General features: G+C 38.3%; 1 protein-coding gene across 1 annotated transcript; it reads right to left on the bottom strand.

Moving 5' to 3' along the window:
- Positions 1–21,536: 21,536 nt before the first annotated feature.
- On the bottom strand, positions 21,537–63,754 carry KNG1 (kininogen 1). Its single transcript, XM_016425319.2, has 10 exons — positions 63,293–63,754; positions 46,691–46,801; positions 45,117–45,201; positions 39,336–39,508; positions 32,007–32,114; positions 30,408–30,486; positions 29,175–29,323; positions 27,632–27,736; positions 26,742–26,828; positions 21,537–24,209 (listed from the first exon to the last, which is right to left on the bottom strand). Exons 1-10 carry the CDS (start codon positions 63,473–63,475, stop codon positions 23,433–23,435), a joined length of 1,857 nt encoding a protein of 618 aa, XP_016280805.2. The 5' UTR covers positions 63,476–63,754; the 3' UTR covers positions 21,537–23,432.
- Between the last annotated feature and the right edge of the window lie 2,003 nt (positions 63,755–65,757).

Raw genomic sequence — 65,757 nt, 5'->3', positions numbered from 1 at the left:
TACACCCAAAGAGATAATGGACAAAAAGACTTGTACAAAAATATTCATAGCTGCGCTCTTTGTGGTGGCCAAAAATTGGAAAACGAGGGGATGCCCATCAATTGGGGAATGGCTGAACAAACTGTGGTATATGTTGGTGATGGAGTACTATTGTGCAAAAAGGAATAATGAAGTGGAGGAGTTCCATGGAGACTGGAACAACCTCCAGGAAGTGATGCAGAGTGAGAGGAGCAGAACCAGGAGAACATTGTGCACAGAGACTGATACACTGTGGTATAGTCGAACGTAATGGACTTCTCCATTAGTGGCGGTGTAAATGTCCCTGAACAATCTGCAGGGATCTAGGAGAAAAACACTATTCATAAGCAAAGGATAAACTATGGGAGTGGAAACACCGAGGAAAAGCAACTGCCTGACTACAGCGGTTGAGGGGACATGACAGAGGAGAGACTCTAAACGAACACCCTAATGCAAATATTATCAACATAGCAATGGGTTCAAATCAAGAAAACATGTAATGCCCAGTGGACTTACGCGTCGGCTATCGGGGGTTGGGGGGAGGAAAAGAAAATGATCTATGTCTTTAAATGAATAATGATTGGAAATGATCAAATAAAATATATTTTAAAAAAAAGAAAGAAAATACATGTACAACCCAGACTGAATTGCTTGTCAGCTCTGGGAGAGGGGAGGGAAGAAAGGAGGGAGACAAAATGGATCTTTTATCTTTGGAAAACTTATGTGGAAATGTGTTCTTAAAATTAAAAAGAAATTAAAACTAAGTGTAAATGAAGACAGAAAGTCAATTTATCTTACCTGGAGGATTCCTTATCAGTGAAATTTCAGGTCCAGGTCTTATCCAGGTCCTGATTTGTTCCAGGCACTGTGCCAGGTATTAAAAATAGAAAAAACAAAAGTCTCTGCCCTCAAGAATATTATGGTCTGGTAGGAGAGGCAACATAGGCAAGATTGCATAATTGTAATTTTTTAACCCTTTACATTCCATCTTAGAATCAATACTGTGTACTGGTTCCAAGGCAGAAGAGTGGTAAGAATGAGGCAGTGGGGGTGAACTGACTTGCTCAAGGTCACACAACTAGGAAGTATCTCAGTCCAAATTTGAACCCAGGACCTCTTGTTTTCAAGCCTGAATATCAAACAACTGCGCCACCCAGCTGCTCCCTATACAAAGCAGATTTGAGGGAACCTTGGAGTATCAAACACTAGAAGCTGGCAGGAACCAGAAAAAAATCAATAGGAATGTCTCATGAACACCATTATGCTGCAGCATTTTGCCAAGGAACACTTGAATGTCAAAAGTGATATCCCAGATAGCAGCGAAGAAAAGGGTATCTGGGGCAGGAGGTGCAGTGGTCATGGCCAAGGGAGAGCCAGAGCTCCCTGACTTACATCTCCAAGTATAACCCAGTTCTGAGGGAATGGTCAAAAGAGCTCAAGGAACATTGGTGGTGGTTATGTGATTGCTCCATGGAAGGATGCCAACAAGACACTCCTTGGAGAAGAGAGAGAACTGTTTCATCTGTGCCATTGGTGGGATATGATAGCAGAACCCCCACATCTATAGAAGCACGTGCAGATATCTATAGGACACACAGGTATAGGTACACACACATAATAACAATAACTAGCATTTAAGGTTTGCAAAGCACGTGACATATGTTATTTCTTTTGGTCCTCACAGCACCCCTGAGATGTAAGTGCTATCATTACCCCCACTTGGGACACATGGGCAAAGGGGGGCTGAAAGAGTCTAAGTGACTTGCCCAGGGTCACACAGCTGCCAAGAACTGATGGCAAAATTTGAATGCTAGTCTTTCTGACTCCAAGTCTAGTCTTCTAGACACTGTGGCACCCAGCTGCCTCTTAAAGATCTTTGAGAATGTCTCCATGTCACAGAGCACGTCCTTTTCAGATCTTAAAAGAAAAACCATTTCATGGGTGTTGGTGATCAGCTACATATCCTACGGTATCCCTGGTGCCTAGCTCAGTGCTTGGATCCTGGTAGGCATCTCATAAAATGTGTCTTAGGGAGACAGCTAGGAGGCTCAGTGGATCAAGATCCAGACCTAGAGACAGGAGGTCCTGGATTCAAATATGACCTCAGATACGTCTTAGCTTTGTGACTCTAAAGAAGCCACTTAACTCTCATTGCCCAGCCCTTACCAGTCTTCTGCCTTGGAGCCAATATAGTGTGTTGATTCTGAGATGGAAGGTAAGGGTTTAAAAAATAAAAATAAAACGTCTGTAATGGTTGCTTCAGTACAGGAGATAAAGGTCACACCTGACATTCATGGAGCCAAGTGGTTTTTTGAGACTCCTGGCTGGGTGTGGGTGTGGCGATGCCTTCTCTGGACACGTTTCAGGAAAGAGTTGAGGGAGACGCAATCATCTGAGAAGGTTCGAGTAAATGTCCTGCATAGAAACTGTATGAACTTGTAAAGGGTCTAGGTGGAACGCAATGGTCTCTATTGGTGGCCATTTTGGCTTTGGGATTCCAGGGCTCTGGGAAAGGATCTCTGGTCCTGTGAATCGATGACACACTGTTGGCTGAGGCAAAGACCTAACAGTCAGTTGTGAAAGTTTCCTTCTAAAAGGCTGGCTTACACTGGCCTGATTGCCCAATAGTTCAGAGAGGCTTCTTCAGAGATCTCTATCAATGCGGTCTTTATGCTACAGAATCAAAGAAGATAAGAGCTGGAAGGGACCTTGGCGACCACCAAGTCCATCCCATCTCCAAAAAGGATCCCCGTTATGTATCCTACAAGTGATCTTTGAGTCTCTGTTTCTGTTGATTCATTGGCTAATTCATTAATTCATCTCTTTTTAACTGGATCCAGCCTCACTTTAAAAGAAATCTTCCTATTTCCATAATGCCTCTGGGTTAGGGAAGGTACCTCGCCCATAGGAGGAGCTTATAAATACATGTTGACTGACTGACTTTCCTAAAGATGACCTAAAGCAGGTGGCAAAAGAGCTATTATCCTTATAATCCCTTTGGGTATGCTGGATCCCTTGGGCGGTCAAGAGGCTGAAGTCTCTGGATCCCTTCCCGGAGGAATGTTTGTAAAGGCAGAAAGTCAAGTGTGTGTGTGTGTGTGTGTGTGTGTGTGTGTGTGTGTGTGTGTGTGTGTGTGTGTGTGTGTGGTTATCAAAGTAACCAATTACATGGAAAAAATGGAAAAATGCTTTTATAAACACATTTACAAAATCTAGGATTAGATTAGCAACCCCTACCACAATGTAAGGAAGGAAATAGATGCCCAGAGGCCAAGTAACTGACCATGGTAACCCAGGCCATGCAGCCTCTTAGGGAGATAGCTAGGAGGCTCAGTGGATTGAGAGCCAAGTCTAGAGATGGATTCAAATCTGGCCTCAGATACTTCTTAGCTTTATGACTCTGAACCAGACACCCTCATTGCCCAGCCATTGTTCTTCTGTTCTAGAGTTGTCAATAAATTATTGATCCACAAATTGGGTCCTTCTTGTTGAATTACAGTATGTGTACCACCCTCATACAATCCTAGCTTTTTAACTGCAAGGGGTTTAGGGCTCAGCCAATGATGAGTCATCTAAGGGAATATAACTACCACTTATAATATTGTCTGAGCCCTACACCCTTTGCAGCTCAAAATTCTATTCTCTGGTCAAGCCACCCTTTAAGTCCTTTTTTAAAAATAGAGGTTTCTTCAGCCACTTCCCAGCTGTGTGACCCTGGGCAAGTCACTTGACCCCCATTGCCTAGCCCTTACCACTCTTCTGCCTTGGAGCCAATACACAGTATTGACTCCAAGACGGAAGGTAAGGGTTTAAAAAAAAATAAAAATAAAAATAGAGGTTTACAGTGGATTTGTGCATTGGCTATGGGAGGAGGGTGGGAGGAGGGAGAGAGAACACGAATCATGGAACCATGGAAACATTTTCTTAATTAATCAATTAAATAAATTTTTAAAAATAATAACAAAATAAAATAAAATAGAGGTTTAGTTCTCTTAGGTTGCTATATCCATTGAGGATTAAATAGGATGTTGTGGACTAATCTCTCAGAACTAAATCATGATATATTCTATTGGACCATCAACTTCAAGCTTCAAGAGACTTGAGAGAGTCAATGAGCCTTGATTGAATGTTAGATGTTGTATCATATTCTAGGGATAAAAAAAGACATGTACTCAAGAAGCATGTACTGTAATGGGGGAGAAAACACACATACAAGGAAGTACAGTCAAGCCATACATGGAGGAGATAGAGGGTAATATGAAAGGGGAAGGCACCAGGAGCTAGAGGAGCAAAGGACTTGTATGCAAGAAAGATATAAGATAATCTCAAGGGGGAGAAATCATTGGCAGCTGGAGTGAAGAGGACCTTTTCAGATGAAACAATGTCAATTGAAGGAGGAGAGGGAACTTTGAAAGTGACTTAAAAGAAGTTGAATTATCGAAGAGGTAGAAATAAGAAAAATGTATGCCAGAGAAGGGAATCATCTATGCCAAGACTTGGAGGTAGGAAATGGGATACTGTAACAATGATCAAACCTTTTCCTATCTTTGAGCCTTAGTATCTCCATATCAATCTGGGGGTTGGACAAGATGTTCTCTCTAGTTCCTGCCAGAACTAATAAGCTATGAATTCCAACTGAGCACCACATTATGGGTCTTTTCTGGCTCCTAGATGACCCAGAAATCAAGATTAATGTCAATGCAATCTTTACTTTATCTTACTCTTCAGGCCCTTGATATGGATGTATCATCATATTGAGAAAACACCTATATGACCATCCGGTCAAAATATGTAGCTGTTTGGAGTAGATATTTCACCTAACATGGGGCATTAGAGGAGGCCATGCTCACCAACCAACATATGCCTGTGAAATCTAGCAATTTCTTCAAGTTTATTAACTGGAGAATCCTGCTGCCTGAGAGATTGAAAAAACAGGCATTAGTATACGAACCTAATTCATGGACATTGATCTCACCAAAAAGTACTTGGGATTTCTAGATGTCAGAGTACCAATGCCCACTCCCCCATTAGCTGAAGATCCAAGTTACAGGGTTTACCCTTGATCCATATCCTCACCTATCACTTTGAAGTCTTAAGAGACAATGGGCTTGTGTGCCTTTCTCACCTTAGGGCTGTAGGGGTCCAGGTAGTCCATAAACATGTGGAAAATGGGTTCCATATGATCCTACCACATGGCAGCTCAGTAATGAATCTCAAAGCAGGTCATAGGGTAATAAACAAATATCTGAAGTGGTTAAAGGAGAATCTCTAGTGATGATTCAGATGATCCATTCAACCAAGAGCCAGTCTCTCTTCTGTGCAAATCACAGTCCTGGATGCTGGCAGGGGTAGGGTGAATTGTGAGGGGAGGTGTAAGCAGAACTGAGACATGGTTCTGACTGTCCTGGAAATAAGATTTGTGCACAAATATAAAATATAAAATGAAATAAAGAAGAGACATGGCATATCACTAAGTCAATTGTCCTGAATGCTTAGAAGAAGGTCAAATTAGTTGACATAAGGGTCCAGAAGATGATTAATTGAACTCCTTTCTCTTCACTGAGCACCCACCCTATACCCCTAATTGTTTATTGCATGTGCCAACCTGGATGTCTAAAGAAGGCAATGTAAAAGGACCTTCCCAACCCTAAGACACTGTATAAAATTCAATAGTGGTTGTTGTGGTTGGTGGTTTTAATTATTACTAGCCTCTTAAGCCCAATAGGTTCCATGCTGAAATCATTGTCTCCACCTCTGGAAGCCTCCCCAAACTTCCATCATCCATATTTCTGTAGATGCCCATCAGGATCCAAACTGTCAAGTCATATTTGACTCTACTTTTGCTATATTCTCCTATTTCTCACCACCAATGAAGCCATTGGTCAGATCTATTGATTCTCCCTCCTCATCTCTCCCACCTAGATTCTCCTCCTTTGATTCCTTCATTGACTTCAATTTGGACTATTATTCTATCTTCCTTTCTACTTTCTCTGCTCCAATCTTTCCTCTCCCCAATCCAACCTTTGTGTAGCTACTGTTAAAGTTATTTAAAGTATGTGAATATTTATAGCATTCTCTTTTTCTAAGAGAGTTAACATTTTCTGTTAAAGGTAGCAAATAATTTTTGCCACCATATTGTAACTTACTAAGAATTTCTAAAAGTGTGCATCAGCCAAGACTCTGGAATATAGACTGATGAATTGTCCTGATCAAATTGCAAATATTGTCTTTTGGTTATAATTGGACTTTGGTTCACCTAACTTTTTGACCACTTCTCAGTTTGCATTGCAAATTCTGCTGCCTTCCAATCATGGTTGTGCTGGCAAATATTTGATAACTAGCTTTCTAAAAAAAAAAAAAGCTCATATTCATTTATATTTAATCTCTATTATTAGTATCCATTTGGACTTTTTAGAATTAGATGATTAACAAAACAATAAATCCATCCTGATTTGTAGTGTTTGCCAATTTCTGAGGTGCCTACTGAATGTTCATACTGAAAATTTAATAGTTATTTCAATTTTATTAATCTCTCCCTTGATTTTCAGGATTTCTAATTTGATGTTGGATAGAGGACTTAAAATATAGGGGTTTTTTAGTTGTTTTTTATTTAATGCCCAATTTATTGATCTTCCTTTTCTCTAATTTATTGATGTAAACATTAAGAGATATGAATTTTCTTCTAAATAGTGCTTTGGATGCATCCCACGAACTTGAACATGTTATCTCCTCATTCTCATTGTTTTAATAAAATTGTTGATTGTTTCTGTGCTTTGTTTTTGACCCATTTGTTCTTTTAGATAAAATAATTTAGTTTTTTATTAATTTTTTGTCTTTCTACTGCCCTTCATATAGAGTAATTTTTATCACATTGTAGTCTGAAAAGTATGCATTTAACATTTCTGCTTTTCTATATTTTAATATGATGGATTATTATGTCCAATTTGAAAGTGCTATGTGCTACTGAGAAAAAGTGTATTCCTTTCTATTTCCATTAAGTTTTCTCCAGAGGTCTGTCATATCCAGTTTTATTTATTCCCTTCACTTCTTTCTTGTTTATTTTTTGGTTGAATTTACCTACTTCTGAGAGGGGAAGGTTGAAGTCCCCCACTAGTATCATTTTCTATCTATTTCCTTCTGTAACTCATATAACTTTTCCTTTAGGAATCTTGTTGCATATGTATTTAATATTGATATTATTTCATTGTCTATGGTGCCTTTTATCATGTTGCAATTTTCCTTCCTTATCTCTTTTGATTAGATTAGTTTTTACTTTTGCTTTGTCTAAAATCATGATTGCTAGCCCTACTTTTTTAACTTTAGTTAAGGCATAGTAAATTCTGATCTGCATGTGTTGCCCTGATTTAAATGTGTTTCTTATAGACAGCATATAGTGGGATTCTGGTTTTTAATCCACTCTAATATCCATTTTTGTTTTATGGATGAGTTCATCCCATTCACATTCATAGTTATTATTACTAATTGTGTTTCCCTCTATCTTATTGTCCCTCTGTTTCTTCTTCTTTCTCTCCTTTTCTCCAGTCTGCCTCTGTTCACAGATATTTTGTTTTTGACCACCACCTCCCCTGATTCATCCCTTTTTTTGTCCAACACCCCTGCTCCCTTATTCTTCCTACCTTCCTATTCTTGTATATGGTAAGGTAGGCTCTATGGCTAACTGCGTGTAGGGGTTATTCCCATTTTGAGGTAGTTCTAATGAGAGTAAGGCTCAATCATAGTCACTCCCCCATTTTCTCTTCCATTGTATTTGCCACCTATATGCCTCTTCATGATCTCTTTCCTTTTCTATGCATGTGTTCCCATCCTTTTTTTTATAGCAACCCATCTTATATAGCTTTCTTCCTTCTTTCTATGTCTACTCCTTTTCATTGCTCTAATGGTGATAAACTGCTTAAGTATCTTGGGTACTTTTGGTATCTTACAAAATTTAAGTACCTTGCCTTTCTCAAGTATCATAGATATTTTAATAATTTTAATTATCATCTTACCAGGTATGTGTGTGCTCAGTTCAACCTTATCAAAAATCCTTAATTTTTTACTTTGGCTTTTTATGCTTCTCTTGAGTGGTCAAATTTGCTCATCAAATTTGCTTTTCAACTCTGATTTTTTGGTTGGGAAAGTCTGAAATTCATCTATTTAATTAAATATAAACATTTTCCTTGAAAAATTATGTTCAATTTTGCTGAGTGCGTAATTCTAGGTTGTAATCCTAGATTCTTTGCCTTTCCAAATATCATATTCCATACCTTCTGGTCCTCTGAAGTAGACTCTGCAAGGTCCTGTGTATCCTGACTATGGCTCCTCAATATTTAAATCATTTCCTTTGAGCAGCTTCTAGTATCTTTTCTTTGACCTGTAGTTCTGGAATTTGACTACAATACTCATAGGAGGGGCAGAGCCAAGATGGCACCTTAGTAGCAGCAAAAACCAGAACCATTCCAAGTATCCTCTCAAACCAAGCCTCAAATCGACTGAAGTCGCAGAACCAACAAGAGGATGGTGTTAGGTGACTCTCCTGTGGAAAACAACTTGAAAGTGCATGAAGGAAATTTGTCCTCCCCTCCTTCTGGGGTTGCACAGGTGATATTATCTCCTGTTGACTACCTACATACCTGCCATAAGCCTGAACATGAATGTGAACGCCAAGACAGGAGTGGGAAGAGCCAGGAGGGTATATCAATGGTGATCCTGGAAGCAGGTGGCCTGTTCTCCTCCTTGTTTGGTGCTGACTGGACTTCTCTGTAAGTATGATCAGGGGGCCTAAATGGCAGTCATAGAATAACAAACTAAATGAAGCAGCAAAAAGGTAATCTATTTTTCTCTCTTTCTTTACCCTTTCCCCCAATTTCCTTCAGATTAAATAAAAATCATTTAATCTATAGCCAGTCTCATAATTTTCCCTCTTACAAAAGAAACTTTTACTCAGCCTAATCTACTTAAAATATCCTCTTTGCCTCTCCTTGTGGAATATCCCTCTTCTGTTATGACTAAGTAACTCTCTTCTTAATAACAGTTAAATGACTTACTAGTGTCCCATTTTGTCCTAATATCAAACCAAAACTACTACGGGATTGACTTAAATCAGGCTGGGCCCAGGGTGATGGGCATCACCTTGCATGATTTGAACACAATTGAGCTTGTTGAAGTAGGAGAGAGGGGGTACAGAGAAAGGTGAGGCTGAACTGGTTGGTCTTATGCTTCTGAACATATTTTGGTAGTGATTCCTATGAGACCCACACACACTTCTAGAAGATTGGAGAGGAAACTGCCTGTAGCCATTAAGTAAAGCCTGTGTAGAGTGGAATTTTGAGGGAGTTTGTATCACCAGAAATCACTCTAATGAGTAGGCAGGAGACGTGATAAGATTCTGGCAGAGAAAAAGTGGCTTCATTTGGAGAAAACAGTGGACATCGGGGAAGGGGAGGGGAGAAGAAGGGGAAAGGAAGGAAAAGGAATTCTGCCCACACAAGCTGCTTTCTTGGGGGGGGTGGGGGGGGAATGTCCTCCCTCTATGTGTAAGTCAGACTTTTATATTGATATTGATGCAAGATTCCCCTCCTTCCCTCTGTCCAATCCCAATGGGGTTAGAGTTGTGATGTTTCAAATGCTGAGCGTGTGATTTCCAACATTACATACCTCTAAAGACCCCATGACTATCATGGGATTTACAGCCTGGGACAGTAAAGATACAATTGAAACACCCTATTCTTTCTCTCTTTAGCTTATCATACTCTTCTTCCTAGAGCTGGCATTTTTCTCGGGGTACAGATAATGTCTTCTCAAGGTTTTTGAAAATAGGTCAGCAAAACTAAAAAGCTAATGGGGTGCGGGGCCAGTTTTAGTCTAAGGGATATTGTAATACTCAACGGTCTTGAAAACACTACTCTGAGAATTACACACTGAATCTCATTCCACACAGTGACGCTAAGAATAAGACTGAAAATAATTACAGTTGACTGGGTTTTAGTTCCTCTACCTCTAATGAATCTACTAACCTGGTCATTTAAGCCCTCTCGTTTTTTTGTTTTTTGTATGTTTGTTTGTTTTTATTTTTGTATTTTGTATTTGGTCAATTTCAAACATTATTCCTTAGTTACAAAAATCATGTTCTATCCCTCCCGCCCTTCCCGTAGCTGATGCACAAATCCACTGGGTATTACATGTGTCCTTGATCAGAACCTATTTCCATGTTGTTGGTGTTTGCATTAGGATGTTCATTTAGGGTCTATATCCCCAATTATATCCCCCTCAACCCATGCAATCAAGCAGTTGTTTTTCTTCAGTGTTTCTACTCCCAGAGTTTTCCCTATGAATGTGGATAGTGGTTTTTCTTATATATCCCTCCAGGTTGTTCAGGATCACTGCATTGCCACTAATGGAGAAGTCCATTACATTCAATTGTACCACAGTGTATCAGTCTCTGTGTACAATGTTTTCCTGGTTCTGCTCCTTTCATTCTGCATCACTTCCTGAAGCTCTTTCCAGTTCACATGGAATTCCTCCAGTTTATCATTCCTTTGAGCACAATAATATTCCAACACCAACATATACCACAATTTGTTCAGCCATTCCCTAGTCAAAGGGCACCCTTTCCAATTTTTTGCCACCACAAAGAGCGCAGCTATGAATATTCTTGTACAAGTCTTTTTCCTTATGATCTCTTTGGGGTACAGACCCAGCAGTGCTGTGGCTGGATCAAAGAGCAGACAGTCTTGTATTGCCCTTTGGGCATAGCTCCAAATTGCCCTCCAGAATGGTTGGATCAATTCACAACTCCACCAGCAATGAATTAATGTCCCAACTTTGCCACATGCCCTCCAGCATTCATTACTTTCCTTTGCTGTCATGTTAGCCATTCTGCTAGGTGTGAGGTGATACCTTGGAGTTGTTTTGATTTGCATCTCTCTGATTATAAGAGATTTAGAACACTTTTTCATGTGCTTCTTAATAGTTTTGATTTCTTTGACTGAAAATTGCCTATTCCTGTCCCTTGACCATTTATCAATTGGAGAATGGCTTGATTTTCTATACAGTTGATTTAGCTCTTTGTAAATTTGAATAATTACACCTTTGTCAGAGGTTTTTGTTATGAAGATTGTTTCCCCATTTGCTTCCCTTCTAATTTTGGTTACATTGGTTTTGTTTGAACAAAAACTTAATTTGATGTAATCAAAATTATTTATTTTACATTTTTTGATTTTTTCTAAGTCTTGCTTGGTTTTAAAGTCTTTCCCTTCCCAAAGGTCTGACATGTATATTATTCTGTGTTCACCTAATTTACTTATAATTTCCTTCTTTATGTTCAAGTCATTCACACATTCTGAGTTTATCTTGGTGTAGGGTGTGAAATGTTGATCCAAACCTAATCTCTCCCACACTGTCCTCCAGTTTTCCCAGCAGTTTTTATCAAATACTGGATTTTGGCCCCAAAAGCTGGGATCTTTGGGCTTATCATAGACTGTCTTGCTGAGGTCACTTACACCAAATCTATTCCACTGATCCTCCTTTCTGTCTCTTAGCCAGTGCCATATTGTTTTGATGATCACTGCTTTATAGTATAGTTTGAGATCTGGTACTGCAAGGCCACCTTCCTTTGTATTTTTTTTTCATGATTTCCCTGGATATCCTTGATCTTTTGTTCTTCCAAATGAACTTTGTTATTATGTTTTTTTTCTAATTCAGTAAAAAAGTTTTTTGGTAGTTTGATGGGTATGGCACAAAATAAGTAAATAAATTTGGGTAGGATGGTCATTTTTATGATGTTATCTCATCCTACCCATGAACAGTTAATGTTTTTCCAATTGTTTAGATCTAGTTTTAATTATGTGGAGAGTGTTTTGTAGTTGTGTTCATATAGTTCCTGTGTTTGTCTCGGCAGATAGATTCCTAAGTATTTTATACTATCTAGGGTGATTTTAAATGGAATTTCTCTTTCTAATTCTTGCTGCTGAGCTTTTTTGGAAATATACAGAAATGCTGATGGCTTATGTGGGTTTATTTTGTATCCTGCAACTTCGCTAAAGTTGTTGATTATTTCCACTAGCTTTTTAGTTGATTCTCTAGAATTCTTTAAGTAGACCATCATATCATCTGCAAAGAATGATAGCTTGGTCTCTTCATTGCCAATTTCAATACCTTCAATTTCTTTTTCTTCTCTAATTGCTACTGCTAGTGTTTCTAGTATAATGTTAAATAATAGAGGTGATAATGGGCATCCTTGTTTTACTCCTGATCTTATTGGGAATGCATCTAGTTTATCCCCATTGCAGATGATGTTGGCTGGTGGTTTTAGATATATACTGTTTATTATTTTTAGGAAAGATCCTTCTATTCATATACTTTCTAGTGTTTTCAATAGGAATGAGTATTGTATTTTGTCAAAGTCTTTTTCTGCATCTATTGAGATAATCATTTGATTTTTGTTGGTTTGCTTGTTGATGTGGTCAATTATGTGGATGGTTTTCCTAATATTGAACCATCCTTGCATTCCTGGTATGAATCCTAACTGGTCATAGTGAATAACCCTCATGATCACTTGCTGGAGTCTTTTTGCTAGTATCCTATTTAAGATTTTTGCTTCTATGTTCATTAAGGAGATTAGTCTATAGTTTTCTTTCTCTGTTTTTGACCTGCCTGGCTTTGGAATCAGTGCCATATTTGTGTCATAAAATGAATTTGGTAGAACTCCCTCTTTGCTTATTATGTCAAATAGTTTGTATAGTATTGAGATTAGCTGTTATTTGAATATTTGATATAATTCACTTGTGAATCCATCAGGCCCTGGGGATTTTTTCTTAGGGAGTTCTTTGATGGCTTGTTCAATTTCTTTTTCTGTTATGGAATTATTTAAGAATTCTATTTCTTCTTCTGTTAATATAGGCAATTTATATTTTTGTAAATATTCATCCATATCACCTAGATTGGCATATTTTTTGCCATAAAATTGGGCAAAATAGTCTTTAATGATTGCCTTAATTTCATCTTCATTGGAGGTGAGTTCTCCCTTTTCATCTATGATACTGTTAATTTTGTTTTCTTCTTTCCTTTTTTTTTATTAGATTGATTCAGTACTTTGTCTATTTTGTTTTTTCAAAGTACCAGCTTCTAGTCTTATTTATTAGTTCAATAGTTCTTTCACTTTCAAATTTTTTAATTTCTCCCTTAATTTTTAGGATCTCTAATTTAGTTTTCTTCTGGGGATTTTTAATTTGTTGGCTTTCAAGTTTTTTGATTTGCATGTCCAATTCATTGACCTCTGCCCTCCCTAATTTGTTAATATATGCACTCAAGGATATAAATCTTCCCCTGAGTACTGCTTTGGCTGTATCCCATAGATTTTGAAAGGATGTCTCATCATTGTCATTTTCTTCAATGAAATTATTAATTGTTTCTATGATTTGTTCTCAGATTAAATGATTTTGGAGAATCATATTATTTAATTTCCAATTAATTTTTGATTTGGCTCTCCATGTACCTTACTGATCATTATTTTTATTTTGTTATGATCTGAAAAGGTTGCATTTATTATTTCTGCTTTTTTGCATTTGTTTGCCATGTTCAGTACATGGTCATTCTTTGTGAATGTACCATGTGCTGCTGAAAAGAAAATATATTCCTTTTTGTCCCTATTTTTTCTCCATATATCTTTTAACTCTAATTTTTCTAATATTTCATTCACATCTTTTATCTCTTTCTTATTTGTTTTTTATTTGATTTATCTAAATTTGATAGTGGTACCCCCTCCTGTTTTCACTAGGAGAATCTCTTCAGAACTCATTTTGCCTTCAGAGTGACACAGGAGAATAAAATTTGGGAGAATTTTAAAGAAGATTTTCCTCTTAAGAGAAAAGGAAAAATTCAGTAGAACTAGTGTACTAGAGACTAGATCTTCCCAGAATGAAAGAAAAAAATGTACCTAGAGTAAATAATCTACAGCAAATAAAAAAAGTACAAGCAATTTACAGTTTAAATTTCCCTAATATACCCTTCATCAACCATGAAAACAGAACCTATGTTTATCCTCTGCTACTTCCCCAATTTAGGAGCCCTTTCCCTCTGACTCTGTTAACTCCTCTCATCTCAGATCAGGTTCTCAAATAAAAATATTCTAAAAATTCTTGGAATATGTAAGGAAACTTGAGTTATATTCTTACTCTCAAAAAAATCACTAGCTATGTGATCTAAAGCAAGTTATCTTATTTCTGTTTGCCTTAGTTTTCTAATCTATAAAGAACATAATGGTATTCACCTCCCAGAATAATAATAAAATAATATAATGATAGTCCAGTGCTTAATGAAGTAATTGGCATATAGTAAGCACTACATACATGTTAACTATTGTTATTATTATTAATTTGATGTAATTGTTCAATTCTTGAGAAGAAGTTGTTTTAAATATGATTAGTATAATCTGCTAAAGGTAATAAGATTTATAAATTCTATGTGGGGTAATCTGGAAATGCACTCAGTTGAAATGACATCATCTGACTGGTAATAAGTTTTTGTTTTTGTTTTAAATGCATGATATTGTGTATTTTGTTGTTGTATTTTATTATCAAGTATTGTATTATTTAATTTAACTTAATGTATTATATTAAATTCTCTTATATTGTGATATTTGGAAAGCCACTGTATCAGAAATATTATTTTGAAAAATAACCTTTTTAATCTGGGTGCTGTTAGATTGTGAAGTGAGTTTTTGAAGAGCTGATTAAATTAGATATTTGATGGCTTAAATATTCAATGGAGTATATTTTGTTTTAAAACAGAATATTGTTTAAGAATATGTATATAAACTGCAAGCCTGAAATAAATGTGTAAGTGATAATAAAAAGTAAAACTAAAGTAGACAATAATAATGTTTGCTATATTAAAAAGATTTTTAATTGTAAAATTAGGACTATCATTTATAAAAGTCATAAAATGTATAAAGTGGTCTAAACATATAACTTCAATATATTAATATGTATTAATGTAGCTAGTTTTAATTTATTAGCAAGGAATTGAAGTCTGTCATCTTGATCTCCTCCCACATTCCCCATGGCCAGCCCAACCATGCACTCCCATTCCATCTTTTTTTGGAACAAAGAGGGGGAATGCATTGGGATCGTTGGTCTTCTGAGTCTTTCATAAAATCATGAAGACAATTTCCACCTGTAGGATTCTATAACTATAATCTGGATAGAAGAGGGAGGGCTACCAGGCTGTCTCAGAGCTGTTGAAGCAAGAGCAGATTTGGTTAAAATGAAAGCCAGTACAGTTCTGGAAGAAAAGCTAAAAATCCAGACTCCTTACACTGTGGAGACCTTCCTTATCTCACATCACACACAGCATTTTTTCAACTAACATGCTGACTAGACTTGAGCTATCACTTCTGTCTCAGCCAAATGTGACTGTAACACAATTCAATACTGTGAATTCTGTCCCATTTTTTTCTGGAATCCCTCAAGAATTCAGGTAACTCATAATTTTAGTGCTCTGACCGATGCTATCCTTACCCCTCACCCCCAACCAACTTTAGCTGAGACTCCACTCCATGATGCAGAACTTCCCCTATGTACTGATGGGCTGTGCCTCTTGAATGAGGTATGGGAATTGGTGTCAGGTTATGCCGTCACCACTACCTCCAAGCTTGTAGAAGCAGCAAACGTTACTCCAGGCTACCTAGTTAAGCTAAGTTGGACATAGTTGCCAGAGCCTGTGAATTATCAAAAGAGAAATGAAACTTAAAAATAATCAATTTAACTATTAAGGAAATGTGAGGGGGTTAATAGTATTCAAGTCCTAAGTTATTATTAGGGAAGTTTTGCTATTTGAGGTAAAATAAAACCTATAATTTATGATTATTTTGAGTTTTGATTATGGGAAGTTATCTGAATTGTCATAAAGCTGGTAGTAGAAAGTAGCATATTCTGCAGTATGAAAAATATTGCAGGTGAATGATTGGATATCTGTTCCTGGGAAAAGTTTGGGGGACAACCTTTGTATGGACTAAGGTAGGATCTTCTTGTCTCAGTTTCCCCATTCTAGCTCTTTTCTGAACAGGATATTCCCCCATCTGGTTAATCCTGAGTCTTGCTTTTCATATCCTGTGATTATCAGGTACAAGGTTTAGGTAAAAATATAAAGAGCAAGTGATACATAAAACTGAAATTCTCTGAAGTTTTGGGGTCAGAGAACCACATTTAAGAGATTGTACTAAATTACATTAAATCTTGTTACTGGCAGATGTTCATCTGGGACCCTCCTCAAATTATTTGGAGTCAGAGAAGCAAAGCCTTCTTCAAATCTGTCCTGAGAATGAAGCCAATTCCAGCATGCCCAAGAGAAGATATCCAGCAACCCAGATATGGGACATCTGGGACTCAAACTGTGCGGATTACATGTTGAGAATGAGATTGGATAGAAGTTGGAATTAATGATAATTATTGCTTTGCTTTGGCCTTTTGTTTCACGGTTTAGATTTTTCTTGGTTACCTTTGCGACATGAAAATCTCCCATCTCAAAACCGATCTAGTGTGAGCCTCCTAAGGAACCTAACTTTCTAAGAAGTAAAGCCCCCATGCTGAGTGCCTTTTCACTTCTGTTGGTAGCAGGAGGAGAGAGTCCTTGGATCCCCTTCCCTTAGCCAAAAAGAGAGAATGTGTCCCTTGCTAATGCCTCTTATTTTCCCGAGTTATCATGTTCCCTGAGTCACCCAAACCTAACGACTGGGTGTAGCTCATCTAATCAAGATGTACAGTAAGCTTGGTATAACTACGGTCTTTTGTGTGCAAACACTCAAGGTGAACTTTGTTGCTATCAATCTGTTATTATAAAGACCACAGACTAGAACCAAGGGTCAAGTCAGACCAACCACGTCAGCTCGGAGCAATGGAAAACACCCACATTGTAGCCAATATGGCTCTGTCGTGAATACACTTTCAATCACCAAAAAAAAAAAAAAAGGATTACCTGCCTCTGATGCTGGACAAACTCTCTTCTCACTAAAGAAACTTTACCATTCTTGTCACCACTGAATTCATCAAGGCTGTACCTTGGCATTTTAGGTTAGACTTAAAGAAGACTTTCCCCATCACATCCTGACTTGTCCTTAGCCTTCAACAGAATAAAACTTTAAAGCATCTAATGGGTACTTCAAGGGATTCTTGTCTTCCATTTGAGGGGATGATTGACATCAGCAATGCAGGGACCCAAGACAAGTCCAAGAGATTCATGTTCCTTTCAGGAACCATACAAGGAACAGATGGAATCTCAATGCAGACTACACCATAACATTTTTCTTTTTGTTTTCTTCATGAGTTTTTCCTTGTATGTGTGATATGTGTCTTCTTTTACAACATGAGGAAAGTAGAAATATGTATTGCATGACAGAACTGTTATAACCTGTATCAGATTTTTTTTCCATTTAGGGGAGAGGGTAGGGAAGGAATAAGGGGAGAGAATATGGATCTCAAAATGTGAGAAAACAATTGTTTGGATTATTTCTACAATTTAAAAAAATTAAGAATAAGAACTAAAAGAAAAACAAAACAATAACTGTTTGAGCCTTGAGCTCATTAGGGGTGAATGAAAATCTTACATGTCATCTTACCAAAGTATTCTCAGACATCATTAGCTTGAGGAAGTGGTGAGTATTCAGTGAATAAAATTTTGAAATATTACATAAATGAGAAGTCCCTTTACTACAAAGAATAATTTTCAAGAGGAGAGAAGAAAACTTGTCAAAGAAGAATAATTTGTTCCATTTATTTCAGCTCGTGTTTGAAACCTTGGGCCCCCTTGTCTTCACTCTTCTCCAACAATGCTGACTTCCAGGAGGAATTGGCCAGAGTTTTTGTGTCAGGCCTTTGGGAAGAAGCACGTCCTTGCCAATGTCAACATGCTCATTCCCCAGAGTATTACACCTGTGTTCTATTTAGAAAGCTTGCCCCCATTTCTTTTCTTCATAATTAACATGTAATTTCCTGGCAAGTGAGAATCGGGCCTTTCTGCTGTTGTGTTCCATATACTTCCAGGAGGATAACAGACAATCAATTACTTCAAGAAATAAGGTTGTCATTCCTGTTGGATATGCATCATCCAAGCAGGACCCATTAATTGTTTATTCCTCCACGCTACGGCTCTGCACTTTGATGTTTCTCTAGCTCATGTGGTTGTTCTTTCCCTCTCCAGAAAGTGTGGACTAGGAAATCCTCTTCTTTCTCTTTTTTTAAACTCTTCCCTTCCATCTTAGAATCAATGTTGTATACTGGTTCCAAAGCAGAAGAATGCTAAGGACCAGGCAATGGGGTTAAGTGATTTGCCCAGCGTCACACAGCTAGGAAGTGTCTGAATCTAGATTTGAACCCAGAACCCCTTGTCTCTAGGCCCATCTCTCATTCCACTGAGCCACTTAGCTGCCCCTACTCATCTTCTCTTTAGAAGGCTGGGTCCATGGATTATCAGCCTCTGGCTGCTATCAGTTTCTAAATCTCCTTTTCCAGAACCACCAAGCAGGTGGTTTTCTCATTGCCTTTTCATGGCTGTCATTCCTATGGCAAGATTAATCTCTAGAAGGACCACACTGAAAAACCCACCCTCTTCAAGGACCATACCTATTCTCTGCTGCCCTCTGGTCTGTCTGTGTTCACTATCAGCCCTACTCCTAAGGACTGGCTCAGATCTACAAGTTTCATTAGATCTGATGTCAGGGATGACCTAACTCAACAGGTGAAGAAAGTGAAGCTTAGGAGGGAAATTATTTGTCTGAGGTCACAAAGGTATTAAGTTCTGGAATAAGAAGTTGAAGCCTTGTTTTCTGACTGCAAATGGAGCCCTCTTTCTACCACACCAAGCTGGATCGATCTATCATCCTTAATAGGAGCAAATGGGTCCATCCGGACTAAGGACATGCCTAATCCCCATCAAGTAGTTTTTTGATCAAAGTCCCAAATGGGGTATCAGTGGGGACAGCTACACATTTCACATCTGATGGGAAGAGTATTCCCTGGTTAGGCTTTGGAGAGTCTGGATCATAGGGCTTTGCTTTTGTTGTTGATCCTGGTGATCCTATTTGAGATTTTCCTGGCAAAAACACTGGAGTGATTATGATGTGGTCTAAAATGAGCCACAAAGCTGGTCAAGTAGCTGAACGTAATCCAAAGAACACAGAAGCCCTAGCTAGTTGATTAGAATGGGGCTCTCTTCCATATAAGACATAAGAGATGCTTAGACTCACAATTTTGAGAACATCCGTCTTTGCATATGACCTAAGCCATTGGTTGGACACAACCAAGTCACACTTGGTTCAGTTCTCCAGGCACACAGGACTAGGTTCAAACAATGCTCAATGTCCACACTCCCTTCCACTTCCTTTGGTCTGAGTAGAAAAGTGAAAGTGACCTAAAGTTTCCCCCTGGTATTTAACATGTCATTAGTATCCCATTTGCATGGCAGTTTGTTCTGATCCCCCTCAGTAGACAGAGTGAGCCATGGGCAAAGCCATGCAGATCAAAGTGACTATAGCTAAAGTGGCATCAGTCCCTGGAGACCCAGGACAACCACTGCCCAAAGAAGTTTCCCTGTCCTTAGTAACTAACCAAGATAAAGGCATTCCTGAGAGCCCCTACACACTCTTACCTTTAGTTATCACACCTCCTTACCCCCTTACTTTACCTTAATTACTTGTTTGCTACACTAGCTGCTCTGTTGCTATATTCTCTTACTCTAGAGTTGGTTTCCTTGAAATGGATTCAGTTTGAGTCATCAAGCAATTCTTTGGATGAGACCCAATAACCTTAACCAAAATATTTCTGGCGCCCGACATTGGGCAATTCATCTTAGGTGTCATGGGCTCAACTTACTCCATTCCAAGGTAAGCTCCCTTTCCCCCACTCCACCAGGCCTTTCCTTTCATCCATTTGATCCTTTCTTTGGGGCTTTTTTCCTCTCATCTCTAAGAATTTGAGCTCAGCTAAGACCCTGGATTGGGCCTCCACAGCTGGCAAGTTCCAATAGATGGGAGATGCTCCATTGGAATTCTGAGTTTGGGGCCACAGTGAAACTCTCTCCTCTGCTGTGTCTGAAGCCAGGGCACACTGCTTCTTGTGCTTGTGTGCTTGTTTGAAGGCCAGACAGAACTCATTCTGCTGCTGAGCCTGGTTCTTTTTTTCTTTGAGGCATCAGCAAACAGTCACTGCACCTATCTCTCTGCCTTCACTATAAGATATATATGATATATGACTCCTCACTGGGATGTCTACTTTCCAGTTAGAAAAGGTTGAACCTACAAGATCTAAGAAAAAAACCTTGTATTTTATTGCAATAATGCATGGCCAATATATCTCCTAGAATTGGAGAACTATGGCTAATAAATGGGCCCCTAAATTATAATACAATCCTGCGATTGGATTTCATTTGTAAGAGGGAGGAAAAAAGGACAGGACTCCCTTAAAGTCTAGCCTTCATGGCACTAACACAGGACTTAAAACTCAGAAGTTCTGATCTGTATTGGTGGTAAAAGTACGCATATCTTTAAACTATGTCAATATTGAAGTCTTATGGCAAAGAAGGAGAGGTGTGAGGAGGCTGGTGATTCAATGATACTTCAGTTATGACACAGAAAGGCACTGGTATTTTTTTTTCCTGTTGAAATACTTTGCATTTACAAAGGAATGATAATTAAAGGTGGTTAGTTTTATTTATAAAATTTTTTAAGTGGATATGCTTTGCCAGGATGGATTTATTTCCAGACAAACCCCACTCCTACCCCTGATCACCTAGATGACCCCCTACTGAACCCCCAAACAAAATTCTCCCTGACAGTCACTGCCCCATTCCACCTTGTAGGCAGTTTCCAAACCACTGCCTCCTCCCCTCAATCCATCTTCTCCCCTTTCCTTCTGTGCTCTCTATCCATAGATAGATGCCACCACCCAGCCCTTGCCATATTTGGGGTGGTACACATTATGCACCCACTGCTAAAGACCCCAAAACTCTCTGCCCTCCCAGAGAGGGGGGAGTAGGAGAAGAGATAATGCAGGTTCACATCCCTTCCCCTTGTCAGACCTCTCCCAGATCAAGGAGAAACTTGGAAGATTTTCAGAGAATGCCACCAAGTTTATGGAGGGGTTTAAGCCAATGGAACTGCAGTTTGACCTGTCCTGGGCAGATTTACACCTCATTATTTCATACTGCAGATGAAAAGCGGAGGTTTGGGAACTAGCCCAGAAGGTGGCGGAGCTGACACTAATGCAGAAGACAGATTTTCTGTGGGGGTTGTTGCAGTACCAGTGGCTGACCCCTGTTGGGATTATCAATCAGACCAAGAAAGGGAGAAAAGAGACCACATGATAAATTTCCTGATTGAATGCATGCAACCGGTAGCAGGTTAATTATGAGAAACTGAAGGAAGTTACTCAGGACAAGGAAGAAAATCCAGTCTTGTTTTAGAACAGATTTGCAGAAACCATAAAAAAGTACACCAATATATAACATGAAAGTCCAGAAGGCGTAACTATCTTTGATATGCATTTTATTGAACAATCAGCCCCAGATTATCCACAGAAAACAGCAAGTTAGACATGGGACCTCAAACCCTGCCTCCATCTCATTTATCAAGATATGTCATTTCATTTCTCTAGCTGTCAGTTTATTCTTCTATAACATAAGGGTCTTTTACTGAGTATTCCCTAGGACCATAGTAGCCAAGCTATGGCACATGTGCCAGAGGGGGCACGCAGAGCTCTCTCTGTGGACACATGTACCATTGACCCAGCACAGAGTTCACTAGAGTTCATTGCTAGAAAGCCAGGGGGACATGGGGCTGGGCTGCTCCCCTCCCCCTCTCCATGGGCATCTCAGGATATCTCTCATATCATCCCCCCCACTAAAAGGTTCACCATCACTGTCCTAGGACCTTCTAAAATCTAAATCTATTGTTCTATATTTCCTAATTTTTTTCCTGTGGTTAGATACCTCATTATAGTAAAGAATTGATAGATATATATTTTCAGGATTCTTTTGTTTGGGATTAGATTTTTTTAAAAAATGAATCTTCAGGTCTTTGGTAAAACTTAAAGTATACTCATGTATGCTGAGATACTATTTTTTAGGTTATGAGGGCTCTAGGCTCTAGGAAGGTCTCTGACCTTCATAAATAGGAGTAAAGATATCCCTCAACTGGAAAGGAATGGCTTTGGCCCAATCTGAACATGTGAAAACTGCTGAAAGACAAAGCAAATGTGATTGAAAGGAGATCACAGTGAATTAACCAGAGATCAGATAACCATGATTTAATTTTATTTCACTCTTGTTACCACAGTGAATGAGTTCCTTTCAATGAGTTCTATTTTATTTGTCTTCCCCTCCCAGTTACTGATACAGGTGACCTTGGGGCAGCAAAACATTCTACCAAGTCCAGTTCTAAAAGGCTTCCATACTTGATTTATATATTATTTCAAAGAGATCTTTTGGGGGGACATTAGACCTGATACTCACAAGGCCTTATTTGTCCCTATAAGGACAGTAAAATGTGATTAAGCTGATTGGTTTATTCATATTTAGGTACAGCAAGTGTTGTTTACCAGGTGACCAAGTGGGATTTCTCCTCCCTCTCCATCACTGCCTCCTCCCCAGCTCTTTCAAGTAGAGAATAAGACAAAGTAGAGATAGGAGCCTGGGTTACTTAATATAACCAGTCATGTGAAGTTAGAGGTTTACCAAATAACTATAAGTTAGTACCATCGATTTACAGTTTCTCCACGCAAAAATAGAGCAAGAAAATGCTTATGTTTTAAGAAGCAATCACAGCCTAGGTAGGGCATATTGCAATGGCAGAATCAGAATATAAACACATTATTCTGTTGGCAAAAGGAAAGGATATTTTGTGAGGTGTTCCCAAAGGAGAGATTCACAGACAAGTCTAGAGCTTCCCTCTCAGTGCTCTACATGGTGTCCCTTCCTTTGCATCAGATACTGCACTAGTCTGTTTTAAATTATAAAATGGTTTCTTTAATAATTGTATCTCTATCAGTCAATCAATAAGCATTAATTAAGCACCAATTAATTATGTGCCAGGTACATCCTTAGTTCCCATTTAGTTTCTGTTCTTTGATATTCATGCAAGGTGAGACTTAGTTTGCATAAACAATTAAAGACAATTAATGAACCTTCCAAGCAACAAATTGATATCTATTAGAAACTCCAGTTGAAAATGGTCTAAAAAAAATCCATCTTCTACCTTGCTGAGGGAACTTGAGTACTTGAAGGAATTAAGTCAGATTTAGGTGTTTGCAAAACAACACCATTTCATTAGTTCACTAAGTCTCAATCCTTGTTCTAAGCTATTCTGAGGTTTCATGGTTTTTGTTTCATCACTTGGGCAGTAGGATGGTAAAGGGCCAGGAAGAGAATCATTTCTTCCCAAATGAAAGAGCATCAGAGAGTTCAAAGTCCTCGTTTTGGCTTTCTTCTGTGACTGGGTTCATCACAGTAATTGGTTGCCATGGGCTTCCAGGGCATTTGGGGACAATTGGTTCTGGTTCTGGAAAATCAGGCATCAAAGTAAATAAGGGGCTCTTTGGCACAATAGGGATGTCAGGAAACAAGACTTCCTCTTCTGCCTCTTCTCCCCCTGTCTTCTGCTCAGCTGTAGGCTCAACTGGAATATTGGTTGGGTTAGGATCAAGAAGATCAAAATCTTGAAAATAAGAAGGAGTAACATCTACTCCTTGCTGTGATGGACTCTGAGGTGGTGGTGGGCCTTGGGTCTCCTCTTGCATCGGGGAAGAAGGAAAATTCTCTTCAGTGGGGCTGTATGGATACTCATCCATCCAACTCTTACGATTCTTCTTGTTTTTTTTTTCATGTTTCCAATGGCCTTGACCATGTTTATGTTTGTTCCCTTGGCCAAGGTCATGTCCTCTATGGCGTCCATGACTATGATTATGTCCATGTTTGTGCCCAAGACCAGAGCCAGGGTGATTTTTAGTCCCATGGACAGGATGACGTCCTCTTTGCCACCCATGACCATGATCATGAGGATAACCTGCTTTCCCAGGTGTTTGTTCTTCCTCTTGTTCTGTTGTATTGAAATTCTGAGGCTCCCTTGCAGCTATTATTTTTTCTTCTAAAATCCTTAGTGCAGATCGAAAAGGGGAAAAACCTGAAGGTCTTTTCATAAGTCCTAGCTAAAGAAAAGAATGAACAAATGAATTTCAACAATGACCACAATATCCCTGCACAAGCAAAGGGCACAGGCGTGGCCAGGCCCATTCATCTTAAAAGGAAGCTAGAATTGGCCAAGTTGTAAATATTTAACTAAGGATAGGGAAAAAAGAAAATTAAGTGTTTTTCTTTCCCCTCCATGTTGGCTATCAGGTTGATTTGGAGAATGAATGAATTTTAAGGTAATATGGTAGATAGATAACTGGGCCTGATCTGGGTTCAAACCCCACCTCAGGAATTTACTTGCCTGTGTCACCTTGGGTAAATCATTCAATCTCTCTCAGTCACAGTTTCTTAATTTGTCAAACAACAATAATAATAGCACCTATCTCGCTGGACAAGTCAAATGAAAATTTACAGAGGGGGGGGGGAGAGAGAGAGAGAGAGAGAGAGAGAGAGAGAGAGTGAGAGAGAGAGAACTTTGTAAATCTTAGCAAAAGAAAGAATGCTGGTAAGGAGTCAAGAAATTAATGGCCTATATAAATGTGAGTGGTATGATAATAAGGAGAAGGAGGAGGAGAGAGAGGATAAGGAGGTTAGTTAAGAACAGATTTGAAATGTTTTGACCTAATAATACCACTGCCAGACTCCAAAGACACCCTCATTACTGAAAAAAATCAAGGGCACATATCATGAGTTGGCTCATCTCCTTTACTCTCCTCCTCAAAGTCCAGGCTCATTCTTTCTTCATATGATCCAGAATACAATTATTGTTCTTCTTGTAAATTCTAAACTCTTTGCTTGTTACCTTATTCCCATCACCTTCAGGAGTTTGCCCCATTAATTGTCCCTTTGCTCTTATCTTCGATCTCCTCTCTAACTAACAGATCTCTCAAAGGTTGCTAAGTGATCCCTTAGTTGACAAATATTATGACCCTTTTTTTTCACTTCTCACAAGCCTTACTCTCTTTGGGGACATTCTCCATTTTTATTTTAGTAGATTTTATCATCCATCTTCTGCTCCTTAGGAGAGGATACAGCCAGGCTTTAGCCCTAAACCTCTTCTTCTGCATTAATTCTCTGTTAATGAGCTTATCAATAACCCATGTGTCCAGTATTTCCAGATCTCTCTGTCTGGTCCTGATCTCTCTCTTGAACTCCATGCCTGCATTTTCTGTTGCTTTCTCAGCATCTCTGCCTGCATCTGCTAGTGATAACTCAACCTAAGTACATTCAAAATAGAGTAAATATGATCATTTTCTTACTTCTGTTGAAGGGACCAGTAGCCTCCCAGGAAGCCAGGTTAGAAACCTGGGGGTCATTCTTACCTCCTCATAATCAGTCTCTAGTATCCTGTCCTCCACATATCAATAAGTTTCCAAGTCTTTGTATATATATATATTCATTTAACTTCACTCCTAGAGACATCCTCATTGTTCAAAATGCCATCATCATTTGCCTAGATTACTGTAATAGTTTTCTATTTCATCTCAGAGGATCATAAACTTAAAACTGAAAGGACCCTTAGAAGCCATTGAGACCAACTTCTTCATTATAGATCCAAAAACTGAAGCATAGAGTTTGAATCAGGTTCACAGCACTATTAAGTGTCTGAGGTAAGGTCTGGACTATAAGCTGTTACTGATGCCAAGCCCAACACTTTATCTAGTGAGCCATCCAGATGTCTCTCTATCTCTGGGCTCTTTCCTCCCTCCTCCATAGATTTGACATCTTCCACATGTCAAATAAACCTTCCTAAGGTATGTTTGACTTGTTGCATTTGTAAAAGCCAGCACATAGAACAGTACCTAGAAGGTAAGGGATGCAAAATAAGTTCCTTCTTGATTAATTTATGCCATTCCTCAGCTTTAAGGCTTTCAGGAGCTTACAACTGCCTTGAGAATAAACAAAAACTCTCCATCTATTGGGTTGAACCAAAAGATACCAACAACATTTATGAACTGAAGAGACATGGACAGACAGACAGACAGATAGATAGATAGATAGATAGATAGATAGATAGATAGATAGATAGATAGATAGATGAATGGATGAAGAGAAAGAGAGAGAAACATAAATACATTTATAGAGATAGAGATGCAGACATATAGCTAGAGATATAAATATAGATATATCTAAAGATACAGACAGATTATCTAGAGAGAAAGGCATTCTATTGGACTGAGATACAGGAAAAGTTCAATGACAAAAATATAATTTCTTTAGAAAGACTCATTTACACACCTCAAGCTCATGGGTACACATTTGACAACAGACATTAAGTGATTAAAAATCAGTGAGATGTCTAGAGAAGACATGATTTGCCTAAAACGGCAAGGTTTGCATACAAATCTCCATGTGTTTTGAGATATGGACTAGTACAGGTTAACTGAACTGATGTCTTCTCTAATTATCCCTTGGAAGGATTCAAGCTGAGATTTTGCTTCATGTCCATCAGAAAGGTCATCCTCTCATTTCTGGAAGCATCCCTATCCATGGTAACACATGGTCATTCAGGATTCATGAACTACACAGAGAAAGGGGGAACTCTGTACCTCAGGGGGTGGTTCATGGCAGTCAATTACAGGTTTAACTTCACCGTCCTGTCCCATGGGCACTTGCACTATGCACTGTAAAACTCTCTGCCCAGAAAAAAAAAAAACAAAGATGAAATTAAGCATCTGCCTGTTATTTTGGAAGCCTCCACTTCATGCCAATGTATCCCATCACCCTTTACACAAAGTCTAGTGTATGACCTTAATGGACCCAAATAGATTCACAGGAAGTGAAAGGGGCAAAAAAGACCATCTAGTCTGATCCTCTCATTTATTGGAGGATAGTGCGACCCATGAAGATAAGGCAACTTCCATAAGGTCATGGATAATTAGCAACCAAGCTGGGACTGGGGTCCAGACATTGGGTCATTCTAGGTTCAACTAATGTAATGATGTATCCTATAGGAAGATTTCCTTGATCCCCCTGACTCTTAGAGTTCCTCCAATTCCTCCCTTCTCAAACTATCTGGTATCTCCTCTATAGAGTGTAAGCTCCTTGAGGACAATGTTTTGGTAGTAGACATCCTATATTGGTTGGATTGGATTAGATAAAATGTCCATCGTATCATCAATTTTCACTATATGATCACTATACACAAGTCAAGAAAAAGGTTTGATCTAATTGTATAATGATACTAAGGTCAAGACCAGGGTGTTCTGAACCTTTTATGTGTCCTGGACCTCTTTGTCAGCCTAGTGGCACTTATGGATTCTCTCTGAATAATGTTTCTCAATGCATAAAATGCATATTATTTTAAAATAGTATTATTCAAATATTTTTAAAACAAATTTATGGACACTAGGTTAAGTACCTCTGGTCTTGAGTTAAGATGGATCATGGACTCTGGCCCTGCCTCAGCTCATAGCCAATTGATCCCCTAATGACTTACTCCATCTGTCTTAAATTCACAGTCCTCAGAAAACTGTCCTTTCTCTTTAGAGCATTCGGTTTCTTGGACTTGAATTTCGATGGAATGTTTCTCTCCAGGTTCCACCTGCAAAGTCAACAATAAAATGTTTTGTGTTTTTGTTTTGATCAGAAGCATTTTACTCCTAGGATTTCTCAAATAGCTTCCCATGTTAGATAATACCTGCTAACAAATGGGGCTTCTGTTGAGAGAAAGAAGAATTTATATATATGTGTGTGTATGTATATATATATATATATATATATATATATATATATATATATATATATATATATATATATATATATTTGAGACAGCTTGGTGGCCCAATGAATACAGCATTGGACCTGGATTCAAATGCAAACTCAAACACTTTCTAAACCCCAGGCAAGTCAATTAATCTATGACTACACCTATTTTCCCATCTGTATAATGAAGATAATGACAGAATCTACTTCCCAGTGTTACTGTGATGATCCAATGAAATAATATGTTAATATGCTTTGCAAACTAAAACACTGTGCAAATACTAGCTATTATTAATTGTTATCAATTAAGGCACATGGATCTTGGGTTTGGGTGAACTTCTAATCCTTGACCCTATGGCCACAGGGACGAAGAGAAGATGACTAGAGGTGAAATGTCTGAAAACGTATCTGTGGGTGAGCTGAGGAGAGGAATATCTGACTTCATTTGATTGATAACTTTCTATTTATGTGAGGGAAATAATGTCAATGTTGAACCAAATCAGTTGAAAGAATGATTAGTGCGTTCCTCCTCCTCATCTTGGTTATGAAGGATACTAGATTTCTCTCAAAGCCCTTCCTGACTGCCCTGTACCCCACGAGGCGGTTTCTGATTCCCCACAGTCATTAGTTTTGTCACTCTTCTCTTGGAATGCTCAGACTTATCTTCTCTTCCCTCATCTAGGGTATCCCCAACCACTGGTAGAATGTAGAGGTTTCTCAAGGGCAGGGACCCAAATCCACCCCCTTTGGGTCTTGTACCCTGGTGCCAAGTACAGTCCCTTTCAAGAGGTGGCACTTCATAATGTTTGTGGAGTGACGCATATAAACAGGGAAGGTGCTCTCATCCTGGAATTCTTAGGAATGCTGACACTTACTCCCTTGGACTCATAGTGGATGTGGATAACCACAAACAGGAGTCTTGATTCGGTGTCCCATCTACTGAGACTCAATAATTACTGGAAACGAGATTTAGACCCAGAGATTATCTAGTCCAAACTCTTCATTTTAGAGCTAAGGAAAGCAAAAAGGCTTAAAGGAGGGAAATCACTTTTACTTGGACCCATGAGAATGCAACTCTTATGTAAGGGAACTTTTGAATGACCAAAGTGAAACCAGGGCCACAATAGTAACAGTTATCTTACTGGTTTTACTCTATTATTATACTGTTATCTGTTATTATGGAGTCCAATAAAAGCTTTAGGATCCAAACTCATGATGAAACCCAAAGGTAATATATAGATAAAAGCAATAATTCTGCTTGTTTCAAATTCACAAACCAGATGTGCTTTTAGGAGGATGCTTGGCTTGAAGTAGAAGTCAGATTCATTTTCAGAATTAAAGTTTTCAAGGGCGGCTCTCAAAGATTCCTTCAGTTCTGGGCTGTAGCCAGATATGTACTGGATATCGGAAAATTGTGAGTCTGCCTCTGCAAAGTAAGAGTTCAGGTTAGAATATTAGACTTTTGATTAGTGCAAGTATCGATGAGCACGGGGAATTTGCCTCCTGCTAAAAACACAGCAGAGTAGAATGGAACTTCCTGGTTAATTATCAAGTAGGTAAAGTTTTCCTGGGAGAAGGCATCTCATCAGCCCTGATTGAACTCTCTTTCCATCTGCCCCCCAGTGTACTTAAGGCCCTATGCCCTCCAAGGTTTATTTCTGTCGTCGTATCTCTAGCACCATACTTGGCACATAATAGGAGCTTTATAGATGCTTCCCAGTCAGGGATGTTGTAGAGGGATGCTCTTGCTTAGACCCCAGATGGGTTGGACTAGCCATCTCTGAGTTCCCCCCAACCCAGAGACACTATAAATCTGAGATTATAAATAAATGTTTTGCCCACATCTTATAGGAAATCAATCAATGTTACCCTTCCCATGAACATCTGAACTGTAAAGGAAGATCTGGTAGAAAGACCCAGTAATTACACTCAAGGAATGAATCTTTAATGGTAAAATTACAAGTGTTCTGGCCACTGGGTACATTAAATCATGAATTTAGAAATGAGAGAGAAAAACCATAGGGGCTATCCAGTATATCTCTCCATTTTGCAAATGGCAAAACTGAAAGGGCTTGCCCAAGATCACAGAAGTGACAGAAATGGGACTTGAACCCAAATCCTATCTTTAACCTAGTGTTTTTCCCTCTGCTCTGCTGAAGGGGAAGTATTGCTGCTCATCTATCCCTGCTCTCACAAAGAACTTTGATTGGTCTGGAGACTCAATACGCTCTAGGGTTTATTTTGGGTTGTAGCCCTTCCTGGGTGATATCATCTTCCTTGGGAGAATGTGGTCATAGATCCACCAATGAAATGATGAGAGTCTAAGCCTGTTCTAGAGTCAGAGAATGACTATTGATTAGTGCCCTGCTGCTTTATTCCTCCCAGAATATGACATATTTCAGAAGTCATATATTTTATTATCTTGGCAACGTGTCCCTTTCTATTTTGTGGCCAAATGGCATAAGTGGAAGAGCCTACACTGTCTGGCCATCAACAAGACTGTCACTTACCTGTCTGACAAGTCTGTAAGTGTGAACTGATTTTCATTTCAGGAGATACATGACTAAGTTCCCTGCAGGCCATTGACTTCTGAGAGGAAAGAAGAAAAAAGAAAATTCAACAAAAAGAACAGTGTCTCTCTGCTGGGTACAGGGATGAGTCTAGTCAAACTCAGCACTAGAATAAGTTGCCCTTATTGAGTTCTGTTCTGTTAAGATAAATCGGGGGGGGGGGGGGGGGCATCCCAAAGAGAAGAAATATGAAGCCAGGTAATGGAGGACCATCTAATCTTGGAGGCTGGTCAAGTTGTCCATGGAACCACATCTGGAAGTACCTTAGAGGTTATCTAGTCCAAGCCCCTTGTGTTACAGAGAAACTGAGGTCTCAAAATGTGATAGATCTGAGCCTAGAGGAAATCCTTGAGATCATGTGGTCCAACTGTATGTTACAATTGAGAAAACTAATGCAAGATTGGTTAGGGGATTTGACTGAGATCATACAGGTAATAATTGGAAGAAATTAAGATTTGAATCCAGTTCTCTCCTCTTCTAAATTCATTTCTCTGTTCACTATATTGCTAATGAACCATAAACTTGGAACACTTTCACAGATCCTGGGTCTGGAAGAAGTCTTGAAAAATTAGACTGTATCTGAATAATTCAAGATGGATTATAACTTTTATTTGCCAGTATTTTGGGATTCTTAATGGTCTCTGGGTGTGTGGGAAAGGAAGAGGAGGAAGGGGAAAAAGGAGGAGGAGGAGGGGAAGGAGAAGGTAGAAGAAAAAGAAAAAGAGAGAGGAAGAGAGAGAGGGAGGGAAGGAAGGAAGGAAGGAAGGAAGGAAGGAAGGAAGGAAGGAAGGAAGGAAGGAAGGAAGGAAGGAAGGAAGGAAGGGAGGGAGGGAGGGAGGGAGGGAAGAGAGAGAGGAAAGGAACAAGAGAGAGAAAAGTAGGGGATGGGGAGAGGTCCCTATGACAAGAAAATCCTCCATTGTGACCCTCTTTTACTTGAACTAGAAGTTTCCTTACAGAAGAAAGTTGCATTCTGATTAATTACAATTTTCACCTTAGGAATAAGCATTTCAGAAAGAGACAATTGCTAACTCAAACACATCTTTTCCTTCCTTCCTTCCTTCCTTCCTTCCTTCCTCCCTTCCTTCCTTCCTCCCTTCCTTCCTTCCCATCTCTCTTCTTCCTGGGTAGATCCACCCTGCTTCTCTAGCTCCCAGTGTCTTCTCTCAAAGTCTTCAAGCTTTGGTAGAAGTCATGAAGCTCTAGTTCTCTATCCTTAAAAGATCTTGAGGGTCCTAGCGGTCCCCAGATCCTGCTTTAAGAATCTAGAGAAAAGCAATTCAAGTTTGGAGACCCAACATGTTAGCCATGGTCTACTGTGTTGAGTAATAATAGATAGAGGATATGTTTGTCCCCTTGGTGGCAGGACTACCACGGGTCTGTTAACAGCCAGGGGCATGATACACAGCACCCAACTGAGCATTTCTCAATTCTAGAAGCCCTATAGGTTGAACAAATTTTTAAAGAACATTTAAAGAGCATTTGGTATTGCAAAGACCCAGAAGATTCTGTTAGAAAAGTCATGTTAGCATTACTTACCCCTTGAGGCAGAGGCTTGCACTCGGAAGTTACATTTTTTACCTCGCTCTTGACACAATTAGTCTCCACAACTGTAAATTCAAGATCATAGTTCCACCCTCTGACAACCTACAGTAAAGAGTAATTTGATAGGAGATTGTATTATTCCAAAGAACTCCATAAAGCAAAACCCTGAATCTAGTGCATTTAAACTGAGATTTTCGTTAACTGAATTTGTATCAAATCCAATCCACTATTCTAATAACTCTGATTTCTGTAAAACTTTTTGCAAAACCCTTTCCTCACAATGACCCAAGATGGAAGGGGGTGCTAGTTAGCATCTCTCTCTTATGGAGGAGGAAATGGAGGCACAGAGAGGGAACTGATTTGCCCTTGGCTACACAGTTTATGGATAGCAAAATTTGGACCCAGGTCTTCTCAGACTAAGACCAATCCTCTTTCCACTATCCTCTCTTTTTTTTCCAGACCAGACCTATGGCTTCCTTGGTACAGAGAGGAAGAAAACCCCTTCTTCCAGGGTAGATGGGCACCTCTTCCTGAACCTACAGATTCAAGAGCTACCTATAGCACTCAGAGGTTTAAGTGAACACATAACTAGCAAGGATCAGTCAGGACTTGACCCCAGGTCTTCCTGTCTCCAGTCTGTCTCTCTTAAATGCTGCTCTTTGTTGGTGCACTAGCAGCTACAAGAAGCAATGTCGCCATCCCTGCTCTCATAGATCTACATTCTAGCCAATGAAGGAGCAGAATACCAACTACAGCATAATAAGGGAATCAAAAAGTGCAAAGTGCATTTTGAGACTTGATGGGGAGAGGACAGAGGGAGGTCAGAGAATCAGGGAAGACTTCATGGACTTTGAGATGGGTCTCAAAGGTTGAAGTCTGAACATTATGAGATGTAAAATGAATCATCTTGAATATATTAAATTTAAAATGGTTTATATAAACAAAACCAATGTAACCAAAATTAGAATGGAAACAAGCTAAAAAATGTTTGTAGCCAATTTCTTCTGATAAAGATCTCATTTCTCAAATTTATAGAGAACTAAGTCAAATTTATAAGAATACAAGTCATAGGGCAGCAGGATGGTTCAATGGATTGAGAACCATGTCCACAGATGGGAGGTCCTGGGTTCAAATTTGGCCTCAGACACTTCCTAGCTGTGCAACCTTGGGCAAGTCACTTAACCCTCATTGCCTAGCCCTGACCACTCTTCTGTCTTGAAACCAATACACAGTATTGATTCTAAAATGAAAGATGAGGGTTTAAAAAAAAGAATACAAGTCATTCCCCAATTGACAAATAGCCAAAGTTTAATATGAATAAGCAGTTTTCAGAAGAAGAAATCAAAGTTGTCAATCAAATAAAAAATGTTCTAGATCACTCTTGATGAGAGAAATGCAAATTAAAACAGTGCTGAGGTAGCACCTCACAGATTTGAGTGGCCAATAAGACAGTAAAGGAAAATGATAAATGTTAGAAAGGATGTGGTAAAAATGGGACCTTATGATGTTGTGGTGGAATTATTAACTAATCCAACCATTCTGGAATGAAATTTGGAACTATGCCCAAGGGGGCACAAAAGAAAGGCTACCCTTTAATTGATCCTTCCTCCCTTCCTTTCTAGGTCTGTATCTCAAAGAGATCCAAAAAAGGGGAAAGCACCTACTTTTACAAAAATTTTATAGTCACTCTTTTTACAATGGAAAAGAATTGGAAATTGAAGGGATGTCTATTAGTTGGGGAATGGCTGAACAAATTGTGGTATATAATAATGATGGAATACTATTATCCAATAAGAAATGATAAGTGGGACGACTTCAGAAAAAGCTGGAATGATTTACATGAACTGACACAGAATGAAATAAGCAAAACCAGTAGAACGTTGTTCATAGTAACAACAATATTGTATGGTGATCAACTGTGAAAGACTTATGGATGACAATTCTGTAGAACTTATGACAAAGAATGCTGGGTACCTCCAGAGAAAGAACTGTTGGAGTTGGGATGCAGATCAAAGCATACTATTTTTCACTTTAGCTTATTTGTGTTTTTATTGGGGGATATTGGTTTTATATGAGTATTCTCTTACAATAATGACCAATATGGATGTAATATTTGCAAGATAATACATGTAAAATCCAGATAAAATTGCCTCCATCTCTGAGAGAAGGGAGGGGTGGGAGGGAGGGAGACAATTTGGATCTTATAATTTTAGAAAGAATACATTGAAAAGAGTTATTATATGTATTTGGGAAAACAAGATATATATATATATATATATATATATATATATATATATATATTTTAAGTTCAAGTCTGGATAGGATTCCAATAGGATGGATCTGAGGGCCTGGATAGGGGAAAAGGAGAAGGAAAGGAATTTCAGACCTCAGTGATCAGGAAGAATAAACTTGGAAGTGAAAGTGTTTAGGACTTACAGGGAGAAGAAAGTGTCAATTGGAAGGGTCTCTCCCTCAACTCTTTCCTGAAAAATGTCCAGAGAAGGCATTGGCACCCCCACCCCCAACAACAAGTCTCAAAAAACTGCTTGGGGGAGCAGCTGGGTAGCTCAGTGGATTGAGAGCCAGGCCTAGACACTTCCCAGCTGTGTGACCCTGGGCAAGTCACTTGACCCCCATTGCCTTGCCTTTACCTCTCTTCTGTCTTGGAACCAGTACACAATATTGACTCCAAGACGGAAGGTGAGGGGTTTAAAAAAAACTGCTTGGCTCCATGAATGTCAGGTCTGACCTTTATCTCCTGTACTGAAGCAACCATTACAGATGTTTTATTTTTATTTTTTAAACCCTTACCTTCCATCTCAGAATCAACACACTATATTGGCTCCAAGGCAGAAGACTGGTAAGGGCTGGGCAATGAGAGTTAAGTGGCTTCTTTAGAGTCACAAAGCTAAGACATATCTGAGGTCATATTTGAATCCAGGACCTCCTGTCTCTAGGTCTGGCTCTCGATCCACTGAGCCTCCTAGCTGTCTCCCTCAGACACATTTTATGAGATGCCTACCAGGATCCAAGCACTGAGCTAGGCACCAGGGACACTGTAGGGTACGTAGCTGCTCACCAACACCCATGAAATGGTTTTTCTTTTAAGATCTGAAAAGGACGTGCTCTGTGACATGGAGACATTCTCAAAGATCTTTAAGAGGCAGCTGGGTGCCACAATGACTAGAAGACTAGACTTGGAATCAGGAAGACCAGCATTCAAATTTTGCCATCAGTTCTTGGCAGCTGTGTGACCCTGGGCAAGTCACTTAGACTCTTTCAGCCTCCCTTTGCCCATGTGTCCCAAGTGGGGGTAATGATAGCACTTACATCTCAGGGGTGCTGTGAGGACCAAAAGAAATAACATATGTCACGTGCTTTGCAAACCTTAAATGCTAGTTATTGTTATTATGTGTGTGTACCTATACCTGTGTGTCCTATAGATATCTGCACGTGCTTCTATAGATGTGGGGGTTCTGCTATCATATCCCACCAATGGCACAGATGAAACAGTTCTCTCTCTTCTCCAAGGAGTGTCTTGTTGGCATCCTTCCATGGAGAAATCACATAACCACCACCAATGTTCCTTGAGCTCTTTTGACCATTCCCTCAGAACTGGATTATACTTAGAGATACAAGTTGGGGAGTTCTGGCTTTCCCTTGGCCATGACCACTGCACCTCCTGCCCCAGATACCCTTTTCTTCACTGCTATCTGGGATATCACTTTTGACATTCAAGTGTTCCTTGGCAAAATGCTGAAATCATGCATAAATCATGAGATTTTGATTATTGATATGGTCAACTATGCTGATAGTTTTCTAAATATTAAACCAATCTTGCATTTCTGGTATAAATCCCACCTGGTCATAATGAATAACCCTTGTGACATATCTCTGTAGTCTCTTTGCTAGTAATTTATTTAAGATTTTTGCATCAATAATCATTAAGGAAATTGGTCTGTATTTTTCTTTCTCTGTTTTTGGTCTTCCTAACTTGGACATCAGCACCCTATCTGTGTCATGAAAAGAATTTTGTAGGACTCCTTCTTTTCTTATTTTACCAAATAGTTTATGTAGTATTGGGATTAATCGTTCTTTAAAAGTTTGATAGAATTCACTGTGAATCCATCTGGCCCTGGGGATATTTTTCCTTGGGGAGTTCATGATGGCTTACTAAATTTCTTTTTCTGGTATGGAATTATTTAAGTATTCTATTTCCTCTTTTGTTAATCTAAGCAATTTGTATTTTTGTAAATATTCAACCATTTCATCTACATTATCAGATTTATTGTCACATAATTGGGCAAAATTGCTCCTAATGATTGCTTTAATTTCCTCTTCATTAGAGCTGAAATCACCCCTTTCATTTTTGATACTGATAATTTGATCCTCTCTCTTTTTTTAAATTAAAATAACCAATGTTCTTTTTTATTCATTTGTCTGTTTTTTATAGAACCAATCCTGGTCTTATTTATTAGTTCAATAGTTCTTTTTATTTCAATTTTATTAATGTCTCCTTTGATTTTTAGGATTTCCAAATTAGTCTTTAATTGTGATTTTTAAATTTGTTCTTTTTCTAGTTTTTTAGTTGCATGCCGAGTTCATTGATTTGCATTTTCTCTATTTTATTGATATAAACATTCAGAGATATGAATTTTCCACTAAGTATTACTTTGGCTGTATCCCATTAATTTTGATATGTTGTCTCATTGTCATTTTCCTCAATAAAATCAATGTTTGAATGATTTGTTCTTTGACCCACTAGTTTTGAAGAATTCAATCATATAGTTTCCAATTAATTTAATTTTCCTCTCTATGAACCCTTATTGATTATCATTTTTGTTGCATTATAATCTGAAAAAATTGCATTTATTATTCCTGCTTTTCTGCATTTGTTTGTGAAGTTTTTATGTCCTGGTACATGGTCAATTTTTGTATCTGTACCATGTGTGCTGAAAAGAAGGTATATTCCTTTATATCCCTATTCAATTTTCTCCAGATATCTACTAAAACTAACTTTTCTAAAATTTCATTCACTTCCTTTACTTCTTTCTTATTTATTTTTGTTTAGATTTATCTAATTTTGATCAGAGAAAGTTGTGATTCCCTGCTAGTATAGTTTTACTGTCAATTTACTCCTTAAGATCCTTTAGTTTCTCCTTTAAAAATCTGGATGCTATACCTTTTAGTGCATATATGTAAAGTACTGATGTTACTTCATTGTCTATACTACGTTTCATTAAGATGTAATTACCTTCCTTAACTCTTAATCAAATCTGTTTTTGCTTTATCTTAGCCTGGGATTATGATTGCTACTCCTGCTTTTTTTGTCTCAGTTGAAGATCAATGGATTCTGCTTCAGTCTCCTACCTTTACTCTATCTGTGTTCTGCCTGCCTCGAATATGTTTCTCGTAAAGAACATATGGCAGAATTCTGGTTTTTAGTCCTCTCTGCCACCCACTTCCATTTTATGGGTGAGTTCATCCCATTTACATTCATAGTTATGGTTACCACCTGACTTATTTGATTTTTTAAGTCCTTTTTGAGTTCTTCCAGTTCTTGAGACCAATTTCTATTTTTCTTTTAATTTTTATATGTGATTTCTTGAATCTCACTGTCCCCAAACTGATTTTGTGTTTTGCTCTTTGCCTCCATAGAAATTTTATAGGGTCATATGTTTATTTGCTCTTTGCTCATTTTCCCAACTTTTTTGCCTATGGATTGGGAATTCTAAAAGCTGCCAATTTTGTCTCCTCTGCTTATAGCAGAACTCAGTTCTGTGAACTATTTTGCCTTGGGGTTAGTTCTTCACCATAATACGGGCTTGAAAGGGCAAAGCCATATGGACTTCTGGGCCTCACTGTGGGGTAGTGACAGGGCCTGGGTCTTCAAGAGATGTGTGTGGAGTGTAGAGTGCTCTGTTTTTGGTATAGCCATGGTCCTGGGATCCTGTAATTCGCCTATGCCCAAGCACAGTATGTAGAAGAGTGGTCAGCCAGCACTCCTTTGTGTGTAGGTTTTCTTCCTGTTTCCTCTTATCCCATGAAAGTCAACTCTTTCTGTCTACCTTTCAAGTTGAATTCAGTGGAAGAGCCTCCTCACTGTCTTGCTGTTGATTTTTGACTTCTATCATTTTGAGACACTTTTTTAAAGATTGATTTGGACAGATTTTCAGAGTGGTTTCAGCTTTTGCTGCTACTAAGCCACCATCTTGGCTCTGCCCTTCATTTACACTTAAATTAATCTATCATTAACCCAAGGTCTCTTTGTTATTGAGACAAAAATTCAGGTTTCCAGAAATATTTGAGTAGAATATCAACAGAGGATTTTTCAGTGCCTGTTAACAAATATGCTCTGGAAGGGGAAATTGGGGAAGACACACTTTTTCTTGGAACTCCTTCAGTCCTTGAGGAGGTCAGTATACCTTCTGGATGGTATCAGCCTGAATTTTCAGCTCCAAGATGTCTATTGGACATATGGTCTTACTCCATCTTCCCTCTCTCTTTTCACTTGTTAACTCTGAACTGCCTATTATTTCCAGCTCAGCTTCAAGTGGTGCTACTCCTTCCTCTTAGCCCTCTAAATCTCTCTTGATTCTGAGTTCAATCTCCCAGTTTTACACTGGACTTTTATATTAGAGAAGATCCACAGAGAATGTTTTCTTAGTCAATCCTTGTACTCTTCCCATCAATAGTTACTCCTATTTATGCCAAGTCTTAAGACACTAAATCTAAAAAATTTTATTGGTTTGTTGATGGAAACTTGTTCTTGCCACATTAAGTACTTTTTAATTTTTATAAATTGGAATGGGATGAGTTGATTGATTGGCCCTATCAACATCCCACTCACATTTATCTGAGCATAGATCCTTGATGAACATATGCATATGGACAAAGAGAAAGAGAGAATACAAAGATAGATATAGATATGTGAACCATTACAGAATAGCATCTTTTCTGTGCCTTGTGCTCTTAGAGAATTACCTAAATCACAGAGAAGTTAAATGATTTGTGAAGTCAGTATAAGTCAGACAGGATTTGAACCCAAGTTGTCCTACCTCCAATTCTGACTATGTGTTCATTATGTTATGCTGCCTCTCTATGTAAGTATGCATATTATTCATATATAACACATTTCATATATTATATATTTTATGTACAAAGTTTCTAGTACATATTATATCATATGTTCATTATAGAATTCGTTATGTAGAAATATTGTACATACATATATTATACGTATATATAAATATCCACATGTGCATATATGTAGATATATATGTATAAAACAACTGTGTGAAATGAAGTAAATGAAATCCAAACCTGTCTCAAGGCCTTCAAGACATCTTTAAGGGTGTAGAGATGGTCACTTTGAGATTGGTAATTAAATTGTTCGACAGCGTTGTTCAGGACTGCTTGCAAATCTTCATCATTGGCTGATATGGGTCTATAACATCCAAGGCATGGAACATTAACTGCAATAACTTCATCATTCACTTTATTAAAAGAGAAGAAAAACACAGAGACTTGGCCTTAATGAAGTCAATAAGAAATGATCTTCAGCTTCTGACTTTCAGACACATTGGTAGAGGCATGATTACCAGTCAAGAAAAGAGATAAGATGGAGGAGTAACAGGATGATGCTGTAGCCTGACTACCCCAACACATCCTGTTCACAAAGATCTAGAGCTTCATTGGTGAAGCAGTGGCATGCATGCACAGCTGGCACTCAGGGAGCTGCTCTGTTCCCCTCTTCCCAGCACCCAAGGACATTTTTACATGCCCCACCCCCCTGTCCAGCTGACCAAAGCAAGTACTTTCTCTCAACTCTCTCCAGTAATGGGAGGGCTCACAGACAGCTTGAATTTGCCCTCTGGGTACTCAAACTAGAAAAAAGTTTGCCAACCCTGATCTAGATAATGCACCAAACCAAGTCCTGATTAGAGAAAAAACTGAATAATTATAGTGAGTCATTAATTAAAAGCAATAAAAATGGAAACTGCATTTTGCTGAAAGATATCATAGATCATCAATTAATATAAATATTAAAAATATTTACAGCAAATGGCATAGCAAGTAAATGCTTAAAGAATAAATTAAATGAGTTAAAGGAAGAAATGGAGAGGAAAACTATAATAGTGTGAGATCTTTGTTTGCCCTTCTTGAATAAAGCTAACCAAAATTAAACAAAAAAGAAATGAAGGAACTGAAAATAATTTCAGAAAAGTTAGATATGATAGACCACTGGAGAATATTGAATAAAATAGAATGGAATATAATTATTTCTCAGTTGTACATGGTACCTTCACAAAAATTGACCATGTATCAGTACATTTAAAAAAAGCATCACAAACAAATGCAGAAAAACAAAAATATTAATGTTGTCTTGGATAGGCTGTAATAAAACTGTATTTAATATAGGGCCTATAAGACAAAGATTAAAAACTAATTAGAGATTAAATAATTTAATCCTAAATATTGGGTGAGTCAAAGAAAAATTGCTGAAACAATTATTTTCATTAAAGATAATGAGAGCAATAAGATAACATTCTAAAATTGTGAAATACAGTCAAAATAGCACTTAGGGGAAATTTTATTTTTTTTAATACTTTAATTAACAAAAGAGAGAAATATATTGACAAATTAGGCACACAACTAAATAAAAACCTAAAAATTGAACAATTTTTTAAAAACCCTTTAAACACCAAGACAAAAAATCCTGAAAATTAAAGAAGAAATTAACAAAATTGAAAAAATATTAAATAAGTAAAAGTAGAAGCTGTTTCACTGGAGTCCACGAGAGGGAGAGAAATAAAGCCCAACAAATAAATAAACTATTAGCTAACTATTAAACAAAAGAAAAAAAAACAAAGTACCAGTATTAAAAAAAGGTAAATTTGTAACCAAATCAGAAGAAATAAAAATTACCAGGAATTATTCTGCCCAATTATACATCCATAAAACAGACATTCTAAATTAAATTAATAAACATTTTTAAAATATAAAATCCTCAGATTAACAGAACAGAAAAGAGAAGACAAATAATCTTCTTATAATAAATAAATTGAATGAGTTATAACTGAATTCCCAAATAAAAACCACTAAGAACCAAGTAGATTTACAAAAGAATTCTATAAAACAGTTAAAGAACAATTAATTCCCATACAACATAAGCTATTTGAAAAACTAATAAAAGAAAACATCTTGTCAAAGTTTTCCTATGACACAAATATAATCTTAAAGTTTAAACCAGGAAGAGTAAAACTAAAGAAAGAAAACTACATACAAATATTCCAAATGAGTATTGTTGCAAAAATTATATACTATGATCAGAATAGATTTATCCCAGGAATGCAAGACTGATTCATTACTTGGAAAACCTTAAATATTACTGACCATATTAATAACAGGAAAAATAAAAATCATATGATGATATAAATAGGTAAGAAAAAACTTTCACCAAAATACATCATCCATTCCTGTTAAAAACACCAGAAATCAGGGGCAGCTGGTGGTTCAGTGTTTAGAGAACTAGGTGGAGGGAGGTCCTGAGTTCAGATGATACTTCCTAACTTTGAAGCCCTGGGCAAGTCACTTAAACCCTATCATCTAAACCTTATAAATGCTCTTCTGTCTAAACATCAATACAAGGTATTAGTCTAAGATGGAAGGTAAGGATTAAAAAAAAAACACTAGAAAACAAAGGAATAAATGGAGCTTATCTGAAAAATGATATAAACCTAAATCTAAAACCCAGTAAGCCTTATCTATGAATAAACTAGAAGCTTTTTTAATAATGGGTAAAGCAAGGATGTCCACTATCACTGTTATTTTTCAATATAGTCCTAGAAATGCTAGCTATACTAAGATAAGAACAAGAAATAGAAAAAATAGACATAGACAAAGTACAAACAAAATTGTCTTTTACAAATAATATCATTGTTTTCTGAAAGAATCCAAGAGAATCAAATGAAAATTAATCAACTCAACAATTTAACTAACAAAGTTGCATGACATAAAATAAACCCTCAAAAATCATAAAACACTTCTCTGTTATCAATAAAACTCAGCAGAAAGAGATAGAGGAATTCATTTTAAAATAACTACAAACAGTATAAAACACTTGGAACTCTACCAATCGACACACTCAGAAATCATATGAATACAATTACAAAATATTCTTCACTCAAATAAAGTAAAATCTAAATAAGTGGAGACTCACAGGTGGGTCAAGCCAATATAATAAAAATGTCAATTCTGCCTAAATTAAGTTTCTTATTCAGTTCCCTACCAATTGAACTACAAAAGAATTACTTTATAGAACTAGGAAAAATAATAGCCAAATTCATCTGGTATAATAAAAAAAAAAGTCAAGAATATCAAAGCAATTAGTGAAAAAAAAGTTGGAAAGAAGAGCACCTAAAAGTACCAGATTTCAAATAAAACTACAAAGATGGTCCTGCATCAGTGACTCCCCCTATTCCACAATCAAAATCAAAGTTCTTTAGAGAGACCTTGGAAATGTTATTGAAACATTTCTTTTGACTTCCAACCATGGCACTGGCTGCACTTTCACTCAATCCCCCCAGCTCATTGGTTGAGGTGGGGAAATAAGAATACTCCTCGCTCTCCATTGCCACTTCCAGGTTCTCCCTCTGTCATGATCATTTCAGCATTTTCTCCTCTATTGAGGTTCACTAATTCCATCTCTAGTGCCCAATCAAAATTCTGATAGTTCTTGTCTACTGAGCCCCAAGACACATTACCCCTCTTTGCTCAATAGTATCACAGTTTTCCTTCCCATGTTCTGCCCTAACACTAGGTAACATATACTTTGATAATCCCTTAAGCACCTCAACCTCACAATCCATGACTCTTTCCACATGATCTAATACTCCAACGCATTTTGACCACATAGAGATAGTCCTAACCTTGATCTTGTCATCACCCATAAATCATCACTTCCATACTCATGAACTCTGAAATTACTTTGTCTAATCACAAACTCCTTCATTCCAACTCTATCTCTGCCTTACACTGACAATTTCTATTTCTCAATCACACCATGACCTCCAATTCCTCACCTCTTCAATTCTCTCCAAACCATCCACTCTGCTCTAGCCATATTCTCCTTTATTGCCCATTCATTCACTTTTGTTGAACCAGTTCAACTCTATTTTGTCTTCTTCTCTTGAGTACTTTATCCTCTAACAATATTGTCAGCCTCAGTCTTGGATTGCTCCCACCATCTACTGTCTTCACTCCTATGCATATATTGCTTCATAAAGCTGGAGAAAATTGCCAAACTCTGCTAACTAGATCCACTGAAGATTTATGTTACATAATCTAAACAACTCTCATAAAGGTGGAGTTTTACACCTCCCTAGTTAACTGTTAACTCACTATTCCATTCAGCACAGTGACTCTTCCAAACTTTTTTTCATCCCTCTTGAGACCTCCTATGGCTCCCTATTCCCTCACTCTCTCAGTCAAAACTTTGCCTCATATTTTACTGGAAAAAAAAAATGAGCCCATTTGTGGAGGGCTCTCTCCTCCCTCCTGCCTCATCTCAAGTCTCCCATATGGCCCTATATCCTCCTTCACTCCTATGAGGTGGACCTTCTCCTTGCCTTGCCAAGGCAAATCTCTACCTGCCCAAGTGATCCCATTTCATCCCATCTCCTCCAGCAGACTGACTACTCTTTGTCATCCCCACTCCTTCACTTATCTTTAATCCCTTCCTTTCTACTGGCTACTTCCCTGATAACCTATAAACATGTCTCCCAGTCCTGAAAAAAATTCTTATTTGATCCACCCACTCTCACTATTTTCTCATATCTCTCCTAAATTCTGCAGCTAAACTGAGGTCATTTACAATAGCTTCTCGTTGTAACATTTTGTTGCCTTTTTTCGTCAGAATTTGGTCTTGTTTTTGTAGAAAGGCATGTTGGGTGATTTGGGCAAAAATGCTTCCTATGACTCTGCCATCTTGACTACACCTGACTCTGGGCATTTTCACTGGCTGTCCCCATGCCTGGAATGTTCTCCCTCATCTCCGTCTCCTGGCTTTCCTGAATTCCTTTGAGTCTCTACTAACGTCTCCCCTTCTACAGAGTCTTTCCCTTTCTCTCTTCATTCTAGTGGCATCCCTTAATTCAGGGGTCCCCAAACTATGGCCCATGGGCCACATGCAACCCCCTGAGGCCATTTATTCAACCCCCACCACACTTCTGGAAGGGGCACCTCTTTCATTGGTGGTCAGTGAGAGGAGCCCTATATGTGGTGGCTCTGCAAAGCACAGCATCGCTCACATACAGCACTACTTCCGGTGACATCATCCTTTGCATGGCGCCTTGTTCTGAGAGTAACTGAACAAGAACGAGGCGCCTCACAAAGGATGATGTGGCTGCACAATGGAAGACATCAGCCTGGTGAGAGGCGATTTGGGGAGGGGATTCTATACTGTGTATATACTGCTGCCCCGTATAGTGGTGGTGGCCAGCGCTGTAGCCTCTGCTATCCCAGACAGCAGTATGCAGATTTGTTCATAGTTTGTTTTTTATAGTCTGTCCCTCCAATGGTCTGAGGGACAGTGAACTGGACCCCTGTGTAAAAAGTTGGGGGACCCCTGCCTTAATTGGTCATTTCAAATTTATCCTATACATAACTTGTTTGTACTTATTTGTTTCCTATTGTCTCCCCCATTCACCTGCAAGTGCCTTGAGAGCAGTGAGCATCTTTTTCTTTCTTTGAATCCCCAGAACTTAGCATCATGCCTAGCACATGTTGTTCAGGTGTATTTCAGTTGGTCAGACTCTTTAGGACCCCATTCAGGGTTTTCTTGGAAAGGATGGTGGCATGATTTTCCATTTCTTTCTCCAACTCATTTGACAAATAAACTGAGGCAAATGGGATAACATGACTTGCCAAGGACAAGCCAGCTGGTAAGTGTCAGAGGCCAGATTGGAATTCAGGAAGATGAGTTTTCCTAATGCCAGAGCCAGAGCCAGAACTCTTTCTACTGCACCTCCTAGCTGCCCCAATGCACTCCACGAATGCAGAGTGATATTGGCCTTGTGTGGAACATCTGCCCTAATCACATACCTGGAATGATTTTGCAATGCTGTTCAGTGATGGTGAATTCATTTTCATTGTGACTCTTCACAATGGCTGTGCATTGTCCCCGCTCCTAAACATGAAGAATGGATCAAGAATTTTTAGCCACAAATTCAGAAATCCACTTGAGAAGAACCTTCTGGCCATGGACTGAGTGATGTAATGACATGACTATATTGGACTTAAAGATGACTGACAGCAATATAGCAGATGGACTGGAACAGTGAGATACTTGAGGCAGAGATAGTAATTAAGGGACCATTGCAATAATTTGGGCAAGTATTAAGGAAGAGCTGAACTAAGGGGGCAGCTGAGTGAGCAGAGAGAAGGATTAAGATAAGAAAGATGATGGAGAATGAGAAACAAGAACTGGTCATTTGGGCAGGGGAGAGTGAGGAGTCAAGGGTGGTGACAAAGATACAAAGCTTGGAGACTATAATGTCAGACAGAAATGGGGAAAGTTTTAAGGGAAACTTAATGAGTTTAATATGGGGCATGTTGAGTTTGAGATGCCTCTGGGAAAAGCAGGTTGAAATGTTCAATAGATAATTAGTGATGCAGGATCAAAGCTCAGAGAAGAAAGGCTGTAAATGTAAATCTTTGAGTCATATGCATACAGATGATTATTGAATTAGGTGATTAACCCAAGGTCATACAACTAACTTGCATAAGTAGAACTTGAACCTAGGTCCTCTGACTCCAGATCCAAGGTTTATCCTACTCCATCAAGGAGAAGTATTGAATGAAAGTTATTATAAATGGTGAATTTCTGAGTATGATTCTTCCCAACTCTGGAAGTAATGCCTCTTCACAGAATACCTTGGGACTCCATCTGGTAGACTCTCCTCTTGCTTCTACACTGGATCTTAGTGGTTTGATGTTCTTGAAGATTATGCCAGTGTAACTCAGGATCTGGCAAGGTCTACCAAGATGGCAAATACATACCCAGGGATGGACCTGTGGTCTTGTCGGACTGATGGTCTATCATCTCCTTATCTGTTCAAGCTTAGGTTAATCATATGGTGATTAATTTTTCAGGTCCAGTCACCCAAGACCTTCTATTAAGTTGGTGAAAAGAGGATCTACATGAATGGAATTAGAGAACCTCCAAATATTGAAAAGCAATAGAGCAAAAACATACCGATATTGAATGATAAAATAGAAAGCCATTGAGAAATCTAGCCCAAAAGCCTTATTTTTCTATTTTTCTCAGAACATTGCATGTATCCCCAGTCGGAGAGAGAAGCTGGTACGAGCCTCATCAAATCTTTTTGCAGCAGTTGCCAACTTTCTGGCCTCACAGATCAAGTGTCCTGTCTTCCTCACTGACTCCTTCATCACTTCCCTTTCATTCCTGTCTAAAGCCATGGTATAATCATGCTTATTTGATTACAGAGAAAGAAAAACATTTAAGTTTAAAAGAGATCGCCAGAATACTTTTTAAGTTTGTCCTCCTTCTGTTGGGTCCTGTAAAACTAAGTGGAAAAATTTTCTTCCCTTCTCTCACCAAAGTGTAAATTACAAAGGGAAAATCAGATATATAAAGAGTAAAACAATTTTACCTTATTTAAGTCCTTTTTGATGCCACATTCTTTCCAATTTTTGCCCATCCTGACGTGGCAGTCGCCCTCTTGGATATTATAGGTTACTGTAAAGGTACGCTGACTGGATTCCTGTACGAAATAGTAAAAGCACATTGTGTCAGGCTGGAGCAAAAAGGCAAATTTAGGAAAACCCCTTCCCCAAAGCTTCCTTATGATGGTACTGATACACATCTATTGTGGATTTGACCTGGATGATTTCAATTCATAGAACATGAGACCTCTCCATCCCAACCTTCCTCAAATTGTACTTACCTGTGCCCACATTCTTCCCTATCAGTAGAATATAAGGTCCCTGAGGGCAGGGACCATTTATTTCATTTCTAACTTCAGATCCCCAGCACCTAGCACAATCCCTGGCCCACAGGAGACACCTAATAAATGTTGGTTGAATTAAAATAAAATTTAGGTTGTCTGGTGCAGCTTGGTGACTCAGTGGTGATGAAAATCTGATAAGGAAAAGTGGTACAAAAAAAGTTTAGTTTTTAAAAAAATAGAACTGGCTCATGGTTTTCATCCAGGGAGTATGGTCTCTCCAAAATCAGTCCTTCTGGAGAAGCTCATAGCAGTCCTTCATATCTTTCCTCTGGCATCACGTTCATGCTTGTCTGCTGGACTTTCTTTTTGTGGGATTAATTCAGAGATCTCTTACTTCATTCAATTAACTACTATCATCTATCATCATGGTCAGTGTCTTTTTATACTAATTTTTAATTTCTTCAATAAAACAATTGAAATTGAATGCTGATAAATTATAATGACCAAACTTGGCCCCAGGGAGAAATGTGAAAAGTATCCTATTTTATTCTCTAGGAAAATACAGTCTCAGGAAGGACAAGTATTATTTCTTTGTTTTTATTTCTTGGAATCCCCAACACTTGGACAATGTGTTATATACAAATGGTATTTAGCAGGTTGTTTTGTTTTGTTTGTAATCAAACTGATCTGGAGACAAAGAAGTGAGGTTCAAACATTGCCTCTGTGTGACTTTAGGAAAGTCCCCTCCCCTCTTTGGACCATAGTTTCATCATGCACCACATAGAAGTGAGGTTGAAATGGCTGCCCTCTGAGATTCATTTGAACCTTAATCTAGAAATTCTATGAAATATGGCAAGTATTTATTGGGAGAGAGAAACATGGATCTTTCATCTTAAATCTTCTCATATTCTGTAAGGAACGTGTTATTCCTTTGATGGTTTTGTGAAAAGCAGGCCTAGTAGCTGCCCACCATTGGTGTCTTCCATGTTTCTGTCATTCCAGTTCACAGGGTGACTTGAGTCACCTGAGGAATAAGGGCTAACATCAGTTGAGTTCCTTCTCACTGGAAGTCTTCAAGCATAGGTTGGATGGATGCTCTTCAGACACCAAAGAAAGGGATCTGGATCACGTATAGGTTGGAGCAGATGGCCTCTGTCATTCCTTCCAGTCCTGAAACTCTTTGACTCTGTGATGGTTACTTTTGAGTGTAAGATATTCCAGGCCATAAAGCCAAACTCTTCCAACTTTACTCTTAATACAACTTTAAAACAAAGCCTCAAATTGAATTTTGAAGGGGCAGTCAATAAAAAAATCAGAGTGGAAAAATTCTAGTCCAAGACAACATGGGAGGTTGGAAAGAGAGATCTGTGGCCTGGGGAAAGGATGGATAAGCATCAGTGGTAGGGCTGGGTGGTCATGACAGAAGTGGCAGTAGCAGCTTTGGGAGCTCACAAGCTGGAGACAGTAAGGGGACCTGGCAACTGGTCAGAAAGAGACTAAAGAAGACCTCTGTGCTAGCACAGGATGCAGGACCAGATATTCCAAGAAGGAATAGGAGCAATATCACTTGCAGTCCCAAGGGTAGTATGCCATGAGAGCAGCACTAGCTCTGAAAACAACTGTTTGAAAAAGTCTGAACCTTAAGACAATCACACACACACACACACACACACACACACACACACACACACACACACACACACGGAGGCAATAGACTCCAACATTAACACAAAGTTCCAAATCAATAATAAATGGGATGGAAAAATGAGCAAACAACAATAGAAAAAAAAAGAACCCAGCTATAAAAATCCATTGTGTTTGCCCAACTATATGCCAATAAATCTAATCATCTAAGTGAAATAGGTGAATATTTACAAAAATAAACGAACCAGATGAACAAAAGAGAAAATAAAAATTTAAACAACTCTATCACAGAAAATGAAATTGAACAAACCATCAAAGAATTCCCTAAGAAAAAGGCTCCAGGGCCAGATAGATTTATACATGAATTCTACCAAACAATAAAAGAAAAACTAACTCCAATACTACATAAACTATTTGGAAAAATAGGAGAAGGAATTCTTCCAAACTCTTTCTGTGACCCAAATATGATACTGATACTTAAACCAGGAAGAGTTAAAACAGAGAAAGAAAACCATGGACAATCTCTCTAATGAACATTGATAAAAAAAAAATTTAATAAAATATTATCAAGGAGATTACAGCATTAAATCACAAGTATTATACACCATGATCAGGTGGGTTTTATATCAGGAGTACAGGGATGATTCAGAAGTAGGAAAACTATTAGCAGAATTGATCATATCAATAACAAAACAATATAAATCATATATTTTGATAGATATGGGGAAAGCTTTTGACAAACTATAATACCCATTCCATATTTTTTAAAAATTAGAAAACACTGTAATAAATGAAGCTTTCCTTAAAGTAATAAATGGCATAAATCTAAAACCATCAGCTAGCATTATCTATAATCAGAATAAACTAAAACCTTCCTAATAATATTAGAGGTGAAGCAAGGATGCCCATTATAACCACTGCTAATTATTGTACTCAAATTGCTCGCTAGAGTAATAACAACAGAAGGATAAATTGAAGGGATTATAATATACAACAAGGAAATAAAATCATCACTCTTTGTAGATAATATGATAGTAAACCAAGAGAAACAAAAAAATTAATAGGAATAATTAACAACTACAGGAAAGTCTCAAGATAAGAAATAAACCCACATAAATCATTAGCCTTTCTATTGACCACCAACAAAGCTCAACAGCACAAAATAGAAAAGGAGATGCCATTAAAAATAACTGTAGACAATATAAATTACCTGGAGTCATGCCTAACAAAACAAGACCATCAACCATCACTTTTCACACAAATAAATACCAAAACAATTGGAAAAGCATTAATTCCTCATGCATAGGACAAGTTAATATAATGAGAATGACAATCCTAACTAAATTAATTTACCTATTCAGTTCCATATCAAACTACTCAAAAAATATCTCATAGAACTAGAAAAAATAGTAATAAAATTAATCTAGAAGAACAAAAATAAAAAATATCAAAAGAACCAATGAAAAATATGAAGGAAGAATGAATGCCCAGGCAAACCAGATTTTAAACTATACTATAAGGTGTTAATCATCAAAACAATTTGGTACTAGCTAAGAAATAGAGTAGTGGGAGCCAGCTGGGTGGCTCAGTGGATTGAGAGTCAGGCCCAAGAGCTGGGAAGTCCTGGGTTCAAATATGGCCTTAAACACTACCTAGCTGTGTGACCCTGGGCAAGTCACTTAACCCCCATTGCCTAGCCTTTACCAGTCTTCTGCCTTAGAACCAATATCCAGTATTGATTCTAAGATAGAAGGTAAGGGCTTTAAAAAAAAAAGAAATAGAGTAGTGGATCAATGGAATAGGTTAGGTAGTAAATTTCCATAGCAATTTAGTGCTCAATAAACCATTTCAATAAGCATTTGGGGAAAGAATTCATTATTTGACAAAGATTGCTGGGAAAATTGGAAAACACTACATCAGAAACTAGGCATAAACCAACATTTCACTCCATATACCTAAGAATAGAGTCAAAATGGATAATTGATCTAGAAATGAAGGGTGACACCATAGACAAATTAGGGAATACAGAAAAGCATATCTGTCAGACTCATGAATAAGGGGAAAATATATTACCAAATAAGACATAGAGAATATTATGTAAAATGAGATAGACAATTTGGATCACATTAAATTTAAAAAGGTTTTGTATAAACAAAACCAATACAATCAAGATAGGAAGGGAAACAACAAATTTTTGAAGAAATTGTATAGCAAGTATCTTTGACAAAGATCTCATTTCTCAAGTATATTGAGATCAATTTATAAGACTACAACACATTCCCTAAATTTAAAATTGCCAAAGGATATAAACAGGCAGTTCTCAGAGGAAGAAATTGAAATAATCCATAATCATATAAAAAAATGTTCCAAATGACTATTGATTAGAAAAATGCAAATTAAAAAAACTCTGAGATACCACCTCACACCTTTCAGATTATCTAACATGACCAAAATGAAAATGAAAACCAAAAATGAAAATGATAAATGTTGGAGGGGATATGAGAAAATTGGGACACTGATACACTATTGGTGGAACTGTGAGCTGATACAACCATTCTGGAGAGCAATGTGGATCATGACTCAAAGGGTCATCAAACTATGCATACCCTTTGACCCAGAAATACCACCGCTGGGTCTAGATCCCAAAAAGATCAGAAATAAAAGGAAAGGAACTACCCTCATAAAAATATTTTTAGAAATTCTTTTTGTAGTGGCAAAGCATTCAAAACTGAGGGGTTGTCCATAACTTGGGGAAGGGATGAACAAGGTGTGGTATGTGGTTGTAATGGAATACTATTGTGTTATAAGAAATGATGAACAGGATGAGTTCAGGAAAAAATGGAAAGACATACAAACTAATGAAAAGTAAAGTAAGTAGAACTGAGAGAGCAATGTATAAAGCAACAGAAATAACATATAATGATCAGCTGTGAATGTCTAAACTATTATTAGCCAAGCATGTTCCCAAGATATACAGAAGGGGACACTTCCGGTCAAGATGGCGGTGTAGAAGCAGCGAAAGTTCAGACCTCGGAAACCCTTCCTTACCAATCGCAAACAGAGTGCTCCTAGGACACCAAAATTCAAGCTGAACAACAGGATAGACCTGGGGAACCCTCCTCCTGGACCTGGATCAAAAGGTGCCGCACCCCAAAAGCCAGAACCCTAGATCACTCAGATCTAAGGGGTAGGCAGAAGGAAGGTCCCAGGACCCATCCCCCCAACCCAGAGTGCTGAGCCCATGGCAGCAGCGGGAACCTCAGCGTTCTGAGGACTCACCTTGAAAGCAACCTGAGCCAATCTCTGGGATGCCCAACACAGAAGGCAGGGAAACATAGAGAGAAGGGGGAAGCCTGTAGACCCCTGGCTGGGTCCTTCCATCTGAGTCTCAAGGGAGGTCCCAGCTTTAGGGCACCAGCTGAACCCAATCCCATCAGGAGCCCTCAGAGCTACTGAAAGTACAGAAAACTCAGGGCTGGCAAAGGGGTTGCTCCAAAGAGCTTACCTTGAAAGTAAACCAGGCCAGTCTCCGGGCATTCAACACAGACTGTGGAGGAGGAGGTTGTTTTGCTTCAGGGCTCATTCGGCCCAAACCAGGTGAACCTAATCCCATCAGGAGCCCTCAGAGCCCAGGCAAGCCACGACCCCTCCCCCCTTAGAGAGCAGGGTCTTCCGAAAAAACTGAAACCTAGAGGTGGAGTCAAGATGGCAGCCTAGAAGGAGCATAGACCTGGCAGCCTGGCCAGAGCTTTGGAAATCCTCCATATTTGCTCCAGCCATCCAGGAAGTTTAAAACTCAGAGTAAACCCAGCCCAACTAAGCTGAACTCAATCCCATCAAAAGTCTCCAGAATGCAGGGAAGCCCAGGCTCCCCATCCATCCTCATTGACTGTTGGACTTTAAGCCAATCAAAAGCCTCCAGAGGACAGGAAAGCTCAAACCCCCAACAACCCTCCCCCAGAGATTATACCAAGAGATCTTCTGTTAAAACTCCAAGAGGGTAGACTGATATAAGTCCCCAAAAAACAAAAAAAAAAATGAGAGGAACAAGAGTACAGACAAATACGGGGAGTAAAGAAGGGGTGAATTTGAACAAACAACAGAAACAGAAGAAAGAAACTACAATAGACAGCTACTACTCAGCAAATGGAACAGAGGGGGAGAGATCAGCAAATGATAAACCAGAAATCCCAGCGAATGGATACAGGCTGTGGAAGAACTCAAAACACAACTAAAAGAGGCTGAAGACAATTGGGGAAAAAACTTAAAAATTAAGATAAGTCATCTGGAAACAGAGGCACTTGAACTAAAACAAGAAAATAGTGTCCTGAAAGCCAAAATCATCCAGCTGGAAAATGAGGCAAAGGAGATGAAAGATGAGACAAAGGAGATGAAAGACAAGGTAAAGAGGATGAAAGACGATCTTCAAAGAAAATCAGACCAGAAGGAAAAAGACAACCAAAAAGCCAGAGATGAAATCCAATCTTTAAGAACCAGAGTAAAACAACTAGAATCAAGTGACCTCACAAGGCAGCAGGACACTATAAAACAAAACAAAAAGAATGAAAAAATTGAGGAAAATGTGAAGCATCTCATTCACAAAACAGATAATTTAGAAAATCGTTCAAGAAGAGACAAAAAGAAAAAGCCTGGACATAATACTAGAGGAAATTATCCAGGAAAACTGTCCCAAGATCCTAGAACAAGAGGGGAAAGTGGAGATTGAAAGAATCCACAGATCACCCCCTGTATTTAATCCCCAACTGACAGCACCAAGAAATGTTATAGCCAAATTCAAAAACAATCAGATGAAAGAACAGATATTACAAGCTGCCAAGAAGAAGCCATTCAGATACCATGGAAACACAGTGAGGATAACACAGGATCTGTCTGCATCCACACTGAAGGACTGAAAGGCATGGAATACGATATTCCGGAAAGCAAGGGAACTATGTCTACAGCCAAGAATAAAATACCCATCCAAACTGATTATATTCTTACAGGGGAAATATGGTCATTTAACACAACAGAAGAGTTCCAAGCATTCATAAATAAAAATATTCAAAAATAAATTCATAAATAAATAAAAGACCAGACCTGAACAGAAAATTGGAAGTCCAACCACAGAACTCAAGAGAATCATCAAAAGGTAATTAAAAAAGAGGGGAAACAACAACAAAAAAATTTTTAAGAGACTCAATAAGTTAAAATGATATGTATCCCTATAAGAAAAGAGGTCATTGGCAACTCTTAAAAATGTTGCTATCACCTGAGCAGCTAGAAGAACTACACTCAGAGGGAACAGTGACAAGCTGTATAGGATGAAAGGACAAGACATAAATAGGTATATAGATATATGCATGCATAAATACATATACATGTGTATGTATATATATATACATGACTAAAGCTAAAAAAGAAAAGAGGTTATGACTAAAAGAAATGGGAAAAGAAACAAATGGGGGTAAATTTATATGTCACAAAGAAGCTCATTGAGGGAGGGGGAGAACATCGATACACTGGAAGGGTAAAGAGGTTGGAGACAGGAAATGCTCAACTCTTACGTACTATGAAACTGACCCAAAAAGGGAAGAACAATCCAGCCCACTGGGGAAGAGAATAGATTTGCGCCCTATAGGGGTGTAGAAGGGTAAAAAACAGACTGGTGGGGAGGGAAGCAGTACAAAGGAGGGGAGGGGGGAATTTTAAAAAGACTACAGGGGAAAATAAGGGAGGGAATAAGAAGGGAGAGGGGTGGAAAGGGAAGTACAAGGGGGACTGATTTAAAGTAAATCACTGGACTAAAAGGTAGAGCTGAAGAAGAAAGGTTAGAATTAGGGAAGGATATCAAAATGCCAGGGAGTCCACAAGTGACAGTCAAAACTTTGAACGTGAATGGGATGAACTCACCCATAAAACGTAGACGAATAGCAGAATGGATTAGAATCCAAAACCCTACCATGTGTTGTCTTCAAGAAACACACATGAGGTGGGTAGACACCCACAAGGTCAGAGTTAAAGGATGGAGTAAGACCTTCTGGGCCTCAACTGACAGAAAGAAGGCAGGAGTGGCAATCATGATATCTGATAAAGCCAAAGCAAAAATAGACCTGATCAAAAGGGATAGGGAAGGTAAATATATTTTGTTAAAAGGGACTTTAGATAATGAGGAAATATCACTAATCAACCTGTATGCACCAAATAATATAGCACCCAAATTTCTAATGGAGAAACTAGGAGAATTGAAGGAAGAAATAGACAGTAAAACCATATTAGTGGGAGACTTGAACCAACCATTATCAAATTTAGATAAATCAAATCAAAAAATAAATAAGAAAGAGGTAAAAAGTGAATGAAATCTTAGAAAAATTAGAATTAATAGACATATGGAGAAAAATAAATAGGAATAAAAAAGAATACACCTTCTTCTCAGCACCACATGGCACATTCACACAGATTGACCATACATTAGGTCACAGAAACATGGCACACAAATGCAAAAAAGCAGAAATAATAAATGCAACCTTTTTCAGACCACAAGGCAATAAAAATAATGATCAGTAATGGTACATGGAAAACCAAATCAAAAACTAAATGGAAATTAAACAATATGATACTCCAAAATCAGATAGTTAGAGAAGAAATCATAGAAACAATTAATAATTTCATCGAGGAAAATGACAATGGTGAGACATCATTTCAAACCTTTTGGGATGCAGCCAAAGCAGTAATCAGAGGTAAATTCATATCCCTGAGTGCATATATTAACAAACTAGGGAGAGCAGAGATCAATCAATTGGAAATGCAAATAAAAAAACTCAAAAATGATCAAATTAAAAACCCCCAGCAGAAAACCAAACTAGAAATCCTAAAAATTAAGGGAGAAATTAATAAAATCGAAAGTGATAGAACTATTGATTTAATAAATAAGACAAGAAGCTGATACTTTGAAAAAACAAACAAAATAGACAAAGTACTGGTCAATCTAATTTTAAAAAGGAAGGAAGAAAAGCAAATTAACAGCATCAAAGATGAAAAAGGGGACATCACCTCTGATAAAGAGAAAATTAAGGCAATCATTAAAAATTACTTTGCCCAACAATATGGCAATAAATACACCAATTTAGGTGATATGGATGAACATATACAAAAATACAAACTGCCTAGACTAACAGAAGAAGAAATAGAATTCTTAAATAATCCCATATCAGAAAAATGAAATCCAACAGGCCATCAAAGAACTTCCTAAGAAAAAATCCCCAGGGCCTAATGGCTTTACCAGTGAATTCTATCAAACGTTCAGAAAACAGCTAACTCCAATACTATACAAACTATTTGACATAATAAGCAAAGAAGGAGTTCTACCAAATTCCTTTTATGACACAAGCATGGTACTGATTCCAAAACCAGGCAGGTCAAAACCAGAGAAAGAAAACTATAGACCAATCTCCCTAATGAATATAGATGCAAAAATCTTAAATAGGATACTAGCAAAAAGACTCCAGCAAGTGATCAAAAGGGTCATCCACCATGATCAAGTAGGATTTATACCAGGGATGCAGGGCTGGTTCAATATTAGGAAAACCATCCACATAATTGACCACGTCAACAAGGAAACCAACAAGAACCACATGATTATCTCAATAGATGCAGAAAAAGCCTTTGATAAAATACAACACCCATTCCTACTAAAAACACTAGAAAGCATAGGAATAGAAGGGTCGTTCCTAAAAATAATAAATGGTATATATCTAAAACCAACAGCTAATATCATCTGCAATGGGGATAAACTAAATCCATTCCCAATAAGATCAAGAGTGAAACAAGGATGCCCATTATCACCTCAACTATTTGACATTGTACTAGAAACACTAGCAGTAGCAATTAGAGAAAAAAAAAGAAATTGAAGGCATCAAAATAGGCAAGGAGGAGACCAAGTTATCACTCTTTGCAGATGACATGATGGTCTACTTAAAGAATCCTAGAGATTCAACCAAAAAGCTAATTGAAATAATCAACAACTTTGGCAAAGTTGCAGGATACAAAATAAACCCACATAAGTCATCAGCATTTCTATATATCTCCAACACAGCTCAGCAGCAAAAACTAGAAAGAGAAATCCCATTCAAAATCACCTTAGACAAAATAAAATAATTAGGAATCTATCTCCCGAGACAAACACAGGAACTATATGAACACAACTACAAAACACTCTCCACACAATTAAAACTAGACTTGAGCAATTGGAAAAACATTAACTGCTCATGGATAGGACGAGCCAATATAATAAAAATGACCATCCTACCCATACTTATCTATCTATTTAGTGCCATACCCATGGAACTCCCAAAAAATTTCTTTACTGATTTAGAAAACACCATAACAAAGTTCATTTGGAATGACAAAAGATCAAGGATATCCAGGGAAATAATGAAAAAAAAACACAAATGAGGGGGCCCTTGCAGTCCCAGACCTCAAACTATATTACAAAGCAGCGGTCATCAAAACAATTTGGTACTGGCTAAGAGACAGAAAGGAGGATCAGTGGAATAGACTGGGGGAAAGCGACCTCAGCAAGACAGTATACGATAAACCCAAAGATCCCAGCTTTTGGGACAAAAATCCACTATTCGATAAAAACTGCTGGTAAAATTGGAAGACAGTGTGGGAGAGATTAGGAATTGATCAACACCTCACACCCTACACCAAGATAAATTCAAAATGGTTGAATGACTTAAACATAAAGAAGGAAACCATAAGTAAATTGGGTAAACACAGAATAGTATACATGTCAGACCTTTGGGAGGGGAAAGACTTTAAAACCAAGCAAGACATAGAAAAAATCATAAAATGTAAAATAAATAATTTGGACTACATCAAATTAAAAAGCTTTTGTACAAACAAAACCAGTATAACTAAAATCAGAAGGCAAGCAACAAATTGGGAAACAATCTTCATAAAAACCTCTGATAAAGGTTTTATTACTCAAATTTACAAAGAGCTAAATCAATTATTGTACATAAAATCAAGCCATTCTCCAGTTGATAAATGGGCAAGGGACATGAACAGGCAGTTCTCAGCCAAAGAAATCAAAACTATTAATAAGCACATGAAAAAGTGTTCTATATCTCTTATAATCAGAGAGATGCAAATCAAAACAACTCTGAGGTATCACCTCACACCTAGCAGATTGGCTAACATGACAGCTATGGAAAGTAATGAATGCTGGAGGGGATGTGGCAAAGTAGGGACACTAATTCATTGCTGGTGGAGTTGTCAACTGATCCAACCATTCTGGAGGGCAATTTGGAACTATGCCCAAAGGGTGATAAAAGACTGTCTGCCCTTTGATCCAGCCATAGCACTGCTGGGTTTGTACCCCAAAGAGATAATGGAGAAAAAGATTTGTACAAGAATATTCATAGCTGCGCCCTTTGTGGTGGCCAAAAATTGGAAAATGAGGGGATGCCCTTCAATTGAGGAAAGGCTGAACAAATTGTGGTATATGTTGGTGATGGAATACTATTGTGCTCAAAGGAATAATGAACTGGAGGAATTCCATGGAGACTGGAACAACCTCCAGGAAGTGATGCAGAGCGAGAGGAGCAGAACCAGGAGAACATTGTACACAGAGACTAATACACTGTGGTATAATCAAACGTAATGGACTTCTCCATTAGTGACGGTGTAATGTCCCTGAACAATCTGCAGGGATCTATCTAGGAGAAAAAACACTATTCATAAGCAGAGGACAAACTGTGAGAGTGGAAACACTGAGGAAAAGCAACTGCCTGAATACAGCGCTTGAGGGGACAAGACAGAGGAGAGACTCTAAACGAACACCCTAATGCAAATATTAACAACATGGCAATGGGTTCGAATCAACAACACATGTGATACCCAGTGGAATCACGCTCGGCTATGGGGGGTGGGGGGGAGGAAAAGAAAATGATCTTTGTCTTTAATGAATAATGCATGGAAATGATCAAATAAAATATTATGAAATTTTTTTAAAAAGTTATACAGAAGGGACCCATGATGAAAAATGCTATCTACAACCAAAGAAGGAACTGTTGGGATCTGATTGCAGATCAAAGCATAATATCTTCCACTTTTTTCCCTTCATGAATTTTTTATTATATGTGCAATGTGTCTTTTGCCATTGCATAAGCAATATGGAAATATATAGTACGTGCCAGCACTGGCATAACCTATATTGGACTATTTATTGATTCAGGGATGGGTACCAGAAAGAACTCTCAAATAAAAATGTTAACTGGACACACACTCAACAAGGATTCCTAGAAAAGCTCAAAAAGGATTTTCAAAATCAAATAAGAGTCATAGAGGAAACATTAGATAATTAAATGAAAGCAAGAGAAGAAAATTGTGGAAAAACAATTAACAGCTTAGTAAAAAAAAGGCACAAAAATATTGAAGGAAACAACTTAAAAAATAAAATTGGGCCAAAGGAAAAAAGAGGTGCAAAAGGTAACTGAAGAAAATAATTTCTTAAAAAATAAAACTGGCAAGTGGAAGCTAATGATTCCATATGAGAAATCAAAAAACAACAAAAATCAAAAGAATGAAAAAATAGAAGAAAATATGAAATGTATCATTGGAGAAAAAACTTACTTAGAAAAGAAATTTAGGAGAGATAATTTAAATATTATTGGATCACCTGAAATCATGATCAAAGAAAGAATATAAACATCATATTTCAAGAAATTATCAAGGAAAACTGCCCCAATAGCCTTGAACCAGAGGATAAGACAGAAACTGGGGAAAAAATCCACCACTCATTACTTGAAAGAAATCCCAAAATGAAAACTCCCAAAAACATTATAGCCAAATACCAGAACTCCTTTGCCAAAGAGAAAATGCTTCAGTCAGAAAGAAATCATTCAAATATCATGGAGCCATTGTCAGGATTATACATGGTTTAGCAGCTACCACATTAAAGTATCTAAGGCTTGACATACAACATTCCACAAGGCAAAAAGACTGGGATTGCAACCAAGAAAACTACACAGCAAAAATGAAAATAATTCTTCAAGGGAAAAAATAGATATTTAATGATGTAGAATACTTTCAAGCTTTTCTGATCAAAATACCAGAGATGAGTGGAAATTTTGATTTTGAAATATGATTCAAGAGAAGCACAAAAAAAAAGGTAAATGTATAAAAAAAAACCATAGGTGACTCTGTAAGGTTATTCTTTTACTTTTCGATATAGGAAGATGATACCTATCTTCTAAGGGCAGTTAGAAGGGTTCTACCTAGAAAGAGGGTGTGATGATATAGGAGGATAAAGAAAAATAGATAGCTAAGAAAGAAGTATACTGTGAGAGAAGGGGGAAGGAAAAGGAAGAATCAGAAAAATTATCTCACATAAAAGAGGCATGCAAGAAAGAGCTTTTACATTGGAAGGGGAAATGGTGGGAGGGGAGTAGGAAACACTTGAACTTCACTCACATCGAAAATCAGTTTTAAGAGGGAAATGTATATGTATATTCTCTCTAACCCAACAGGGAAGCAAGAAGAAAAGAGAATGAGAGAAAGACAGAAGAGGTCCAGGATAAAAAGAGGGGGTGGGGGAAGGATAACCAGAAGAAAACAGAAATGGAAAGAAATGCAAAGATATTAATCATAACTAATTGTGAATGAGATGAACAGGAAGCAGATAGCAGAATGGATAAGAAATAAGAATTCAATAATATGTTGTTTTTTTAAGAAACATACTTGAAATGGAAGGACGTACCCACAATTAAAACAAGGGGCTGAAACAAAATCTGTCAAGCAGCAGCTGAAGTTAAAAAGGCAAAGGTAGCAGTCATGATTTCAGAAAAGATGGAATAAGCAGGAAAACTACATCTTACTAAAAGACACCATAAGGGGCAGCTGGGTAGCTCAGTGGACTGGGAGACAGGCCTAGAGACGGGAGGTCCTAGGTTCAAATCTGGCCTCAGACACTTCCCAGCTGTGTGATCCTGGGCAAGTCACTTAATCCCCATTGCCTAGCCCTTACCACTCTGTTGCCTTAGAACCAATGTACAGTATTAATTCCAAGACAGAAGGTGAGGTTTATAAAAAATAAAATAAAAAATAAAAGACACCACAGACAATGAGGTAATAACAATACTAAAAATTATGAACCAAATGGGATAGCATCCAAATTTTTAAAGGACAAATTACATGAATTGTGGAAGTAAAACTATACTAATGAGGAATCTCAAACTTCCCCCATCACAGCTACATAAATATAACTATTAAATATATAGCAAAGAAGTCAAGGAGATGAATAGAACCTTAGAAAAGTTAGATATGACAGATCTCTGGAGAAGACGGTGGTAATAGAAAGGAGTATACCTTTTTTACTCTGTGCATGGCACCTTTAAGAAATTAATCATCTGTTAGGGCATAAAAATCTCCAACCAAATGCAGAAAAGTAGAAATATTAAATGACCACTTTTCAGACCATCATTCAATAAAAAAATTCATTTAATCAAGGGCCATGGAAGCATAAATTAGAAGTTAATTCAAAATCAAAGAATCAAGTCCTAAAGAATGAATGAGTCAAACAGCAAATCATAGAAACAATCAACAATTTCATTAAAGAGAATGATCATGAGACCACTTTCCAAAATTTGTGAGATGCAGTCAAAGCAATACGTGGGGAAAAATTTAAATCTATCAATGTGTACATCAATAAAAGAAAGAAAGAGCAGATCAATGAATTAGACAAGCAACTAAAAAAATTAGGAAAAGAACTAATTTGGGGGCAGCTAGCTGACTCAGTGGGTTGAGAGTAAGACATACAGATGCAAGATCCTGAGTTCAAAAGTGACTTTAGATATTTCCTAGCTGTGTGACCCTGGGCAAGTCACTTTACTGGCATTGCTCATTCCTTACTGCTCTCCTGCCTTGAAACCAATACCCAGTGTTGTTTTTAAGATGAAAGGTAAGGGATTTAAAAAATAATAATAATAATTTTTTAAATATATACAACTGAATGGAAATGCTGAAAAAATCAAATGAATGATTAATGAAATTGAATGTAAAAAATCCCATTGAATTAACAAATAAAACTGAGCCGGTTTTATGGGGGGTGGGGACAAAATAGATAAACCATTGGTTGATTTGATTTTTTTTGTTTGATTTGATTTTTTAAAAAAGAAAGAAGAAAAACAATTACTATATCAAAAAAAAAAAAAAGGGCAGATGGGTTGCTCAGTGGATTAAGAGCCAGGCCTAGAGTTCAGAGGTCCTAGGATCAAATCTGACCTCAGACACTTCCCAGCTGTGTGACCCTGGGCAAGTCACTTAACCTCCATTGCCTAGCCCTTACCACTCTTCTGCCTTGGAGCTAATACACAGAATTGATTCCAATATGGAAGGTAAGGGTTTAAAAAAATGAAAAGGGTAAATGCACTACCAATGAAGATGAAATTAAAGCAATTATTAGGTGTTATTTTTCCCAATTATATGCCAAGAAAACTAAAATCTAAGTAAAATGGACATTTACAAAAATATTAACTGCCCAAATTAAAAGAAGAGATAATAGACTTATGTAACCTTAGAAAGAGAAATTGAACCCTAGCAATAGAAAAAGACTTCAAACAAGCCATTAACTGCTCCCTTAAAAAAAAAAAACTCACAGAACCATATAAATTTATAAGTGAATTCTCCAAACATTTAAGGAATAACTAATTCTAAAACTATATAAACTATTTTTAAAAATAGGTGAAGGTCTTTTACCAAATTCCTTTTAGGACCCAAATATGATTATGATGCCTAAACCTGGGAAAGCAAACACAGAAAAGAAAACTATAAACCAATTTTCTTAATGAATATCAGTGACAAAAATTAAATAAAATAATAGCAAGGAGATGACAACAATATATCACAAATATCATACGCTATCATCAGGTGGGATTTATACCAGAATGGTTCAATTTTGGGGAAATTATCAGCATAATTGGCCACATCAATAAGAACACCAAAAATCATAGGATTGAATTAATAAATAAATACAGAAAAAGCTAAGACCACTGACTGTAAAAAGAGGACTATCTTGGAAAAATAGAGGGATCAGAATGTGCCGGAAGTTTTAGAGCCAGTCAGAGGAATTTCTATTCTATCCTAGAGGCAATAGCAAGCTAGGAAAACTCTCTCTGGTGGGAAGTGCCACGTTCAGACCTGTTTTCGAAGATTATTCTTTTGGTAACGGGGAAAGGAAGGAATGGAGAGGAGAGAAAATGAAAGGCGGGACTCCAGTGAGGTGGCGTAATTAATAGTCTATCAAAGAGATGAGAGGGGCCAAAGTAGACTGGAAGCCATGTGAGTGGATAGAAAGGGAGGAATGCAAGAGAAATTATGGAGGCCGAGTCAATTAGACTTGATGGCGGCTTACCTACGTGAACTGAGAGAGAGAGGAGCTGAAGAGAACTGCCAGCTTCTAAACTTGGGTACTTGGAAGGGTGGTTGTGCCCATTACAGAAAGAAGAGTGGATTTGGGCGGTATGATTGGGTTGGACATTGGTATGTTTCCTTTGAGGCATGGAGGGGCGTTAGCGGAGCACTGGGGTGGCCCCTGTTACACCACGGCAGGACAGTCGGTAAACGGAGGCCAGGATGTGGCCAAAAAGGTCACTCACTCACCGTCAGGGAGACCGCCATTATTTGGTGCAGGACAAACTGGTTGCCTGATGTCTTTTGGTTGTTGTATTCCGTCAGTGCCGCGTCCATAGCTCGGAAGACATCATTATCCTGGCAAGAGACTTCAGACTCTCCCTGGACGTTCAGCTGACTGGTAACAAGCAGGAGGACCACAGCCAGCTTCATCTTGCGCTGTCCAACACCTCTCCGGCTCCTGAGGGAATTGTGTGACCCGGGCTGCAGATAGGGACTCTAAATCCTTCCCTCTACCGCGCTCCTCTTTCTCTCCCCTCCTATGGGGTCCTCTGGGTGTGTGTTTCTCCAGGCTCCCTCCTCCTTCTTCCTCTCTTCTTTTCTGCTGGTCTCTGTTTTTCAGTCATCACATAGGAGTAGCTTTATTGCTCTGCCCTGATGGCATGGCTAGATTCCTGGGGCTACAGACACTGCAGGACTCAGAGAGCCTGAATAACCCCCACTGGTCCCCTCCAAGCTCCACCCCTCCCCACTTTAGCCAAACAGTTTATGTTGAAATCATTGCAACACAGAGGTTGTTGCCCTGCCAGGGGGACCAGGCTCTGCTAACACCCCGATAAGTTAGAGCTGCTTCCCAGAAAGCCTCTTGAAAGCAAATGTGGGCAGCTTTCGGAAAATCCCAGAGGCAGGACCTCCTCCTCTCTGAGCAGCCCCAGGCCATTCACACTTTTGGTGCAAATAGTAGTGTCGACTTCACGTGGGGATAAATAAGATGATGTGCAATGAGTTTTTCAAATCTTCAAATACTCTAAATGTTAGGGATTGACTTTTTTCTCCTCTCTAACATCTAAGAAATCTTATTGTTTATGATGTAGAAAATCAGCCTCTCTAATGAACAGATGGATACACTTTGTGGGGAAGGAGCTAGAAATCTGAAATCACCTTCTTACTCCTAAGAATCATGTTAAAGCTGGAAGAGACCTTTGAGATCATCTAGTACAAGTCCTCAATCTTACAAAAGAGAAAACCAAGACACCAGTGACTCGCCCAAGGTCACACAGGAAAGTTCATTGAACTCTTATTGGAAAAGGTTGACCTACAAGGAACATGGAAGGAGGGAAGTTTGTCCCAGGACAGATGCCCAACACACTAAAGCTCAGAATTTTTCACCAAGGTTTCTTGGGCAGTCACTCTGCCCTCTCCACATGGCCCTTCAATCTACAGTGTAAGAACTGTCATGGATGGCCTCAGAAGTCCATTATTGATTAAGGAGAACCCTGCAGTGAGTGAAAGAGAATGAAAAATATATGGGGGAAGGTCTAGGAGTATGGAACCATCAAAGCCAGAAGAGAATTTGGATTAATTAAAAAGAAAGAAAGATCAGAAGTAAAGATCTTTGCTAATTTTTAGATGCAAGATAAGGTAGACATGATGATGGAAAACAAAACAAAGGTTGACCTGGGATGGAGTTAAATTGATCCCAAATCTTACAGACCAAAGGACAGTCAGACTGGAACAGACCTTCCAGGATACCTTGTCCAGCCTCATCATTTCAAGAGGAAGAAACAGAGACCCAAAATGAGTATAATAGCAGCAACTAGAATTCGGGTCTCTTGGCTTTCAGTCAATTTGTTGAAATTTGGTCCTTCTTGAGGGCTATAGCAACCTCTGGTGGCATAATTCAATTCAACTGGAAGCAGGAATGAAGTCTCTAGGTCCTGTCAGATGTGCCCTATCCTCTAAGCCTCCTACCTAATCCCTCATCCCCATAAAAGAAAACCAGCCTGGGAGGGCCAAACATCAAGGAGAAGAAGGGTATGGAGGAGGAAGAATGGAAGAGGCAGAGCCATTCCCAGAAAAGCACAGTCTCTCAGAAGGAACTCCTTATGTAACTCTCTCACTTTCCTTGTTCTTAGGAACCCCCTCTAGCATTTTTCCCTGCCTGGGACTCACACTTTCAGCCTGTCTTTCCTTATGACCACATCAGCTCTGTGTCTCAGAAAAGAAAAAAATGAGAAGATGGAAAGTACAAACTTTGGATGGCTAACCAAAGTTGCCAGGACTGCAGACACAGAGTAGCTACAGTAAAAGAAGAAGGGCTGACTTCTTTGTTCCCACAAAGTGCCCACTCTTTCCACACACCCATTGCAGAAACCCTCTCCCCCTTTCTCCCAGGCTGCCAATGGTCCCAGAGTTACTGCTGTTTTCTAGGGCCCCCCAACCCCCTAAAAAGCCAAAAGTGCTATGAGGTGACCCTGAAAGAGGCACCAGAAGAAAATGCTAGAGAAACCAACTGGGGGTAGGGCACAACGGGACAGAGTTGAGCTTCTTTCCCTGCCTACCCCAGTCCAGAACAGCCTGGCTTTGACAGCCCCATGAGAAAATAAAACAGTGAGATCCTGCTCAGCCTCCACTCTTAGTCATGACTTTTACTTGGCTGTAAAAGCAATCCAAGCCCACAATGACTTCTACTCATATCCTGCCACTAGATCCAT

The sequence above is a fragment of the Monodelphis domestica genome, chromosome 8 (assembly GCF_027887165.1).
Source record: "Monodelphis domestica isolate mMonDom1 chromosome 8, mMonDom1.pri, whole genome shotgun sequence".
NCBI classification, from domain to species: domain Eukaryota; kingdom Metazoa; phylum Chordata; class Mammalia; order Didelphimorphia; family Didelphidae; genus Monodelphis; species Monodelphis domestica.
Note: the sequence above shows the minus strand (reverse complement) of the source record. Positions and strands in the feature narration are given on the sequence as shown.

What these genes read in the sequence shown, in the direction of transcription:
- KNG1 (XM_016425319.2), bottom strand. Translation starts at nt 63,475, where the DNA reads ATGAAGCTGGCTGTGGTCCTCCTGCTTGTTACCAGTCAGCTGAACGTC. An exon ending in GCATTGCAAAATCATTCCAG is followed by an intron (nt 39,509 to 45,116) that starts GTATGTGATTAG and finishes CTTTTAATAAAG; the next exon opens with TGAATGATGAAGTTATTGCA. An exon ending in TCCTCCTAAAAGCACATCTG is followed by an intron (nt 27,737 to 29,174) that starts GTTTGTGAATTT and finishes TTGACTTTGCAG; the next exon opens with GTGGAACCTGGAGAGAAACA.